The following is a 72,089-nucleotide window of genomic DNA, read 5'->3' as shown; positions in this document are numbered from 1 at the left end:
TTATCTATGTTTATATCTTACTCATTTATTGGTTCTTGTATTTTCTTTATATCAAGTTATTCACTTATTACACCCTTACACATTATTTCTTTCTCATGCCTCTTCTAAATTCCAAACCAACCAAAGCTCATAAACATAACCAAATACGCCTACTAGCACTTGATGTCACCTAACCAAGCCTACAAGCCAATCTAATCTTCATAATAATCTCTTATTCCATCAGAGCCTCAAAGCACACTTAAAACATCCAAACAATTCCATCCAACTTTAAACTTTTCTCAAACCAATAATTACATCATATCTAAAAATATCAAAATCAACTTCTCTATTAGTCATAAAATCACAATCAAACCATCAATCCATAACAATTCAATACAACTAAAACTACAACCTCATCAAGATCCATCATCCCTCCTATACATAAATTTGGCCATTACAAGCAAATCATCAAACTTAAAACTCTCAAAATACAAACCTAACACAAATCAACACTGAAAGGAACACACCCAAAAATCAACTCCAAATTTCAGATTCCACCAAAAATACACCCAAGGAATACTATGCCAAATCAGCCCACACTATTCGGTCAACACCCACCAAAATTCCAGAACTTAACCAATCCAAGCAAACTCAAATACTCAATGAAAATCAAGGAACTAAAACACCATAAATCCACCATTTCAATACATATACACGGCCACAAAAGAAAGGAACCCCAAAATCTACCCTACATTCGGTTTGAGCTAGGAGAAATACCCATAAACAATAATGCAAATCAAGATAAGAGGAACTTACTAAAATCAACTCCAATCCATTACCTACTAAAATCCCATAACCGATTATCAATTTAGTGCCCAATAAAATCAATACACAATCTGAACTTCCAATACAACAACCAACCAATATTAAGAGATCAAGACTCATAGGTAGAACATAAGAGGGCAAAATGTCTTACAAGATTCATACCATTTCAAGTGGTAACCGAGACCAGTGAGACCTATAAATTTTAACCCAAAAAGAACCCTAAATTCATACCCATCCAGGAACATAGAAACCCATGCAATTTTTTAGTTCTAAGATCAATGGGTAAAACTAAAACACAAATGAAAGTTAGAGATTCTACCTCAAAAATCCCTCTTGGCCGGAACCCTCTTCTTCTTCTTCATTTTTTTTTTCTTTTGCACCGAGCCTCAGCCTCCCCATCGACAACTCTCTTTTTCACTCTCACGGACTAGGTTTGCATCTCAGCCTCACTCTCTCAATCTCAGTCTCTCAGGTGCATGTGGTGAAGAAGGAGAAAGAAGATGAGAATAGAAAAGAAAGGGAAAAGAGAGTGGGTTGGACGAGAAAAGGGGGAAGAGTCATCTAAAAATGAAGGGCACCCCTTCATCTTTTACTTGTCTTTTTGCTTTACTAAAGATAAGGGTAGAGATATGATATCCCACTAGACCAACCACATGCTGACACGTGGACAAAGGGATCTCCTTTTTAATTTAAAACCCCAACTTCTGATAATTACATCAGGACCCCCATTTATAATAATTCTATCATATAACAATTTAATATTTGGCCCCTCATATATTTAAACCACACTTTTGTTAATGTAATTAATTATTTGTTCAACTGGACCCACTATGATAACTATAATTATTTTCCCATTATTTTACCTTGGGCTTATTTTATTTTGGTAATATAAACATTATTATCTAGAATATAATTATAAATCCCATTTATTTAATAAATGTAATTTATTAATTGCTAAGTTGCCTATTTATTTTCTTGGTCTTTACAGAAAATATAAGGATAAAAGAAATATGGTTCATAGAATGCAAAGCATGTGTAGAGATATGATAGAGAGAAATCCATACAATGCAAGCAAACCTGACATGTACCAAGATTTAGGAACCAAAATCCTAGACATGGTGTGACTTCACCTTTACTAGGTGAGTCCACTCCCCCTTAAGGGATGAATGGTCTCATCTTTCCTTACCCATACCTTCTTTACTTGAGAGGTAGGGTTGTAAGCCATGTCCAATTTGTCCAAACTGACTAGAACATTCTTCATCATGTAGACAAGCCCTTCATAAATCATAATTTCCTTTGGCTTGTGAGGCTTCAATCTGTAGCATTCGGTCTTGGTGTGGCCATTCTTGCCACTGTGATGACATGAGGGAGAACCCCTTTGAGGGTATTGTCGCTTTTGCCGAGAAGTATGATGAGGATTAGAAGGTTTGGATTTAGACTTACTTGTCTTCGGCTCTTGTTTCCTGATCCGAGGCTTTTGGGAGCGGATCTTAGGACAGTGTGGCCTGATGTGCTCAGAGCCACCACAATGATGGTTGGTAGTTTGACTTCATTTGTTGAAATGCTTCTTGACCAGCTCTGCAGATTTAGGGTTAGCATTGTCACACAAAACAAAATCCTTACCTCTTTCTGAAAAGGGTTTCTCAACATTGCCCTTTCTGGGAGCATCCTGCTTATTCCAAGTGTTAGTTTTTAATTGGCTGCATTTTGTTGACAAAATCACTATTATGTAAGTCTTTTGCCTTTGTGTTTCCAGAATCTTCAGAATATTTAAGAGTTAATTTATTTAACATGGAAAGCCTTAATATGAAAAGTATCAGTGTCATTAGCTCAAGAAAGGCAATTTCCAAGCATTAGGAAGATTTTGCGCAGTTTACAGCTCAGCAAAAGTCGGTTCCCTACTTACCATCCGGACGGCCAAGAGGAAGCGTCCAGACACCCATCAGTGTTCAAAGAATGTCCGAACACCTCAGCAGACACCAACCACAGGAAACTCATGTTCGCATTGATATTCGGACAGCCCAGCGAACAGCAATTCCCGAGAGCACTTGTTTGCACAGGTGTTCGAACGGCAAACTGGAGGCTGCGAACTGTGAACATTGCAAGCATTCGTCCGAACGCTAAGGCTATACGGTCCAGACTCGATAACTGAAGATTAATGAAGAATCATGTATTTTGAAGGCAGTTGTAGCTTGCCGTCTGGACGCTCATTGCCTAAGTTCGGATGCCGCCCAGAGAACTCTAATTCAGATTTGTATTAGGTTTTCTATAGCCTATGAATAGAGGTCTCTAGGCTTGTTTTATTAAAGAATTTGGTATTGAATTCCATTGTACTAAGAGAGGGTGTTTAGGCAGAAACAGAGATACTTGCTATCTCTCTTAGGGTTTTATTGTGTGTGATTTGATCAACCCATTGAAGTCTAGTTTAGGGAGGAGCCCTAAGTTAAAGGAATCTATTGAAGACCCCTTCAGGTAGGTGAACTGGTTGGGAATCTTTCGTGTATAGGTACACGTTAGAGTGCATGGTATGACCACTGCATAAGGTATGTCAGTGCGAGTGCTTTGTTACTAGCTTTGTTTTCTAAATAGTGGATGTCTTGGGTTTGGCTGCCCCAGTGTGGTTTTTTTTTAACTGAGTTTTCACTTCGTTCACAAAATATTCGTTTTCTTTATATTCTGCATTTAGTTATTTTTTTATACAATTGATCACACACACACATGATAAATTAGAAGTCCATTATATTTATGTTTTTCATTTGGTATCAAAGCTTGGTACACTCTTTTTAGATTAATTTCTTGAGTGTGATCTTTGACTTCTATTTATTTTATCATGTCTCAAACTCTTAATTCTGTTCCTACCTTTGATGGCACGAATTGTGGCTATTGGAAAGCTTGTATGCGCTACTTTTTAAAATCCAATGATGTTTGGTAAATTGTAGAATTTGGTTGGACTAAGCCAGAGGCTACAACTGTCGAACCAACCGCTCAAAAAAGTGCACGACTTTCCAACAATAAAGCCCTCCATTCTCTATTTCAAGCTCTTTCACCGTCTGAATTCGCAAGAATTTCAAACTGTGAATTCGCTCAAGAAGAGTGGTAAATTTTGGAAACAGCATATGAGGCCACACAAATTGTTAAATCCACTAAGCTCCAAATGTTGATTTCAAAATTTGAAGAAATTAAGATGTTGGAAGATGGGACATTCAATGAGTTTTACATCAAGATCAGTGACTTGAGAAACTCAATGGTGAGTCTCGGGAAGAACGTATCGGATGTTGTGATGACTCGTTTTTTTTTTTTTTTGAAAACATATAAACGGATCTTCACAGTGGCACGACTACGTGTCACTCAACCAACATAAAGTACATGTTCATTAACATGTACCTGATATTCAGAGTTACATCTAACAATAGAATATAATAATCAATGTGCAGCGAAACACATATCAAAAGCGGAAATATATCTAATACCTAACAGATAATTACAACAAGAGCCATTTACAAGTCTATCTATTTAAGGCTTATAAAACATATTACACTAATTACATACTAAAATACAAGCTCAACAAATACATATGCCACATAGGACACGAGCCATAAATAAAATACCCAAAATGAGGTGTACCCATGAGTCTGTGACTTATGATTGTCGCGATGTGCTCTAATCATAGCATCCCATATGCTAGGTGGACTTGGAACCAAAGCATCAATGTCTACACGGTTGCGGGGGTTGCCGCATCCGCCAAGGTGAAAGAATGAGTTCACCATCTCAGTACATTATACCGAGACCTTAGTGATATTAAACTAACTGAGTTTTCGTAAAGAACCAACCTTTCTTTTACAGTTTCGCGTACACTATATCAGCTACCAATTTATAAACTTTTGCTTGAAAAATCCCTAATAGCTGATATAGCAAACATTGACTATTAGAAAACATTTAAAGCATACTATGTAGTTGTGAATGATGAGTGCCAAATATTGTATATTTGGACCCCTTAATTTGCATTAGTTGGACCTTTAGCTTTGTTATTTTCTAATGTTTTTGGTTAGTTTTTGTATTTTGGTATTTTACAGATCATGGAGAGAAAATGGTAATTTTTAAGTGAAAAAAATGCAAAGTTTGGAAGTCAAAATCGGATTGGATCAAATTTCAGGTTCTGCACAAGTTATAGTATTTTGATCATAACTTTCAGCTCAAGTATCATATTGAAGTGAAATTAGCGGCGTTGGAAAGCTAATTCAAAATTCTACAAATCATTGTGAAATAGCATTTTCCTAATTCAAAAGTCTGCTATGTCATAAATGTCCTGCAATATAAGAGCGCGAATTTCCTTGTTCCTAGCGGCTGCAGACACTCCAAACCCTAGCATTCTTTTCTCTTATTAGGGTTTTTGAGGGGTAGAGGTGCCATTTTGAAAATATGGCCCTAAACCCTAGCGTTATTTTCTCCTATTAGGGTTTAGAGGGGTAGAGGTGCCATTTTGTAAAAATTGGGTTTAACCTAATCTTCTGCTATAAATACCCCCTGCTAAGCACCACTTAGGACACATCCCAACATTGTACATAGCAGCAGCTGGGTTCTTTGGCTTCAATTCTTTGTAAGTTTTTATTTTTATGTTCTTAATAAAATTTAGTATTTTCTTTTTAGTGATGAGTAGCTAATTTTTCAACTAGGGTTGAGGATGAAACCTCACCTTTGATAATACTTTCATTCTTGTTATTTTATCTTATGCAACTCCGATATTTATCAAATTATTGATCAAGTCCAATATTTAATTAATTGATTTATGTCTTTTGATTGAATGATTATTTATTAAAAAGTTGGATATACAATGTGTTTCAACCGATGGATACATCGAATGATTTGGTTGAAAGAGAATATCCATTGTGATTTGTTTGTCAAAACGGATACATTGGATGATTTGATTTCAATTGGGTATTCGTTGTGATTTGTTATTAAGTTGGATTCATTAAATGATTTAACATAATTTTTACGGAACCTTGAACAATGAATATGTCTCAATTGTTTATCGGGTGTATGAATAAAATACAAGAATGTGATATTTGATATGGTGAGGTGGATTCTAAAAACTTAGTGCTCTTTTTTTATTATTATTAATTGTTTTTAATTCAGTTTTTATTTAGTTTATTATTTTACATTATAAAATCCCAAAATTCGGAACTAAGTTAAAATAGAATTAGTTTAAATAGAGATTAATTTTTGCAACACAATTCCCTGTGGATTCGACCTCGCACTTGCACACACACTATATTGCAAACGATTCGTGCGCTTGCGAGTTATAAAATTTGCACATCAGTGAACATATATAGAAGTTACAGTCATCCCACCTTGGAAGCTTCTACATATCGACCCATCTACAATATATTACTTTTGATCGGTGGCTCAGTCAAACATGCACACGAGTAATCTCAAGCATACAAGTACGTCTAAGCAAGAAAACAATGGCATCATGCCTAGCTATACAGAGACACCAATGTTTCCAAATATGGTAGCATAAATATCTAAGTACACTGAAGCTTGGTGCCTTTGATGCGTCAGCTCAGTCATACATGCACAAGAGCGGAGCTCTAGCATGCAAGTACGTCTATGCTGGAAAACAAATGACAGTTCGCTTATCTATACCAAGACATCAGCGTTTTCAAATCTGGTAGCGTAAATATATAAGTACATTGAAGCTCAATGCCTTTAAATCATGCAACTAATACGTTTAGCAAAACTACAACATATAAGACATGTAACACATTCCATCACAACACAATATATGTATGCATATGCGAGTACCATGAGCCATGGCTCAAGTAACATAAGAGTCCATACACTCACATTAACATAGGGTCCTTTCATCCGCATTAACATAGAGTCCATGTTGTGCCGTTAAGCACACAATGCATCATGTTCCCAATTTTATACTCACTCTAAAATCACATTCATGTTCCACTGAAATCACAGTTTACAAAATTCCCAACCATATCATACAGTCACACCATTCATTCAAACTCCACATATCATATTCATACTTCAAAACATCATCATAATTTTAATATACTCAAAAGTATTCAAATCATCCAAAACAGATATATTCAACATATAGTTGGTTCGAGTTTTGTAAAACAATATATATTTTGCAAACCATTATATATGAAAATAATAATTCTCAGTGTGTAGAATATCACATAGCTGCGCAAATATTAAGCACTAGGTCTCATAGACACCACCATGAAATGCATCACTGTAAAGACAATACATTGCACATTATAGACAACTTCTAATATTGGACTCACATATAGCTCTTAAATTGCTCATGAGATAACTCATGGAAAACCTATAATATTTTAAGGGTTCCAAACATCTATCCATAAATCTTAGACACTAACCCAAAGTATTTACTAAGGGTTAGATATTAAAATCACCACATAAATAACTACCTATAACATTAAATACTAACCCCAATCATATTCACAAATCTATAAATTATTTTTCACTAACATTTTCTCAATATTATTAGCCCTAAAATTATATTCACTAATCTTTTTACAATAATTAACATAATTTAGCAATATAAATTTTAATCACTTAAAAACCCCCAAATTAAATTTAACCCATCGAATTAGGGTTTCTAAACTTATACCCAAATCACCAAAACACTACCACAATCACAATATTATTAACCCAATAGCATTTACTAACGATTAATCACATAAAAACACCACTAAAATTAAATATCCAAAAGTTAGGGTTTGAGGAAACTCACCAAAAATTCACCAAACTCAAGCAAGTTTCAAGTAACCCATTACCTAAAGAAAACACTGGATTAAACTCGGATTTCAAGATTTTAACCCAAAACGATCGGTGAAAACATAGATTCTTACGCGTAGATCACGTTTCTGAAGTCGAATTTGAGTTTGGATAGCTGGATCTTTGTAGATCGTGGTTTTTCCATGAAAATCCTTGAGAGAAAAATGAGGAAACCCCTTTTAATTTTCGGAATATTTGAGAAAAAAGGCTATTGCCTCTTTTCTCAATATAAGGCGTCCAGCGCCTTTGTGAAGGGCCAGATGGCCCTTCATTTAGCAATGCACCCCGTTTTGGGGCGTAGGTGCGCCTCACACCTTGCTTATTTTTTTTTTTTTTTTTTCATTTTCTTTTCTTTCTTTTTTTTTTTTTTTTCATTTGGCTTTTCTTTTTTTCACTTTTTCTGATTTCTTTTTTTTTTTCATTTTATTTTATTTTCTATTTTCTATTCTATTTTTCTATTCTTTTCTTTGGACTTTAAAAAATATTCTTACATTTTATTTTCTTGACTTCTATTTACGAGTCCATAGGATAAAAATAAAACACTTTGTTTTATTTTACCACACTATATAGACTTAGTTTTATTTAATCCTAATAAACCCATCAAATATTTTCTTAGACATTACAGATGTAAAACTCATCAAAAAGATACTAAGATCTTTGCCTGAGTGTTTCAGAATAAAAGTAACTACCATTGAAGAAAGTAAGGATTTTGATGAGATGAAGATTAAAGAGTTGGTGGGATCTCTTCAAATTTATGAGTATTCCATGCCCCCAATCAAAAAGACAAAGGCAATTTCCCTCAAGGCATCTAAGAGGAAAAGCAGAGTCTCCCCTGATGACGACTCCAACAATGAAGAAGAAGATGCAGTTGCTATGCTCGCAAAGAACTTCGGAAGATTGATGAAAAATCCAAGATTCAAGAAGTTCACTAACAGACTCAAGGGTGACCCAAATAGAGCTGAGCCAGAAAAGAAAAGAATGATCCAAAAGGTCCTCAGTGTTTTAAGTGCTCCGGCTTTGGGCATGTAAGGGCTGATTGCGTGAATATGAAGTAGGTCAAGGGTAAGGCATACAACGCTACTCTCAGGGAATCTGAAGAAGAGGAGAACTCAGACAAAGATCAGAAATTTTTGGCCTTTGTAACACCACACGAAGAATCTGAGGGGTCACAATCCTACTACTTAGAGAGCAGTGATAAAGGCGGGGAAGAACTAAAAGAGGCCTACAAAGTCGTCTATGTGAAGTTCTTAAAGCTGAGGGAGACACGCCAACAACATGTGCAAGAACTTAATAGTTTGGAGAATGAGAAGTGTTCCTTACTTCTCAAGATCCAAGATTTGGAAGAAAAGTTATTGGAGACACAGCTACAGTTAGAGAGAGTTACTTATGAGAAGCTTACTCATACGCTATCAATCCAGAAGAGCCCAACAGACAAGACAGGACTCGGGTATGTAGCCTCAACTTCTGATATCCCCTCTACTTCCAAGACTGTGTTTGTCAAACCCATAGTCCCCGAGCCTCCACCCACCTGCATGAATAAGGGAAACGCTGTCATTGGTGGAGATATTCTGGTTGTTGCAAAGGCCACTCAAAAGCCTAACACCATTAGAAGGCCTCCTATATGCGACCACTGATGTTTAAATGGTCACATCTGACCCAGTGTTCACTTTTCAAGTCTCAGAGATCGAAGGTCGAGAAGGAGTTGCCAAGACAAGCTACATTCTGCGCTAGACCTCTGACAGGGCATCAAGCTCCACAGTAGTGGCGACAGCAGCGATTTGTTCCTATAATCAGAATGGCAAGCCCAAAAAGAACAAATCAAGGCACTACAAGAAAAAGCTACAGAAGACTGAAAGCAACCAATTTTATAAGGAGTTGCCTATTTTGATGCGGAGCTTGCTGAGATGGATGGACAACCAGTTGAAGGCCTGTCAACAACCACCACAGGTAAGGCAGGTATGGGTCAAAAAGGATGAGGTCATTCACCCCTTGAGGGGGAGTGGACTCACCTAGTTGGTGAGGCTACACATGCCTAGGATTTGGTTCCTAATCCTAGAGCATTTCTCCCTGACATATTTTTTTTACCTTGCATTCTAGGAACCATACTGTTTTATCCTCAAAATTTTCTTTTGTTGTCTTGAGAAAATTTCTGAAGGTATTTTATGGGGATGATAGAAAAGGCACGTTGGGTGGCTGCATTTTTGTCTTGTTAATTTTGAACCTCTCTTCTTGAGGACAAGTTTGATCTTACCTCACATGCTAGGACTAGATAGTGTCTCTTCATATCGTGTCTTTGTTGCTTTTCTGTCTTATGTTTTTAACCATTAAAAAAAAAAATTGGGGGAGAATATGCATAATTTTATATTTTTTTTCTATTGAGAGCTTTTCAGATATCACATGTTTTTTTGTGTGATATCTCAATTCATTATGCATTGAGAGTTTATGTTTGATATGTGCTAAGTTTCCTTGTTGCATCTTAATATATAGTCTGCTTTTCTCATGCAATGAATTTGTGCAGTATCCAAAGCTCCCATGAGGTACATTTTTCTTACTCTCTAATTTTAGCTTCGAAAAATTCTGATGAGAGAGATTTTTTATTTTTTATTTTTGTTATGAGGGTCAAATTGACCAACCCGCTAGTTGAACCTAGAACCCATAAATTCTGGCATTCTATCTAGGTTGCAGCACCAAGTGATAAAAAGCATTCAAATTTCAATAAATATGGATAAATAAAAAGATCCACTACTTATTATGCTATTAAATCTGTTCTTGCACTTGTCCTTATAGAAAGAGTCAGTGATCAAATCATTGCGGAAATAGATGGTCACTAACTTACTAAGTAACAGAAAAGTGTTGTATCTTAGGGGGGGTCTATCAGATGAGGGTGGCTAGGCCTTAATAAAATAAGGTTTGATTTCTGACTGTTCTAACATTGATATTCTCTCTTGTTTAGAAAATTCAGTTGTTTTAAATCATATCAGCAAACATCATACCATATTGAGAAAGCTTTCACACACACGCGCATAGCATGAGTAAAGTCTACTATTTAAAATTTCTATCTGCAGGGAAATTTATGCTTATTGTGTTCTTGACTCTCCATTATATGTTTGCATACTCTTAAATTGCTATTTGACTGTTTTATCTGTTGTCTATACATGCGTGTTCTGAAGCTCATTTAGGGAAAACTATTTTTCTGCAATTTTTTCCTAATTTCAGTTTTTCAGTGTGTTGAGTTCGGACGGACTTGGTTTAAAGTCTGAAAGCGTTCGGCCCTATCGACTACTACGCTGGCACTGCAACATCCGGACGAGTTAGTAACACGTCTGGACGCAATCCCTACAAGTATAAATCCATCGCTTTCTCACATTGGCTGCCGCACATATCCCCAAAGTTTCAATTTTTTTGTTGTTTTTGTACGTTTTTCTCGTATTTTATCACAAGTTTTCAACTATTTTTGTCTTTTATGCATTTTATCATCTCATTCCAGGTACTTTTACTGTTCCCTTTGATTATTTTATAGTTTATATGCTTTTTGAAATTTAGGAATATTTGTTGTGGAATATTATTGAGATAATAATAATAATATTGTTAGTTTTATTGGCTTCATTCTGTTAACAAAATCACTATCATTTAATGATGCTATCTTAAACAGGGATACCGTTTATTTCAGAGTCTTCAGATATTCAAAATTTATTTCTTTAATATGGAAAATGGCCTTATTATGACAAGTTTCAGTGTCACAAGCTTCAAGAAGGCAATTTCAAAGTTCCAAGAAGATTCTGTGAAGTTTCCTACTCAGTAAAAGTCGGATCCCTTGTTTTCGTTTGGACGGTCCTATGAAGCGTCCGGACGCCTTTCTGTGTCTAGAATATTCTGTCAACTCAACATTTCATCCGTCCAAATGTCAAGGTAATACGTCCGAATGCTATTCAATGTTTGAGAAGAATCTAGATTTCTTTTACAGACATGGATTGGGAAAGACAGCTTGCAACCATTCGAATGCGGCCTTAATATGGAAACATGTGAAGTACGTTATGGCAAGGCAGTTGCACAGTTCACCATTTGGATGCTCTATGCCTCCGTCCAGATGACGCCTAGAGAAATCCGAATCTGTGGCGATTTAGGTCTTTTAAGCCTATAAATAGAGGCCTCTAGGCATGTATTATTTACAGAATTCGCTATTGAATTCTCTATAGCTTAGAGAGGGTGTTTAGGTAGAAATTGTGAAGATTTGCTAGCTCTCTAAATGTTGCCCGGTATGTGGTTCTTGTTCGTGCGAAGTCTACCTTAGAGAGGAGCCCTAAGTTAAAGGAATTCATTAAAGACCCCTTCAAGTAGAAGACTTGGTTGGGAAGCATTCACGTTGGGTTATGTGTCAGAGTGCAAGTTACAATCCTTGCATCGGGGTATGTGAGTGATGATGAGTACCAAATATTGTATATTTTCTAACGTTTGGTTAGTTTTGGTGTTTTAGTATTTTGCAGGTTATTGAGGGATAATGACGGTATTTATTTAGAATTGCAAAGAAGTTGAATCCTCTTTCACAATCTAATTAAATTGTACCCAAAATATGAAAGCTTTGAAGCAAATTTGGAAAAAAATAATATTTTGTCTAATAAAAGACCACGTGCGGTGCAAGGAATTGAGAAACAAAACACGTTATTCTTTTGATCACAGAAACACACATCTTCTTTATGATAACCTGGCAGTTTCTTTTCCCTCGAAATCACGTAGGTGAGACGTGTAGAAGGGCACCTCTTTTGGTGGACATGCAATTTTCTTTTTAGGAAGGTGTAGAACTGAAACACACATTGTCTCTCCAAGGATCCAAACACCAAGCTTTCCAAAAGAGGACTAGTGCAGTCATGCGGCGCAAATCGTGAACATACATTTAAGACAAAAAGATACACGCCTGTTATCCAGACCTCAAGGGATTCGTGAACCGAAATTTTGGACAGACACTTCTTTCCTTAGTTGGAGCAGTCGAACCCATGGGAGAGAGATGGAGCATTAACTGGTGACCGAATAAGCAGCACGTTTCCTCACAAGGAAAGAATGCACCGAATCAATACAAGATTTTTCCTTTAGAGACAGGCACCACCGAGGACACGTCTTTCTATACCAGGATGAAAAAATTAAATGACTTCTAATTTACCATGTGTGGGTGCAACGTGTAACAAAATATCAAAAGTGTGAAATTTAAAAGAGACAGATATTTTGTTAACGAAGTGGAAACTCATTTAAGAGAAAAACCACTATGGGGTAGCCAAACCCAGGAAATCCACTATCAGAAGACAAAGCTAGTACAAAGATAGTAACACTCACATACCCGATGTAGTGATTGTATCTTGCACTCTGACACGTAACCCAACGTGAACACCTAACAACCAAGTCACCAAATTGAAGGGGTCTTTTATGGATTTCTTTGCCTTAGGGTTCCTCCTTAAGATGGACTTCAACATGAGCACAGCAACAGCACACTGGGAACAGCTTGAGAGCTAGCAGATATTCACAATATCTCCCTAAACACCCTCTCTAAGCTATAAAGAATTCAATAGTGAATTCTGTAAAGATTACATGCCTAGAGACTTCTATTATAAGCTAAGAAGACTTAAAACGAGTCTATCTCTGATTTGTCTAGGTGTCATCCAAACGGAAGCATTTAGCATCCGGATGGTATTCTGTGCAACCGGCTTTCCATAACACACTTCACACGTTTACATATTAAGGCCTCGTCCAAACGATGTTGCCTAGACTCCGGACGGTTGCACTTTGTCTGCACACAATTGCCATAACAGGACCGCGTCCCGACAGTGTTGCCTTGACGTCCAGATGGATGCAGAGAGTACGCACACAATTTCCTTATCAAGGATCTCGGTGTCCATACAATGTTGCCCTAGCGTCTGGACCGGTGTCTCTAAAGTTAGTTCGGACGTCTTGCCATGATGTCTTGAGGGATGCAACCTTGAACTGTTCGAAGCTCTAGACGCATGACTTGGCCATTCGGACGGAAAGATGGGATCTTACTTCTCTGAGTTGACATCTGCGCAGAATCTTCCTTAAACATATGAAGCACTTTTCTGTAAAAAAGACTTTGAAAAATACGACATCCTTGATAAACAGCAACATTACATAAAAGTGATTTTGTCAACAAAATACAGACAATCAAAAACTAACAAACTCCCTATTTAGCAATTCTGGGAAAAAAATACTTGACCAGTTTAAAAATACAATCCTAGTGCAAATGAAAATACTCCCATTTTTTGTCTTAAAATGACAAAGGGTAAACAAAGTATAGAAAAAACTATAAAATACTCTCCCTTGATGTCTTAAAAGGACAAGGGTAAACAGAATATATAAAATCCATAGACAACAAGTTCTAAAATAAAAAAGGGATAATAGAGAAGTGTTTGCAAGTAGCTCAAAAAATCAGAAGTTTGTAAAACAACTGATAGAGAGAGGAACCAAAATCCTCCATGTATCAAATCCTACTGATCCACAAAAAGCAAGTGACAAAGAGAGATCCTTACAATAAGCTGGATTTGTGCTACTTTGGTTTCTAGCTCCTGAAGCCGGGTACCATAGATTGAAAACCTTCAGTCACTTGAGTTTACAAAGCCTGAAACTGATAATCTGCAGATTGAAATCCTCTAGTCAACTCGTCTGCAAGATAAATGAGAAGATTCACCACTAAACCTCTAACTGGTGCAGATGTGAAGAAAGATGCTACGGAAGGCTCTACATGAGCTGTGGAAAAAGCTCATCTAAATCCTAAGACCTTTGGAATTTGAGCATATGACTTCAATAATAGTCCGTTTTCCAAAGGATCTATCTATCGGATGCTGTGCTGGGAGCCGATGTCTATCATATTCCTGAAAAGATTTAAACATAAATATTTCCAAAAATACCACCACAAAAAAATATTAGATCCTGCTAGTTCCGAAAAAAAAATGTGGTATTATAATGGCTGTCAATTGGATACCAAGATTACATAAGCAAATATAGCAATCCAAATGGCACAGATGTATCAATATCAACCCAACACATAGACAAAATATGATTTTCATGCACAACATCTCAAGAAAATATTCCAATATTCTAAAAAGCACAAAAACTTTAAAAGAATAAAGGAAGAGATAGAGAACATCATGGAATGAGAAGAGATGTGCAGAGAATGCCAAAATCTCAGGAGAAATCCGCGAGAAAAACACACAACATGATCAATCAATAAAAATGCAGTGTTGTGTGGATGGCAGAGAAAGCAAGCGACAGATAAAAACCTATAAGGATCACATCTAGACGTGTTACCAACTCGTTCGAATAGTTCACTACTAGATTAGCAATTGGCAGGGCTGCTTGCGTCCGGAGTGTAAGCCAAGTCCGTCTAGACGCTTCACACTGAAAAGCTGAAAATCAGAGAAAAATTTGCAGAAAAATAATTTTCCCTAAAGTTAGCTTCAGAACATGCATGTATAAATAACTGATAAAGTAGTCAAATAGCAATTCAAAAATATGCAAAGATATAATTGAGAGTTAAGTATTCAATCAGCACAAATTTCCCTGTAGATAGAAAATTTAAATAAATTACTCAACTCATGCAATGCGTGTGTGTGTGTGTGTGAAAGCTTTCACAATAAGGTATGAAGTTCGCTGATATGATATAAAGCAACTAAATTTTCAAAACAAGAGAGAAAATCAATGTTAGATCAATAATAAGTCAAATCTTATTTTGCTAGGGCCTAGCCACACTCATCTGATACACTGCCCTTAAGATGCAGCACTTTTCTTTTACTTAGTCCTTTAGTGACCGTCTATTTCCGCAATGATTTGGTCACTAATTGTTTCTTTAGGGACAAGTTTAAGGATAGATTTATAGCACAATAAGTACCGGATCTTTTCAAATATCCATATTGAAAATAAATAATGACTTCTAAATTAACCAAGTGTGTGCTTGTGTGCAACAAAATATCTTAAATGTGGAATTTAAAGAAGACAAGATATTTGTTGACGAAATTGAAACTTTGTGAAGAGAAAAACCACTCCGGGACAGCCAAACCTAGGAACTGCACTATCCAAAAACAAAGCAAGTTACAAAGTACTCGTACTTACAACACCATTTCAGTAGTCATACCTTTAACTATAACATGAAGCCCATCGTGAACGCTTCCCAACCAAATCTCCTACTTGAAGGGGTCTTTGATGGATTCCTTTACCTTAGGGTTGACCCCTAAGATAGACTTCACACGAACTGTTGAGCACACACCGGCAACGGCTAGAGAGCTAGCAGATCTTTGATTCTCCCTAAACACCCTCTCTAAGCACTATGAAATTCGTTACAGAATTCATCCAATTTAAAAGCCTAGAGCTGGCTTACAGAAAACCTAAATCTGCATAAATTCGAACTCTAGCTATCGAGCGTCTGGACGGAAGTTAGCCTCGTCGGGACGGTCTTCTGCGACCTCCTTCCAGAATAACGCAATTCTTTACAAAACAGGTCCACGTCCGGTTCGAAAAGGAATTCTGGAATATTCTAAAATGCTGGACAGGTTCCGGACGTGTTGCCACGTCGTCCAAACGTCTTCCAGAAACTTCCCAAATAGTGTCAACTGCTGAAATCCAACTCCGTGTAGAAATTGGAGAAGCTTAACCTAGCGTCTGGACGGTGTTGTTCTGACATCCGAACACCTTCAAAGGCTAGTCCGGACGGTTGCACAGGAACCTGATGTCCTGACTTGGAAATTGCATGGAATTTTCATGGACATCTTCTTAGAAACTTGTGACCATACACATGGCATGAAATGAGACACTGTCCTTATTACTTGAAGACTCTGAATAGAACCGATAATCCTGTTAAAAAGCAACCGTTACATAAAGTGTTTTTGTCAACCAGAATGTTGCCAATATAAAATACTAACAAACTCCCCCTTTGGCCATTCTAGGACAAAAAAACACTTGACCAGTTTGAAAATATATTCCCGATCCAAATAAAAAAATAATCCCCATTTTTGTCTCAAAATGACAAATGGTAAACAAAGTATAAGAGAAAACCACAATTACTAAAATTCAAGACAACAAGAATAATAATAAAGTATCTCATCAAAAGCTCAAATCAACATAAGAGAAAACCAAAACCTCAAGATATCACATTTCCTGAATTTGAGCCACTTCGGCTTCTTGCTCCTGAAGCCGGGAATCCATAAACTAAGAATTTTCAATCACTTGAGTCTTCTAGCCCGAAACTGATCATCCGCAAAAAGAAATCCTCTAGACAAGTGGTTTGCAAGATGATAAAGAAGATTCACCACTGAATCTCTAATTGGTGCAGATCTAGAGGAAAAGGTTACAGAAGACTCTGTATCAGCAAGGGGAATGAGCTCATCTAAAATTTGAGATCTTTGGAACATATGATTTCAACACTGGTTTGTTTTCCAAAGAGCCCTCTCTCTGACACTATGCTAGAAGCAGCAGGACAACATATTCATGAAAATATTTAAACAGAAATCTATCCAAAAATAACACCACAATGAAACCAAATGAAAATAAATATTAGATCCTGTTAGTTTCAAACAAACTGTGGTATTATGATGGCTATCAATTGGATGCATAAAGAAATACAAAAGTAGATATAGCAACCCAAAAGGCACAGATTAGTAATATCCATTCAGCATAAAGACAGAAAAAGATATTCATGCACAATCTCTCAAATCATAATCAATTAAAGATTCCAATATTCTAAAAAGAACCAAAGCTTAAGAGAATAAGGAAAGTCAAAGGAAATACCTGGGAATGAGAAAAGATGTGCAAAGAATGCCAAAATCTCAGGATCAATCTGAGAGAAAACCCACGAAACACAACATGATAGAACAGGCAAAAATTAGTGTGTGTGTGTGTGTTTGGTAGAGAAAGCAAAAAACTCGTGTCTGGACGTGGTACATACTCGTCCAGACGGCATACTGTTAGATAAGAGATCGATAGAGCCGAGCACATCCGAACGCAAGAACATGTCCATCCGGACGCTTCACACTAGAAGTTGAAAAACTAAGGGAAATATGACGAAATTTTTTCCTAACATTAGCTTTAGAACACGAATGTATAAATAACTGATAAAACAGTCAAATAGCATTTCAAAAATAGGCCAAGATATAATTGAGAGTTAAGAGTCAATAAGCACAAAAATTTCCCTACAGATAGAAATTTTTCAATAGTAAACTTAACTCATGCAATGCGTGCGTGTGTGTGAAAGCTTTCTCAATAAGGTATGAAGTTCACTGATATGACTTAAAGCAACCGGATTTTGTAAATAAGAGAGAAAATCAATGTTAGATCTGTCAAAAGTTAAACCTTATTTTACTAGGGCCTAGCGACCCTCATTTGATACACTCCCCCTAAGCTCCAACACTTTTATTTTACTTCGTCCTTTAGTGACCGTCTATTTTCGCAATGATTTGGTCACTGACTGTTTCTATAGGGACAAGTTCAAGAATAGATTTATAGCACAAAAGCAGTGGATCTTTTTATTTATCCATATTTATTCAGTTTTGAATGCTTTTTATCACTTGATGCTGCAACCTAGAAAGAATGCCAAAATTTACGGGTTCTAGGTTCAACTAGCGAGTTCGTCAATTTGACCATCTTAATAAAAAAAAATATCTCACATTCGAATTTCCAGAAGCTAAAAGTCAGAGAGAAAAAATGTACTTTAGGGGAGCTTGGATAGTGCACAATTTTTCATCGCATGAGAAAAGCAACTATCTAGCATTAAGATGCACAGGAAAACTTAGTAGATATCAGACATAAACTCTCAATCATATATAAGCATATTCAATTAATGCACAATGAACAGAGATATCAGGCAAAAACACATACAATATCAAAAGCTATAAAAAATAAAATAAAATTCTGCATATTCTCCTATTTTTTTTTTGTTGAAAAATAAAAGACAAAAACAATAAAGACATGCTTAAAAGGAAAAGAACATATGTCTAGACAAAGCATGTATGTAAGAGCAAACCTGACCCCAGGGAGAGAGGTTTGACTATACCAAGACAGAAAAGCAGTGACATGCTTTCTCTGTCATCCCTAGAATGTACTTACAGAAAATTCTCAAAGCAACCAAGAGAAAATCTAGGGATAGAAAAGGTGGTTCCTCAAACAGAATGCAAGGAAAAAATAGGATATATAAGATATGACAATCAATGCAATGCAAACATACCTGGTATGCACTAGGATTTAGGAACCAAAATCCATGTCATGGTGAGACTGCACCTATACTAGGTGAGTCCACTCCCCCTCAAGGGGTGAATGGTCTCATCCTTTCTAACCCAACCCTGGTGTGCCGTGGTAGATGTGATCGGGTATTGCTCATATTGTCCATTCTCCTCAGCATCCCTTGTAACAAGCTCAGCAGCCTTTCATAGGCATGGTTGCTATCGGGCTTTTGCGGCTTTTTCTTGTAGTGTCTTGATGTGTTCTTCAGAACAAACCACTATTGTTGTCGCTGATGCCATGGAACCTGATGTCCCGCCGAAGGTAGAGTACCTGATGTGGTCTTAGTAGGCAACTTCCTCTGAGCCTTCTTCTTCTGAGCTTGAAGCTGTGGACATTTGGGTCGGATTTGACCGGTGATGCCACAGTGATGACAAATGGGCACGCTTCTTTTGTTGGAATGCTGCTTGACTTTCTCTGCAGAAATGTTGTTAGCATTCTTACAAACAATATTGCCTTACCTTTTATTTCTCCTATACGAAGGGACATATTTTGATGAGGAAGAATCTTGAACTTCACTTTTCCTCATAGCATTCTGATTAATCCAAGGCCTGTGGGATTTCAACAAATAACAATTTGGCCTAATATGACCAATCTTCCCACAATTATGACAATTAGGAATAAACTTACCTTGTATTCCCAATTCCTTGGAGTTAGGCATCACATGATTAATTAAGCAAGAATTATCTAAACAAGCTGTATCTTCTATTACATGCTTAATATCAATAGAATCTAATTCAGAGTCAGAAGCATGTGAAGTAGAAGTACTTAAATCATTAACAATTAAATTAGGCTTGTTAGAAATATCTGTATGAATACAAAGCATGCTTTTCAAATTATTACTAGAGAATTTTTTTAAAGAGATCCTTTGATTCTTTTAATTTATTCTCTAGTGCATCAACAATATCAAAAAGCATGGTATGAAACTCACAAAGAAAAAAGGAAGTGAGTTAGACAAAAAGAGAAGAAACTTGGACAAAAAAAGAAGAAACTTGGACAAAAAGAAAGGAAGTGACTTAGACAAATCTTTTTTGTCGATAACCTCAGACCAATCAATCGAATATTGATTAACACGTAATTGATCGAACACTACTTGAAAATGAAAACGGCTCTTCTGTTCAGAAATGAAATGTTCCAAATGTTCCTGGAAATTCTTGCTCCCATTGGACCATTTGTATCTATATGCATTAGGATCCCGATTCATAGATCTCTCGGTTCGAGAAATAAAAATACGAGGATCGAGAGTCAATCAAAACATGTGATTCAGATAGTTTTAAAATCAAAGACTCTTTTTCTTGCTTAATCTTATTGAGTTCTCTATTGGATTTCTTAAAGAGTTTACCTATCAAAAGGGTATCTTTAATGAAATCATAAAAATCATCTTCAGAGAACTCAGTAAGATTTATGTTAGAAGAAGTCACGGAGCACACTTAGGAAATAAATCCAAACACAAGTGTACCCGCTCTGATACCAATTGAAAATAAACAATGACTTCTAAACTAACCAATTGTGTGTTTGTGTGAAACAAAATATCTTAAATGCTGAATTTAAAGAAGACAAGATATTTGTTGACGAAGTGAAAACTCTGTGAAGAGAAAACCACTCAGGGGCCACCAAACCTAGGAACTCCACTATCCAAAAATAAAGCAAGTTACAAAGCACTCGTACTCACAACACCCATTGCAGTAGTCATACCTTTAACTATAACACGAAGCCCATCGTGAGCGCTTTCCAACCAAGTCTCCCACTTGAAGGGGTCTTTGATGGATTCATTTACCTTAGGGCCGACCCCTAAGATAGACTTCACACGAACTGTTGAGTACACACCGGCAACGGCTAGAGAGCTAGCGGATCTTCGATTCTCCCTAAACACCCTCTCTAAGACCTATGGAATTTGTTACAGAATTAATCCAATTTACAAGCCTATAGCCCTCTATTTATAGGCTTACAGAAAACCTAAATCTGCTTAAATTCGAACTCTGGCTATCAAGCGTCCGAACAAAAGTTAGCCTCGTCCGAACGGTCTTCTGCGACCGCCTTCTAGAATAGCGCAATTCTTTACATAACAGGTCCATGTCCGGATGGCTTGACTGAGCGTCCGGACAGTCTTCGTCATAACTCCTTTCCACGTTCAAAAAGGAATTTTGAAATATTCTGAAATGCTAGACAGCGTCTGGACGTGTTGCCACGTCATCCGGACATCTTGCAGAAACTTCCCAAACAATGTCAACTGCTAAAATCCAACTCCGTGTAGAAATTGGAGAAGTTTGACCTAGCGTCCGGATGGTGTTGTTCTGACGTCCGGACATCTTCAACGCTGAAGCTTTTAGACACTGCGGGGCATCCGGGCGCCTTCAAAGGCTCATCCAGACGGTTGCACAGGAACCGGCTGTTCTGACTTAGAAATTGCATGGAATCTTCATGGGCATCTTCTTAGAAACTTGTGACCATACACATGGCATGAAATGAGACACTGTCCATATTACTTGAAGACTCTGAATATAACCGATAATCCTGTTAAAAAGCAACCATTACATTAAGTGTTTTTGTCAACCATAATGTTGCCAATATAAAATACTAACACATATATACTAAAATTTAAATACTTTTTATCACTTGGTGCTGCAACCTAGAAAGAATGCCAAAATTTATGGGTTCTAGGTTTAACTAGTGGGTTGGTCAATTTGACCATCTTAGCAAAAAAATCCCTCTTATCAGAATTTTTAGAAGCTAAAAAACATAGAGAAAACAAATGTACCTTAAGGGAGCTTTGGATAGTACACAATTCTTCATCGCATGAGAAAAGTAACTATCTAGCATTAAAATGCACAGGTGACATAAACTCTCAATCATAGATAAGCATAGTCAATCAATGCACAATGAACTGAGATATCAGACAAAAATACATACAATATTGTAAAGCTATCAAAAGTAAAGAATAAAATTCTGCATCTTCTCCCCCAATTTTTTATTTTTTTTTAAATTTTTTTATGTTGAAAAAAATAAGACAGAAAAACAACAAAAACATGCTTATGGAGACAAGAAATATTATCTAGTCCTAGCATGTAAGGTAAGAGCAAACTTGATCTTAGGGAGAAAGGTTTGGAATTACCAAGACAAAGAAGCAGCCGCCCGACGTGATTTTTCTGTCATTCCCAAAAAGCGTCTGCAAAAGTTGCTCAAGACAAACAAGAGAAAATTTTGGGATAGAAAAAGAAATGGTTCCTCAAACAGAATGGAAGGCATGAATAAGATGTAATATACAATGCAATGCAAACATACATGACATGCACTAGGATTTAGGAACCAAAATCCTAGGCATGGTGAGACTGCACCTCTACTAGATGAGTCCACTCCCCCTCAAGGGGTGAATGGGGCCTTACTCGTGGTGGTTGTTGAGAGGCCTTCATCTGGTTGTCCATCCATCTCGTCAAGCTCTACATCAAAATAGGCAACCTCTCATAAGATTGTTCACTTTCAGGCTTCTGCGGCCTCTTCTTGTAGTGCCTTGATTTGTTCTTCATGGGTTTGCTATTCTTATTGGCAGAAACAAATCACTGTTGTTGCTGCTGATGGTAAGGAGCCTGATGCTCCTTTAGAGGTCTAGTGCCGGATGTAGCTTTCCTTGGTGGCTCCTTCTTGACCTTCAATTTCTGAGCATGGAGGAGACGACACTTGGGTCAAATGTGACCACTTAAGCAACAATGGTGGCATATAGGAGGCTCTCTCTTGGTAGGAGGTATCTAAGTAGGCTCTGTAACAGCCGAAACATCTCTACCAATGACGGCCTTTCCCTTATCCATGTAGTCAAGTGGAGGCTTGGGAACTGTGGGCTTGACAAACACAATTTTGGAAGTAGAAGGGATATCAAAAGTAGAGGCTACATACCCGAGTCCTGTCTTGTTAGTTGGGCACTTCTGAATTGATAGCATATGAGTGAGCTTTTCTTTAGTAACTCTCTCCAACTATAGCTGTGTCTCAAATAGATTTTCTTCTAGATCAGTGATCTTCATCAACATCGTGTTTCTTTCTGTCTTTAGACTGTTTAGCTCTTGCAAGTGCTGTTGGTATGTCTCCCTCAACTTCAAGAACTTCACATAGAGGATTTTGTATGCCTCTTTAAGTTCTTCCTTGTCTTCATAGCTGCTCTCTAAGTAGTAGGATTGTGACCCCTCAGATTCTTCATAAGGTGCTACGAAGGCCAGAAACTTCTGATCCTTATCTGAGGTCTCCTCTTCTTCAGATTCACTGAGAGTAGCGTTGTAAGCCTTTCCCTTGGCCTGCTAGAGATTCCCACAATCAGCCCTCACGTGCCCAAAGCCTGAGCACTCAAGACATCTAGGACCTATAGGATCCTTTTTTCTTATCTTCTTCTGTGTCAACTTCTCTAGGAGTTGCCCTCAGTCTTTCGATGAATTTCTTCTTGATTTTATCATTCTTCATCAATCTACCGATATTTTTGGCGAGCATGGAAATTGCATCTTCTTCTTCATTGTCTGAGTCTTCATCAGAGGAGACTCCTCTTTTATTTTTAGCCGCCTTGAGGGCAATCGCCTTTGCTTTTCTGATTGGGGGGTAGGGTATACTCATAAATTTGAAGAGATCCCACCAACTCTTCAATCTTTATCGAATCTAGGTCTTTGCTTTCTTCAATAGTTGTTACTTTAATCCTAAAACGCTCTGGCAAAGACCTTAGAATCTTTTTTATGAGTTTTACATTAGAGACCCTCTTCCCGAGACTCACCATCGAGTTTCTCAAGTTGTTGATCCTATTGTAAAACTCACCGAATGTCTCATCATCTAACATCTTAATTTCTTCAAATTTTGAAATCAACATTTGGAGCTTGGTAGATTTAACAAGTTTAGTGCCCTCATATGTTTTTTCCAAAATTTGCCACGCTTCTTGAGTGAATTCATAGTTTTAAATTCTTGCAAATTCTGACGGTGAAAGGGTTTGACATAAAGCTTGGAGGGCTTTATCATTCGAAAGTTGTGCACTATTTTGAACAACAGATAGCTTGACAGTTGTAGCCTCTGGTTTAGTCCAACCAATTTCTAAAATTTGCCAAACGTCAATAGATTTAAAAAGAAACACATACAAGATTCCTAATAGCCATTGTTTGTGCCATCAAAGGTAGGAATAGAATTAAGAGATTGAGACATCATAAAAATAATTAGAAGTCAAAAGGATCACACTCAAGAATTTAATCTAAACAGAGTGTACCAAGCTCTAATACCAATTGAAAAAATTAAATGACTTCAAATTTATCGTGTGTGTGTGCAACATGTAACAAAATATCAAAAGTGCGGAATTTAAAAGAGACAGATATTTTGTTAACGAAGTGGAAATTCAATTAAGAGAAAAACCACTCTGGAGCAGCCAAACCCAAGAAATCCACTATCAGAAGACAAAGGTAGTACAAAGACAGTAACACTCACATACCCAATGCAGCGATCATATCTTGCACCCTGACACGTTACCCAACGTGAACGCCTCCCAACCAAGTCACCTACTTGGACGGGTCTTCTATGGATTCCTTTGCTTTAGGGCTCCTCCCTATGATAGACTTCAACACAAGCACAGCAACAGCACACCGGCAACAGCTTGAGAGCCAGCAGATCTTCACAATATCTCCCTAAACAATCTTTCTAAGCTATAAAGAATTCAATACCGAATTCTATAAAGAATACATTCCCAGAGACCTCTTTTTATAGGCTAAGAAGACCTAAAACGAGTCTGTCTCTAATTTCTCTAGGTGGCGTCTGGTCGGAAGCATTGAGCTTTCGGATGGTCTTTTGTGCAACCGGGTTTCCATAACGTGCTTTACACATTTCCATATTAAGTTCGCGTCGAGACGGTGTTGCCTAGAGTCCAGACAGTTGCACTATGTTTGCACCTAATTGCCATAACAGGACCACGTCCGAACGGTGTTTCCCTAACGTTCGGAATGATGCAAAGAGTATGCACACAATTTCGTTGTCAAGGATCTCGGCGTCTAGATGGTGTTGCCCTAACGTCCAGACGAGTGCAAGCTGTCTTCCCACTCAGGGTCTATAAAGCACAGCAAGAATCTTCTTGAACTCTAAAGTGGGTCCGGACATGTTGCCATGACATTTGGACGGATGCAACCTTGAACTATTTGAAGCTTTTTGACACTGATGGGCGTCCAGACGCATGACTGGGCCGTCCGGATGAAAACTTGGGATCTGACTTCTCTAAGTGGAAATCTGCATAAAATCTTCCTCCTTGAAACATCTGAAGCACTTTTCTGTAATGAAGACTCTAAAATATACGGCATCCCTGATAAATAGCAACATTACATGAAAGTGATTTTGTCAACAGAATGCAGCCAATCAAAAACTAACACAAGATAAGCAACACAGAACCAAAACTGATCAAGCTTCTTTCCATAACAGGTAGCGCACATCTTTCTCAAAGACTGTTTGTGAAAATAAATATTGACTTCTAAATAACCAAGTGTATGCTTGAGTGCAACAAAATATCTTAAATGCGAAAAATAAAAGAGACAAGATATTTGTTGACAAAGTGGAAACTCTGTGAAAAGAAAAATCACTCAGGGGCAGCCAAACCCAGAAAATCTACTATCCAAAGACAAAGCAAGTTACAAAGCACTTGTAGTCACAAAACCTATTGCAGTAGTCATACCTTTAACTATAACACGAAGCCCATCGTGAACGCTTCCCAACCAATTCTCCTACTTGAAGGATTCTTTGATGGAATCATTTAACTTAGGGTTGACCCCTAAGATAGACTTCATACGGACAAGGTAGCACACACCGGCAACGGCTAGAGAGCTAGCGGATCTTCAATTATCCCTAAACACCCTCTCTAAGCACTATGGAATTCTATACTGAATTCTTATAAATAACAAGCCTAGAGCCATCTATATATAGGCCTCAAAAAACCTAATTCTAGACAAATTCGGACTCTGGCTGTGGAGCGTTCGGATGGTCTTCTATGACCATCTTTCCAGAATAGCGCGATTCTTCCCAAAACAGGACCATGTCTGGACGGCTTGGCCGAGTGTCCGAACCGTCTTCACTGTAACTCCTTTCCGCGCTCGTAAAGGAAACCCAGATATTCTAGAATATTGGATAGCGTCTAGACAAGTTGTCATGTCTTTCAGACGTCTTGCACAAACTTTCCAAATAAGTGTCGACTGAAATTCAACTCTGAGTAGAAATTGGAGAAGCTTGACCTAGCCTCCGGACGGTGTTGCCCTGACGTCCGGATGTCTTTAACGCTGAAGCTTCTAGACACTGTGGGGCATTCAGACACCTTCAAAGGCCTGTCTGGACGGTTGCACAGGAAACGGCTAGGTGATTTGGATTTTGAATGGAATCTTCGTGAACATCTTCTAGAAACTTATGACAAGGCAAATGGCTTGAAATAAACATTGTCCATATAACATGAAGACACTGAAAAGATGATAAGTGCTGAATGTTACAAATTCAAGCCCCTTAATTTACATATGTTAAGCTCTTAGTTTTATTATAGTTTGATGTTTTGTGTTATTTTTGTGTTTTCTTGTATTTTATAGGTTTTAGAAGAAAATCCATCAAATTCCAAGATTATAACAAAGTCGGCAAACTCACTTTTACTTGCAGTAGCTGTTGTGCGTCATTGGCAACTGTTTCAAATGGATGTCAAAAATGTATTCTTGAATGGTGATCTTGCTGAGGAAGTTTATATGCATCCTCCACCTAGCTATGACAATCCTCCTCACATAGTCTGTAATCTTCGTCGTGCTCTCTACAGTCTCAAACAAGCTCCCCGAGCTTGGTTTGCTAAATTTATTTGTGTTGTTGCTCAGCAGGGCTTTGTCCTTAATGCCTATGACTTTGTACTTTTTCTTCGGACTACTGGTGCTGGTATTATTCTTATCCTTCTTTATGTTGATGAGATGATCATTACAGAGGATGATCTCTCTGGTATTTGAGATCTTCAATACTTTTTAAGTTAGAATTTTGAAATGATGAACTTAGGGCAACTTAACTACTTTCTTGGTCTTGAGGTTACTTCAGGTTCAGATGGATATTATCTCTCTCAGGAAAAGTATGTGTCTAACTTGCTTTCCAAAGCAGACTTGACTGACAGCAAAATATGCACTTCTCCACTTGAACCTTATATTCGACTTCTTGCTACTGATGGTGAATCTCTTCCAGATGCTACTCTGTATAGACAACTGGTTGGTAGTCTCATCTATCTCACTGTTACCTGCCCATACATTTCCCATGCGGTTCACTTGGTTAGCCAGGTTATGAGTGCACCTCGCTCTACTCACTATGCTGTCGTTCTTCGTATCTTATGCTATGTCAAAGGGACTTTGTTTCATGGCCTTCACTTCTCTTCATGCCCATCTCTTGAGCTCCGCTCTTATTCTGATGCTGACTGGGCCAGTGATCCCTACCGACCGTTGCTCCACCCCGGGTTATTGTTTCTTACTCGGCACCTCTCTCATTTATTGTCGTAGTAAGAAGCAGACTGTTGTTGCCCGATCCAGTACTGAGGCTGAGTACCGTGCCGTTGCCGATACTACAACTGAAGTTTTGTGGTTATGATGGCTTTTGACAAACATGAGTGCTCCTTGACGACTAGTTCCCCTTTTAATTGTGATAATCGGAGCACAATGAGAGCACCATGAGAGCACCAAGCATATTGAAATTGATTGTCACTTCATTCGGCACCACCCTCAACAGGGCACCCTACATCTTCAATCTGTCTCCTTTGAAGATCAACTTGACGATATTTTCATGAAGTCTCATGCCCCTTGTCGGCTACGTGATCTTGTTTCCAAACTCAAGTTGACTTCATTATCTCGAGTTTGAGGGGAAATGCTAGAATACTTTGATTTTATGCTTATTTTAATTTGATTCGTTATATTTGTATTTTCTTTCCATTATTATTTGGCCTCCTTCGAATATAAATAGGCCCTCTATTGTACAGTTTATACACATAGAAATATACATGAACTGTTTGGCAACCGAGTGGAATAATTATTCCACTCGGGTTTTAGAAAAAACCCACCCACCCGCATAAAACCCGGATTTTGACCCGGATTTGACCCGAATTTTGAGAAAATTTAATGCTGTTTTTCAGATTAATGGTGGGACCCACGCGCAGGAAAAGTTGACTAAAAAAGCGCGTGGGTCCCACATTTAAATAATAAAATATCAATAATTTAAATAAAAAAAAAAAAGAAATTAAAAAAAAAACAGAGGGGTGGCTGCCGGCTGGCAGCCACCCCCCTTGGGGGAGGCCGCGCGGCCTCCCCCGAGTGCTGGGGGTGGCCGCTCCCCCGAGTACTGGGGGTGGCCGCGCGGCCTCCCCCGAGTACTGGGGGTGGCCGCTCCCCCGAGTACTGGGGGTGGCCGCGCGGCCTCCCCCGACCACTGGGGGTGGCCCGGCCACCCCCAAAAGGGTGGCTGCCGGTTGGCAGCCACCCCTTCCTTCATTTTTTTTTTTTTTTTTAATTTTTAATTTTGATTTCAATTATTTTTTTAAAAAAATATTATTTATTTTTTTAAAAAAATATTATTTATTTTTTTTAATTAAATAATCAATATATAATAAATTATTATTATTTAAATTATTATTTCACACAACTTTTCAAAATACCAATCATTATACACAACTTTTTAAACTTCCAATCATTTCTTACTATTAAAATATAATATTTTTCAATCTCAAAATTCAACACCCAAACACAATTCTTTACCTCGATATTTGTAAATAGAATTAGAATTCAATTCTAATTCTAAAAATTCAATACCCAAACGCACCAACAGAATTTCTCTCCACGGTTTCTTTCTTCACCAACAGTAAGCATACTTGAATAAGAAACCTATTAAAGTATTATAATATAGGATTGAATTTGTGTAATGACCCGTCTTTTAAGAAAAGGCGCAAGTGAATTTCGATTTTGCACGTAGCGTTACGACGTCATCAGAGTTATAAAATAGCAGCAGGATATAATTTTTATATAAAGACTTGTCAATTATAACACAATACATTGAGCTGACTGAAATTCCTATAGACATTCATTAAAAGTCCCTTTACACTAATTACAATGAAACACGTGTCATATATGACACGAAAGCATACATGGAAACTTACTACATACAAGTAAATCATTAAACATATTACATACAAAATAGTACAAACATTAATAATTACAAAGCAATGGAACCTAACTACATTAGCTTTAGAACTCTTAAGCTAGCAGTTAATCCAATCCATAATCTTCAGAACCTGCGCAATCATCTATGAGAAGGTGGTTATTACCACAACCCCATAGTTACCTAAGAGAGTTAACTGTCATTCAACAATATGATGTATTATGCTTTATTTAAAGAAAGAGATAACATAATGATGAGATGACAGTTTTATATGCAGAGTCTTAAACAGTTCAATTTAGTTCTTTCACTCCACTCGTATAGGCCGTTCCCCGATTAGTAGCTATCCTCGTGGGCGTTCCTCCTACATTACTTTTTATTAACATATTTTTGTACTATCGAAGACCTCCCTCCTCTAGTACTCTAAGAGCTGTTCCAATCAATATGATTATTATGGTTTCCGGTTCAGGCACTATTCCTATCCTGAACCTTTGGGAGATCCGTTCATTCCCAATATTAATAGATTCATTATTCACAACATGCAATATTCATTCACATGCATCCAATTTAAATAAAACATAAACATAACACTATTGAAATCCAGTACTACCCTTAGTAAGTAATTTATACTTACAGCCCATTTGTGCAGTCTCAGTTCATCATCTGCAACAAATACTTACATATGTGCATAGAAAGTCAATATCATTACTTTTAGAAATTTATGCCTAAACATGAACTTTAATCACAATATTATTACTAGAACTTAATAACTCTAAAGACAACAATCAACTATAAATCAATAACCGAATTCAACAAAATATACTCAATCAACTAAACCATGAAAATCTTGTTTTATTACTTTTTGAAAATAACCTTAATTCGAAAGCTTCACAACATCTAAGATGTTAATTTAGAACATTCAACTCAACTAAAAATCATTAGAGCATGAATACATAGAATTAATATCACAAATCAATTAACCTAATCAACAAAATCACACATAAATATATACATTCATAGGACATCGTTATTATCACCCATTAAAGTCATGTCTAAACATGAATCCTATTTATATACATAGAGATATAATTGTCGTTTTACTTTGAAAAGCCATTTATATCTACAAACACTTAGCATAACATGTTTTAGTCTTAATATTAATTTTAACATCACATCTTTATCTTCGAATTACAACATAAAATCAATACTTAATCAATTAGCAAATCAATACCCTAGAATAATATCTAATCTAGAGATTCAATAAATATTAAAAATTGAGTACAATCCAAAATTACAAAGATCACATGGCCATAATTATTAAATCAAAACTCCTTGCAAAACTCGGTTGATTTGAGAACTCAACAATCACTGTCTAATTAATTCTGAAAGCTCAACCTCAACTCAATTGATTAACAATGAATACTATCCAAAACATCACATGTCAAAAACCGTAGGGCCAAGAACAGGGAAAATACATTAAAATAGGGAAACCGAGTTTCAAAGCTTAGTCTAAATTGACAACTCATACAATCAATTAAAACAGGTATCTAACTACAATCAAACAACAACTACAATCCAGTTTAACTCTAGAACCCAAAATCTCCATGGTACACACACGGGTTCAACCCAAAAATCACACAATCCAAACCTACATACACCCATCCGATCAAAACCCACTAAACAGGGGATTCATCAACAACCCCCACACGGGTACACAGTCCACCGGCCAAGACAGAAACTCAGCCATCAAGAACCTAAAACAGGGAGATCATGCTTTAACCGAAACACAAACCAGCACACAGTTAAACAAAACAGGGATAAAACATTCACTGGACAGAGGATCGATGAACCTAACTTCCAAATTCATCAAACAAGAATAAAACCCCAATCACAATATACAGCCAAAGCACAAAATACCAACAAGAAATTCACAATAATTACATACCTATAAATCCATAAACAATCAACACAAAATACTCCAGATTTTATCACCTAATCAATTACAAGAAATTACCCTTGAGAGTTTCCTCAGAAAATCCACCTGGAAAAACGTGTTGAACGGGTCTCACGGGTGCATCGGGTTGCTGGGTCATGGGTCTTCGTGGATCAGCCAAAAAACACTAGGCTTGTCGAAAATCGGCTTCTGGTTCACCGGCATCACCCACCGGAGGATCGGGCTCCTCTGGGCTCACGGACCACCCGGGTTCTCTCTGAGTTGATGGGTTTTAGCCCACGGGTTAGTCGGATCCTCTCCCTCCATCTCCCGATCTCTCACTCGGGTCTCGTCTATCTCTGATCTCTCCTTCTCCCTCCCGATCTTATCTCTAACTCTTAGCCTCTCGATCTCTCTCTCTGTTACCTCTCTTCTCTCTCAATCTCTTTTGCTCTTTCTCTCTCCCTGAATCTCCCTCTCTCTGCTCTCAACTCTCTCTTTGATCTCATCTCTCTTAGGGTGCGTTTGGGATTGCGATTTCGTAGACAATAAGTGCGATTTTAAACCAAATCGCAGAACATAGATCGTTTGGGAACTGCGTTTTTAAAAATTGCGATTTGAAAACGTAAAAAATCTGATTTTTCAAATCGCATATAAGATGATGCTTTTTTGAAAACGCAGAATTTTAAAGGTAAATTCGCGATTTTAAAGGCTAAACTGCGATTTTGCCAAACACTTAACTGCGTTTTTAAAAATCACTTTTTTCAAATCGCACATTTTAAAATCGTTATTTTAAATCGCACTTTTTAAAATCGCAAACCCAAACGGACCCTTACTCTCTGCCTCGTCGGTGTACAGAAACGAAGAAGGAAGAAGAAAGGAAAGGAAGAGAGATTCATTCGGGTGTGGGGAAAATGAAGGGAGAGAGGTTCAGATATTATAATAAAATTAGGATATTATTTTACCTAAACTTTGTCATTAAGTTTAGTAAAATATCAGTGAATATTTTGAATAACGTTTAGTTCGAATGAGTATTCAATATTCGAACCGAATTTTTATTCAAAAACCCAAACCCAAAACCAACTTAAATAAAACCTATGAGCCACTTGAATAAAGTTTGAATGTAGTTTAGATTTCAAAGTGATGCTAACTTGGTTTCTGGACAAAGATGTAGCGCTTTTTTTTTTCCCTGCTGCAATTTCTCTTATTTTAATATTTTTTAAAACCCATCATATCTTTTTTTTTTTTCAAGAAAAATTGGAAAATGGGGTGGCCTACAAGCCACCCCGCAACCTCGAAAGCCACCCCGCATGGATTTCGAGGTGGCCCGAAAGCCACCCCTAAGCCTTACGAGTTGTGGGAAGGCCACCCCTAGGGTCGGGGATTGCCACGCGGCTACCCCCAGTGGCGGGAGGTGGCCGCGTGCCACCCCTTGAGCCCTAGGGATGGCCCAAAGGCCACCCTTGGGGCCGGGGTGACCGCGCGGCTACCCCCAGTAGCCGGGGTTGGCCGTGCGCCACCCCCTGAGCACTAGGGGTGACTTTCGGGCCACCCCTAAGGCTTAGGGGTGACCCGAAGGCCACCCTTGGGGCCAGGGGTGGCCGCGCGGCTACCCCAAGTGGCCAGGGTTGGCCGCGTGCCACCCCCTGAGCACTAGAGGTGGCTTTCGGGCCACCCCAAATGGATCCAGGGGTGGCCCGAAAAGCCACCCCTAAGCCCCCTAAGCCTTAGGGGTGGCTTTCGGGCCACCCCCCTCCCCAAGGGGTGGTCGGCAGCCACCCCATAATACTATATATATATATATATATATATATTAAACAAATTTAAAAATAAAACTAAAAATAAAATTTTAGTTTTTTAAGTTTTTAATTTTTAATTTTATTATTGTTTTTATTATTAGTTTAAATATTTTTCAATTTCTAAAAAGTAACACTTATTTTAATAACACCAATCATTATACACAACTTTTCATACAATCCAATCATTTCTAATAACTTTCTACCATTATAAAACACTTTTTTTCCAATCTCAAAAATTTAACACCCAAACACTTATTCGAAAAGAATCTGAATTATATTCATCATCCAAACACATTTTTTTTGTCTTGAAATTCGCAATCAGATTCAGAATATTATTCATATTCGAAATATTCAACACCCAAACACACCATTTTAAGTTTTCATAAAAATATCTTTAGATATTATATCTGTGGATATTTTTACATTGGGTCTTTACCATTATGTATAATTCATTAAGATTGTAATCTTTGTCCGTTTTGAGTCTAGTTTGTATTATTGTTAATATTATTCTCCCAATAATATTACATCACTGACAATATTATTATACTAAATAATATTGTGCCAATTATAATATTCCAGATAATATTATTTACAATAAGTATTACACACTAATATTATTTACAATAAGTATTACACACTAATATTATTTACTAATATTATTATATTAATTAATCCACTGAATAATTCAGTCTGTCTATTTAATTATCCAGTAATATTATTAGAGTCTAATAATATTATTATTTATTTATAAAATCACGGTTTATAAATAATAAGACTAAAGAATATTTATTTTCATAAATATTCATATATTCCTTATTATTTATCGGGGATTAAAATATCATGTTTAAAGCCATGTATTTTATTAACAGTTGGACGTGAATACTATTTCCTACAATATTAAGCCGTTCGAGTCTTATGGATCGAACGTCAATTCTAGACTTGTCTATTTTACATAGTCTTAAATTCTAATTTAAGACATTTTATTTTATAACTTAAAATCTGGGGTGCTACAATTTGTCTAAAGTTTGACCATCAGGAGCTTAACAATAATTAGTAGTCAATGGTTCTATGACAAAGTGACATATTAGGGGCATACAAAAAGAAAAATAATGTATTCACTATCTGTAATTTTTTTAATAATTAAAGCAAATTCATTAAAAGCGCAAGAGGTAGAACCTTAGTACATGAGATGCATATAAGAAAAAAACATCGAACAAGATCAAAAAAGAAAAATGAGAACACAAAAATCTACAAAATTACAAATATTGAGAAGGGCGTGAGCAATTTGTTTTAAATCAAGATAAAGCAGCTCATTTTGACTTTGGGCTTCCTTTGCACATGTTACTCCATTTATCCTTTAGGTATGTTGTTGTACGACTACTCAGAAACACTTCACCAAAATTTTCTTCCATGGAATCATTCTGTCGTTGATGTTAGAGAATTTATACTCCCTAGTCCCTCCTAGCTTCTGCGGTTAAAAAAAAAATTTGAAAGTAAATTTTTAGTCATATTTAGTGCCAACTGACATTGTCTCCTTATCAAGAATATTAAATTGAACACTGAAATTTATAAAGATAACTAGTTAAGCGCTTGATTCCATATGTTTGATAATAAATGTAGTTCGTTATGTTATATTGTTGGGTTAGGTTTTTGACAAAATAATTTTGAAAGCAAGTTTTAGCGCTAGGGTTGTGTTCAAGACAAGTTTAGAGGTAAAACAAAGAAAAATTAAGAGTTGAAGATTTGGATTGAACAAACTCAAATTGGATCAATCAAATTTTTCTGGAAAAGGAAAAGTTTGTTTGACAAGATCACAAATTTGGATCAATAAAAAACAATTGGATCGATCAAAATTTCTGCAGTGAGATTTTACCCTAGCCAACTTTGCTCAAAGAGCCTTGTCTTCCTCTAGTCTATATAAGCATCATAATCCACGACTTTGACTACGGAAGAGAGAGTTTTTATCAATGTTCTTGAGCCTAAATAGTGCTAATCATCTCCTTCTTGTGCCAAGAGAAATTCATGTCTAGAGAGCTTTCATTGCTTATTCTCTTAGAGTTTTTCTTTCAAATCATAGAGTTCATTATCAAATAATCGAAGTCTATCGGATTTCCAGTAAAGGTGATACAGTAAAAGAATTACCCGGAGGACAAGCCACATTTGCTTTGGACACTTGAAAGCTCATTCTTGTCAGTGTGCTTTCAAATAACAAATTAAATTACTCATATTATTGTAATATGTGTATTACAAATATTATTTCTTTTTCAGTCATCTTTAAATGTTTTACCATTTAATATTAAAATATATTGATGAGTTTTTATGGCAAAGAAAATAAAATTGATATCGTTTTATTGGTTTATTTTTCTTCGCTTCAAGTGTTTTGACCTCTAGGCTTTAATGGCTTTTATCATTAACTTGTTTTATGATTTTTTAAGTGTTTTGATGTTACAGTTTTTAAGTCTTTTAATGTTATGATCGTTTGGTCATATATTGCTTTTAATGAAAATCCACATGTACTCATTATATATATTGAGCTCTCCAAAAGAAAAAAATATACATTCATTTTTTTCTTTCATTTTTGCATATACAGTACAAAGTGCTGTCAAACAAATGTTTTGAAGGTATAAAGCCACATACTCTATTATTAAATTCTATATACAAAATATTTGTAGTCCCCATCCACTTTGATCAAAGGGTTATTTTATTTGATCTACGTTCTTGGAAGTGTCTCCTTAACGAAGATAGACGCTATAACTTAATCCTGGTAGGTTGCGTGTTAAGAGATCCAATTATACCGAGTTATATACTCCGGGAGGCAAGAATCAATATTTAAGGACAACGCTCTCACATGATTCTATAACATTGTGAGATCTTTCTTTACTTTAATTTTAATCTCTTTTACTGTATTTATTTTATTATTATTATTTCGGATTAATATGGTCTAATATCAACAATAATATGTTCAACAAATTATTTATTTAATTGTTAATTTTTATATTAATATTATTTTATTTTAACAAATATTTTATGTACCATCCAAAATTATTTCTAAAAGTGTAACTTCAACTATACATCATTGTTTTTTTTTCTTCCTTGTAATTCAGTACTCCAATGCTCCCTCGGAATCACTTTCGTTTTATCCATTCGTTCTATCCATTCGTTCATTTCATTCTTGTGCTAATTAAGGCCTAGGCAGACAAAGCTATAGCCTATTTCTGCTATCTTTAGCATCACTAGGGAGTGGCTCCAACCTCCGAAGTTGTGGTCTTATTCATCATTATTCATCACTATTTTATGTACAATTAATAATGCCTAAGGGCCAACAATTCTAAAAATAAAATAAACAGATAAAAATAATGCCTAGTGGGAATGCATGCAAGGATGCCCCATTTTTATCTTGATAAAAATTAACTACAAACTGATATGTAGCAATTAGATACAAATCAATTTAATAGAGGGACGTGTTCTTAAAGCATGTGAAAAAAATATGTTTTTTTTATTAATACTTTTAAAAAATTTTGTACTTCTTACATGTTAAGGGACATGTGTCACGTTATTAATTTTCGTCATTTCCTTCCATGTTGTGGTTGTTTTCAGTATCACTCCTTAAAAGTATACTATTTGTTGGTCATTTTGGATGGTATGATCGTATTATTCCTAAACAGTTAATAACAATATTTATCATATGTTCGTATGATACAATATTACAATTTGTTATTTGACATTGTATCATGTATAATTCAATAGTTTGTTTATATAATCTATACTTAATCATAGGCTTACAGCCTATAGAATAAGAATTTGGCTATAAATAATTTATAATAAATTATACTTAAGCTACAAATTATGAATTAAGCTATAAATGTAAATAGTGTTACAGAGAACAAAATAAAATGGGATACAATTATTTCACAAACCAGCGGAAGGAAAGAATCCTATCATCTACGAGAAAAGAGAATGCTTCTTGGTCTATACAAGTGAAGGAATTGAAATGAATGATGAGTAAGGAAATTGCTATCTCACAGGTGTTTTCGTTCACTGCCTTTTGTTGTATTATTATTACAGCCTTAATTAGTTCCAACCTTTCATGGTCTTATTTGCCAACTAAAAAACTATAGAGAATAAATTCAATAATGATGGTGCAAACTAGGTACTTTACACCCTCCAACAAAGACTAGCTAGCTGTATCAACTTGGAATATAACCCTATAATGGAGAGCTATTATGTTAGCTTGAAAAATAATATATCGAAAATGAACACCACACTAGATCGAGTCTGTCTCATTTAAAAAAAAAAAACCATTATTGTGCCACCATCCCTGTCAGAATAAGGAAACAGAGCCGGTTAGTGCTTTTAGAGGGATAAAATGGTTATTTTATTTGTTTGGATTATTTTACCCTCCCAAAATAATGAGTTTCTCTTAATGTGGCATACTCAATTTGGTGTGGACATGCGAGCTTTCGACTAGCTTTAAAAAGTACCCATTATCCAATTCAAATAAAATAGATAATGCCAATTTTATGATCAGAATTTAAAGTTGTTACATCTAATCATGTATATGATGCTACATTATTTAAATTTTTTAAAAGACATACCAACATTGACATCATATATACCATTAGATGCACCGACTTTAAATCCTGACCATAAAATGAATACAATCTATTTCATTTGAAATTGTGAGGGTCGTTGTGCATATCACACATGGTTAGACAAGAAGTCAAACTAGTAGCATTTCCAAATTTATTATGAGATTATCCTTAATCTGGAAAAAGAACAAATAAATCACCGATGCATTCTCAAATCTTGATGATGGTAAATTTTGAACGAAGGACAAATTGTATATATACCAAAAACATTTGAAGGGTTTTCTTTAAAAGTTAAACGTTTTTCACAAAACAAAGCCAACCATCGACCTGAATAATTACATGCATAAAATCACTCTAAACGTGTGAATAAAATGGAACAAGCGATGAAAAAGAACAACCATTTCATTGACTAATCGGATTAAATGACAAATATGTGCTTACACACTTCACAAGAAATCTACTTATATATCAATTTTGGAAGGCCCAACTCCCAACTAAACACTTTGTTGTCTAAGAAATGTATTTAACCATAATGAAGAAAGTAAAACATAGTGCACACTCCCACTTTTTCACACCCTTAGGCGGCTTTTAAAATTGTCATTGACTTTGATATCGATCTTTATTAGATTTTAATCCAATGGTGGTTTAAAAGCCACCTAAGGGTGTGAAAAAATTGGTGTAGAAAAGTGGAAGTGTGTATAACATTACTCTTTTTTTTTTTTCTTTTTTTTTGTGGGGGCACTTGTGCTTAGTGATAATGGCTTAATAGTGCACATTTTCCTTATTAATAGAAAGCATTATCATACTTTATTCTATTTTAATTCTTCCATTTTACATTTAATTATGAAATATTATTCAATAATTTTCTTGAGTTTAAAATGATATTCTAATGCAAGTTATTATCTTTTTGTAGGAAAATAAAAGAAAAGAAATATAGTGCATGACAAAAGGAAAGGGAATGGTCAACAAAATAAGAAAAAAGTGTTGTTGGAAGACAAATATATAGTGCTGTGTTGATGAAATAAGAGGACAAAATTGAAGAAAAGAAGAACAAAAGAAAACAAAGGGAACTGAAGAAAAGCAGAGCAAAAGAAAGTATGCCCACAAGAAGACTTTTTCTCCTTGTTTTTGCAGCAAACTATGTGACTCAGAACTGAGAAGCTCATGTGAACAAACCAATGAAAAAAAAAAAAAAAACAAAACAAAACAAAGAAAAAAAAAAGAAGAAGAAGAAGAAAAAAAACACGGCTTGCAAAGAAATTCATTTCTTTACGGAGAGGAAAGGTCGAAATTTTTTCTGCTATTTAAGCCTCTCTTTGGACGCAGCAGCGGGGGAGATTTTTGATTTTTTTCTACCACTCTCTCTCGCATAGGGAACGCGGCAGGGGAGAAGGAGAGAGAGCAGAGGAGAGGGCTTAATGTAGGGGATTTGTCTCTAAAATTCACGTCTTTTTATTTGTACTTTGTCATGTATTTTAGTTAGGCTATATCTTTAACTAAGGCTAGGTGTGAAGCCTAGTATTTGTTTTATGTATTCTTGGGACTATTTTAGTTCTCGTTCTTCATGGATTAATGATTGAATATTGGAGATGATTTTTTTTTCGAAGTAATTTCATGAGACAAGTTTATTTTGATTCATTATGGTTTTTGTTTAGACATATGATACATTGCAACCTCAGGACACAACTCTTGACCACGTTTGCCTATGTTACAATTTTTACTTTTACTCTCTTAGAAAAAAAAAAAAAAAAAAAAAAAAAACCCTTGAAGCTAGTTAGGAAACCATCTTGTCACATGGGCAAGGTGGTCAAGAGTTGTGTCTTGAGGTGGCAAAAAATCATATTTCTTTTGTTTATATCAAATGTTTACTTTGTTTTATTTTTTATGATTCGAAAATATACTCAAACCTTAATTTATTGTAACATGTCATTAAAATCAAATTTTATCAACCCATGTTTAATCTATATTTTATTTTTCCTTGCCCTGAATTATTTTACCTTCCGACTAGAAGAGTTGATTCTCAACCTAATTGAGAAAAAAAAATGTGTCTCAAGAATACTTAATAAATTGTTAGGTGGATCCCTGAAGCATTAGTATTTTCCATTAATTTCTTCAAATTTTACTTTTATTAATTTAGTTTGGTAATTTAATTTTAGTTTACTTTGGTTATTTTTATCATTATAGTTTATTGCTTTATAATTTATTTTGTATAGATTAATTGCATGTTTAATTTTATTTTTATTTCTGACCAACTACATTCTAATAATTTTATTGAACTAGATTAGGATTAATTTAGTTAGATTTGGTTAGTTTTCCTACAGTTACCCAAGTTCACGTGGATTCAATCTCGCGCTTGTAAAGTTATACTTCGGTACAGTTCATGCGCTTGAAAGTACAACTAAAATTTCACAACAAATTTTTGGAACCATTACCAAAGACTTGGGTAGGACAACAAATTAGATCCCAAATGAATTCATTCTTCTACTTGTTGGTTAGGTTAAAATAATAATAATTATAATAATAATAAATAAAACTGTTTGGTTTGGTGTGGCGTATGAGTACTTGGGAGCATCATCACACACATTGTCAAGTCAGAGTTGAACTTTTTTACAATGGGAGAAAATATCTATGACACCAAGACTATGAGAGAGCTATTCTCACCTATCACCCCCAACCCCCCATCATGCATAGTACTGCCCGCAACTACTGCAGCACACTTTGACCTGAAACCTCACATAATTCAACTTCTCCCAACTTTCCATGGATTAGAGACAGAGGATCCTTTTTTTTTTTTTTTTTTTTTTAACGGATAAGCATGTGCTACCCATAGATATAACAGCCCGAAGGCGTACATGATGAGAAATGAGGGACAGACCCCTCACACTCTAAGCCAGAAGGATCTGGCTTAAAAACAACTGCCTAGCAGAATCTTAAATTTCACTAAAATTACAAAAAGCCCCCCAACTAAATAATTCTAGTAAAACTTGAGCCCCATAAAGGCAAATTGTACATAGAAACAAGAGAAAATACAACACAAAGGCAGAAAACCCTAAAAAGTTCGCCGGCAGTGGAGTAGGGAGGCTGCTTCGCCGGAGTGACGGCGCGTGTAGAACACGCGCCACATCCGGACGCACCCGGCCGAAGATCCGACGCCGGAGACCCCAGAAGCCGCCAAGCACGGCCAGAAAGTGCAGAGCGTGGCCTACACGCGCAGATAGAAAACAAAGACGCCCTGGCGCGTGAGGGCCACGCGCCGAGCTCCGGGGACCTACACGACCGCAGTTTCCAGCACCCAGGGCGGAACACGGCAGGGACCTCGGCTGGGTAGCGCGTGTCCACCAGAAGTTGACGGACATGCGTAGATCTAGCTTCAAAAATTAGAGAAAAAACCAAGAAAGTCCGGCCAGAACACGCCGTCGACGACGCCAAAACCGGCCTCACTCCACCTTAGACTTCTTAAGAAGAGTCATCCTGCCAGAAACAGAAAGAAAAACAAGAACAAAACAAAGCCACCATAGCCAAAAGAGCTAGGGGCAAGACAACCACCACCGGTTTAACCGGGGGGAACAAAACTCTACAGTCCTAAAGACTGAGAGGAACAAAAAAACAGCCTGGAGGAGGGAGACGAGGCCTCCCTCCCCGGCAAAACGGTTCTGCAACGGGGAGGCTCTCTGGGTTTTTCTTGAGGAGGAAAGATAATTAAGGGGAGAGAGACAGAGGATCCTTATATGCATGTAAAGTATTTTCTTGAAATATGTAATACCTTCAAGTTTTAGAACTTCTCTAATCAATCTGTCACAACAATCAAATAAATCATTTCACATCTAATTCAATTAAAAAAATCTCTACCAAAACGTAAATTTATATCAGAATAATTACAAAGAAATTTTCTCGAAAAACAAATATAAAGATAATCAAATAAATTTATGCCTTATTTTGCTTTCAAAAGAAGGAAAACAAAAAACTTCTAAAAAAATGTCCAAAACTCCGAGTAAATCATACAAAAAAAAAAATCCTATAAAAATCATTCAAACGAATTAAAATCCATTATTTTTTATTAAATTGAGTTATAGACTGAATCCACCTCAAATTCAACTACCTCAAGACCATAAGAGAATAAAGAAAGAAAAGAAAAGCTAAGTAGTTCCAAAAAAATAAACTATTTACTTGATATTGTTGCTAGTGTTTATTATAGGGGGACGGCCAATAGGTTTTGCCCAATTCTTTGCCTTCAATAGGAGACTTGTTGACTTAAAAGGCTATAGCAATGAATAATATAGGTTAAGCCCCAATGTTTTGATGCATATTAAAAGTAAGGAGAGAGAGAGGGGTAGAAATCAAAGAGAATTTAATGACTGCAAAATTTGATGTTTCTATATTTTTCTATCCAATGCAAGAAAGTTAATTAGGAATATCAAATGCACCATTTATTTCACTTGAAATACATAGACTGGTTCATTTTGTTTAAATGATCGGTTCAATGTTTAAAAAATATAAATTCATGCCACGTGTCATAATTCTAGGCCAACTCTAAGTTTGAACACGGCTTATATATATTGTAAGTTTTATTGGCTACATTATGTTGACAAAATCACTACCATATCAGTATACTGTTGAAACAGGAATGCAGTAATTATCCAGAGTCTTTCAGAATATTCATAGCATATTTTCCAACTATAGAAATGCCTTAATATGACAAGCATCTGTGTCACCAGCATTTAGAAGGCAAGTTCTGGGTTCTCAAGAAGATTCTCTGCATGATACATCTCAGCAAAGTCGGTTCTCTAATTGCCATTCGGACGGCCTAGAAAAACGTCTGGATGCCAATCAGTGTTCGAGAAGATTCTGAACAACTCAGCAGACAAGGTTGGTGAAGACAGCATGCAACTGTCCGAACACGGGGACTAAAGTTTATTGAAGAAACGCGTGAGACGCATAAAAGAAGCCGGTTGTTGTTTGCCGTCCAAACGCCGTCCAGAGAACTCCAAATCAAAATTGTATCAGGCCTTCTAAAGCTTATAAATAGAAGTCTTTAGGTATGTATTATTCACATGTACTGAATTCCAGTGTGCTAAGAGAGGGTGAGATTTGCTAGCTCTCTTAGAGTTTTCTTTATATGTGATTTGATCGATTGAAGTTTAGCTTAGGAAGGAGTTCTAAGCTAAAGGAGTCTATTGAAGAACCTTTCAAATAGGAGGTTTGGTTAGGAGGCGTTCACGTATAGGTACGTGTTAGAGTTAAAGGTATGACTACTGCATCAAGGGTATGTGAGTACGAGTGCTTTGTAACTAGCTGTTTCTTCTGTTAGTGAATTTCCTAGGTTTGGTTGCTTCGGACTAGTTTTTTTCTTGATAAGAGTTTTTACTTCATCAACAAAACATTTGTCTTTTTTAAATCCCGTATTTAAATATTTTGTTGCACAATTGATCACAAGCAAACGTTAAATTAGGAGTCTACATTTATTTTTTTTCATATATGATATATGATATGATGCCAGTCATGTACAAAGAGCATTTTATTAGGGTACTATTTTATTGTATAGTTTTGTTACTTTGTAGTTTTAATGCTATTGAACATTAATTGTATTGAAGTTCCCATCAAATCAGTTAATTGGCTGCGTATTTTTACATGGTTTTTAAATGGCAATTTTATACATTATCAAGTCGATGTTTGCAAACCCTTTCTACATGATCAAGTAAGCATGCAATCGAATCCAACAGAAGCACAAACCAAATATTCAATTTTCTCATTGAAATAAAAATGTCAAATATTACAATCTTTATGAAATGGATACATACAACAAAAGCATGAGCTTTCAAATAGTGCTTGTTAGCTGAATAAAATTCAACATTGTTACACAAACCATTCGTTACACATTACACACCAGATGTACTACTACATGAACTTACACCAAAAGCCAAATCTACATCAGCAAACAACTCTTGCACAACAACCCACAGATCTTTCTGGGATCCGCTTGACAAAGATTTGTGATCAGGATTCAGGAGTATGCAAAATTAATTAGTTCTGCATTTGTCCCTGAGGTGAGACTAGCAACTCCATTAATTAATTGTCAAGCCTTAATGCGTACCAAAAAGCAAATATGTTGTCACAAGAATATGTCTAGAACCAGATAAGTTTTAACTTCTATTGTGGTCCTTGAAGAATTGGTCTTCCAACCCTAGGACATAAGTGATCTTCCAACCCAAAAAATCGTGAAAGCAATGAAAAGATGTCCACTTAAATGAATAATTTTATTAACATGCTTCTAATCCACCATCTTCATCACCATCCTTATTATAAATACAAACCAATTGCAATGATCATTCACAAACCTCATCACAGTTCCTAGGTTGCATAGGAATGTCCATTAAACATTTTTCAAGCAACAAACTGCATTTGGAATTCCTCAGTATGTATATATACCTCATGTCATGGATAATACTTTTTTATTTTTATTTATTTATTTATATAAGTACCTTGTGGATAATAACTTGATAAGAGCATCCTCAATGGGCTCTTTAAAATTTCACTAAATTTTAGAAAAATAATCCACTTTTTTGTGTTTAACTATCACTTTTAAAATGTTTTCTACGTCAAACTCTTTAAACATTCCTCTATTTTAACTAAATATTATTTTTTATTGGTCTTGAGTAACTACTTTAACTATTTAAACATAAAAAATTAAAGGGGATCGATTTCCCTTGCAAGGATTTGGCAGGAAACTGAAAGAAAATAATTAAAAAATGAATAGAGAAAGAATTTGGGAGGTTAAATATAAAGAGTTTTTGCCATTCATCATGGGGTGTTTTGACAACTTTGACCAAAATTTGGTGAAATTTTTGAAGTAGAGAGTCCATTGTTACGCTAGATTTCAATCCTACAAGATTTTATTTCCGGGTATCTGGTTGATGTTGTCCATGTGCATACTTTTCTTGTTAGATATTCTGCCTTTGACAAGTTTGAAACGTGAAACTAATATCTTGTTAGGTAAATATCTTAATCAAGGATTTCGTGGTAAAACAAAAGCATGAAAAGCCCTAAAAACCAAATCTGTCATTTAAAACTATTAACATACCAACAAGATCAACAATGACATTAAAATAAGATAACTAGAAAACTAGAATAATATAACGTATACAAACAAAACCATATACCAATAGTCCAAAGTGCCAGCAACATGAGTGGCCATCTTCAGCCCCAGTCAATGAAAGAACAATTATCTTTTCATGCAATGGAATGGAAAATGATACAAAATAAAATTTCAAAAAGTCAGCTTTGTTACTAATCTTGACAACCGCATAGAGCCAATTAGTTTCGGTTTCTTCGAGCCTAGTATAAACCCCAAAACACAACCCTTTTCCCTACACCATTAGAAACCATAAAACCCATGAAAACCACAATCAATTTCAATCATTTAAATGCCAAAATTTGATCCTCAACTAGTGATTACACCAAAAAAAAAAAAAAAAGTCACTCAATCATCCATCAACCAATTATTAATAAGAAATTTACAATATGTAGGGGATTTTCGGTTCCCCTCAAATCCTCAAATCAACTAAGTATCAACCAAAACAATTAATGGGTGTGTCAAAGGCAGCTACAATTTTATGGGTATTCATCGAAAAACTGAAATTAAAGCAACTCAAGCTTCACCCATCGGTTCTTGAGAGCGAAACAAGAGAGAAATTTGAGAGAGTGAGAGAGGCAGTGACGAGAGAAAGAAGAGGACTTGTCTTGGATTTAGGAGAAGGCATTGGACCGGGTTGAGTTCACTAGCTCCGTAACTCAGGCCATTCCTAGCCTGTTTTGTCGACAAAACAGGTGCTTATCTCTGCAAAAGTTAAGCACTTGTTTTGTCGAAATATTCTTACAGTAAGAGAAGAATACAGATTTATCATAAGTGTGTTGCATTTTGAAATTATCTTGTGTTTTGAGTTGTTTGTTAATGTTTTTGTTTTTGGTTAAACCGAAAATAGAGAAAACAAAATATTAGCAAATATCCTTTAATAATTTCATATTTGCAACATGGTCAACTCCAACAAACAAATAGTTAAATATTGAATGCTTGATCAATAAGATACCCCTTTGGGAAAAGTACACAACCTCCACAAATTACCACCATATTGTTAATGTACCCCCCGAATTACTAATTATGTCAATCCTCTCTTAAACTACAAAAAAAAAGTCAATATCCCCCTAATGACAAAAATACCCTTTACAAAATTATTAAAACAAAATAAAAACTAAAAAATTATTAAAAAAAATATAAAATAACAAAAATTTATACAAAAAAATAATAAAAATTCAAAACTGATTTTTATATTTTTTTTTCTTTTTTATTTTTTTTTTTAAAAAAATGTTTTTATAATTTTCAGGTATTTTTTCATTTATAAAAAAATGATTTTATAATTTTCAGTTATTTTTTTTAAAAAAAAAAATTAATAAAAAAACTGGTTTTTCTTTTTGGTTTGTTTTGTTTTTGCTTTTTGCTTCCTTTTTTTTTTTTTTTTTTTTTTTTTTTTGTTTTATAATTTTTCAGTTATTTTTTCGTTTGTTTTATTTTTATTTTTTTAAAAAAATCGTTCTTTTTTTAAATTTTCTTTTCGTTTTTTCTTTAATTTGTTTTTTTAAAAATGATTTTTTTTAGTTTTTTTTTTTCCCAAATTTATAAGGACATTTGTCTTATTCAAAAAAACTTAGGGTCAATTTTGTTTTTTTGTTGGTCTTAAGGGGGACATTGACATTTTTTGATAGTTTGAAGAGAGATATTGACATAATTGGTAGTTTAGGGGATACATTGACAATTGAATGATAATTTGAGGGAGATATGTATACTTTGCCCTACTCCTTTTTTGTTTTTAACGGTAGGCCGACTATGCACACCCAATAGAACCCATAAAGTTCACCCTCAACACCATAAGAGAAGCCATTTGAGCTAGATCTCATTTGGTAGAATACATGCAAGCTTACGTCAGTTTTTTTTTTTTTTTTTTTTTTTTTTTTTTTTTTTTTTTTTTTAATGTGAAAATGCAGGATCCTTGACCATACATTCACTACAAAAAAAAATGTTTTTTGCCACTTGCAATTCGCCACGTGTACGGTCACTGTACACATGGCGAACTGTTAGCCACGTGCAAGTGGCCACGTAAATACACGTGGTGAATCCGGGTGACACTAATTGCACAATTGGCCGCGCGTATTAAAATACACGCGGCCAACAGTTGGCCGCGTGTATTAATATACACGTGGCCAATTGGCCGCGTGTATAATAATACACGCGGCTAACTGTTGGCCGCGCGTACATTAATACACGCGGCCAACTGTGAAATTTTTTTCTTAATATTTAATTCTGTTTTTTAATTTCTTTTTATTTAATATATATATATATATTTACTAAAATTCTCCAAAATTATTTTAACCAAAAATATCACAAAATCAAATTACATAAATTAATCAAAACAACAATATTTAAAAATTTGAATACCATGTACTAATAAATATATTCGTTACTAACAACAAATACTTACACAACAATATTAACAAATTTGAAAATCTTGATCTAATAAAGTTATTCGTTACTAACAAAAAAAAAATACACAAAATATCTACAAATCTGGAGAACGTCGCTGCGGATCACGAGGTGCAGTCCCAGACGTGAACTCGCCAACCGGCGATTGTCCCGCAAGAGATGGTGTAACGGGCGATGGAGTCCCGAGAGGGGATTGTTGGCTCAGCAATTGTCCAACAGGCGACAATGGACCAATCGTTGTCACATTACCTGCAAGTAATAAAAATAATTAACCTATATAATATTATATGCAAATTTAAACAAGTAATGAGAACAAATTAAAAATAAACCTAAGTGTATACATAATATGAACCATACCTGCAGGCGCACTACTAACAGACGACGTACTACCTACGTGTGCAGGTGAAGACTGCTGAGCACCAGGGCATACGAACGATAATCCTGTAGAGGACATGAAGGCCTCAAACTGTCGCATGCGCTGCTCCATAGCATCAAACTGTCGTATGCGCTGCTCCATGCTGTCAGCCTGCTCTCTCTCGGCCCGCACTATGCCCTCCAACCCGTCATTCCTCTCTCTCTCGGCCCGTAACATGATATCCATCTCCGCAATTTTGTGGGCAGCCCAATCCTGAGACGTGCCCCGGCCGGTCCCCCCCGTGTGCGGGCCCTATATGAGAAACAAGTCCCGCGAACAGGAGTAACGTTCGGCCCAACCTGCCGAACCCTACCCCCATACTCGGGTCGCCCAACTGCCTGCTCGTACGCGTCGCCAGGTGCCCAACGCACCGTATTTGATGAAACGGGATCCGTGGCAGCAGGATCAGTGGACAAACTCTGTGTCATCCGCTCCTGTACGTCGTCAACATACAATACACTGGTAATTAATAAATACTTTATCACACACATAACTAATAAATATTAATAACATAGAACAGTAGCATACGCATAGGTCCCGTGTTCGCTTGTTCAGATAAGTGTCGTCTTTCCTTATGTGCGTCTTCACAAACGACTCGGCGCGAGTGGGGGGCGTGCCAGATGTAGATGCCTGTCGCCATATAGTATAAATATATAACAAACATTGGATATTCATTTAATGTTAAGAAAGAACAATTACGCACAAATAAGAATTAAAACATTTACATATTGTTTCATACCTCATCGTGATTAAATCTGGCATAACTTTTGGACCCCAGACTATGGGGGATGTCATTCTGCTCCCGCAGCCGCTTCATTCGTTCCGACCTCGCCTTTGCATTGAACATTCCAAAAAAAAATGTAAGAATTGACACACTTAATTACTTATGTGCTATGATTAAATGAACTGTTTATTAAAAAAACACAACATTATAGTAATACATTCAAAGACCTACATACCTGATTTCTTTTTGTGCACCACTCGTGCAGTACGTCCTCCACATCCGTTTGGTCATACTTATCAAAAAACGTATCTGGCATTCTCGCAAGTATTGTCAATGGCGTGTCACCGTCTCGAATATTTAGCTGGGTCCTCAACTTCGACTTCCACGAACGGTGCTTACAGCCCATATCACCCCAGAATTCGTTCTGTGCCAGACGCTGGTCAACGGATACGGGTACATAAAATTCTTGCTGCACATTCAATTTAAGGATTAATTTTAGCAGTTCAACAAAAACTTAATCTTAACTTTAATTTCACTAAATACATATATTAGTTTCATACACATACCATTATGGCATCCCACATAGCCCGCTTAATCTACTTATCTACCTTTGCCCATTCGTCCCGCAAGTGAATGTGGGACCCGCTCCGTAAAAGCTTGCCCGCAACCCGTCTATAACGATTGCATGCTCGTCCCACGGGTTGTGTTGCAGCATTGTACTGCAACACAACTTTCTTCCCCCTCGGGAGCACCCAATTTCTCTCTGGGTCCTTAATCACCTCAAAATAGATGCTCCCGTCTGGGTTATACCCTAGTCAATAAATATAAAACGTTAATATATTAACACTAAATAACTTAATTATATTAATAAATTAAAAATTCAATTTAAATATTATACGAACTTACTAAATTAAGATATAATGATGTATAAAAATGTACTTACCCATCAGCCGAATATGGTCGATCACTATGCGCTCGGTCGCTGGGTCGCCAGCATGCTCCTCGCCTACCTCATTTGCCGGGTGAGGCTCATCATGATGATCGTCATCCGAAGGCATATCCTGGGGGACATCATGGGCCAACTGATCAAGACCCAACATCACATCGTCCCCCTCATGGGGCATCTGGCTCTCCCCCACATCTGGGTCCTGACTCTCCCCAGAAAGCGGCAACTGGCTCTGTCCATAAACAGGCACCTGGCTCTCCCCAGGTGCCGGGCCCTAGCCCCCTGCCGGTACCGACATCTGTCCTGACCGCATAGCCGGCATAGGCATCCCCCCCCGCTGTGACAGCGGGAATCTGTCATCCTGAGTCTCACTATCAGGGTTGACTGGCATAGGTGGTGTAAGGGGTTATGGATAGTACAACGGGAATCTGCTCAGATCATGACACTCTCGCGCCCACCATCGATCAATATGACCTGATGAGGTGATCCCCAACTGCGAGAACGTCGGGTATGGAGAAGGAGAATATCCAGCTGAGCTCGTCTGGCCGGGATCTGACCTGCTCATCCCCGCCGTACCCGGGGGCAATGGTCTATAAACGGCGTCCGGGTGGTGTGGCCACGGTGTAGTATGTAGTGCCGCTGACATCGCCGGTGTGGACGTAGGCGGGTATGGAGAAGGAGAATATCCAGCTGCGCTCGTCTGCCCGGGATCTGACGAGCTCATCCCCGCCGTACCCGGGGGCAATGGTCTATAAACGGCGTCCGGGTGGTGTGGCCAGGGTGTGGTATGTAGTGCCGCTGACATCGCCGGTGTGGATGTAGTCGTGCAAGGCACGGGTAGGCATGGTGCACGATGTGCGCAAGTAGGGGGTCTCTGGTCCATCGAAACCTGCGAACAAAAATGTAGACAAATTATTTGAAATTCGTATTAGTTTTGATATTAAAAAAGAATATGCATATTATACAATGAGCTATATGCAAAATAAGAAAGTATTTTGAGTTTAAGCGAATTGTACCAACAATAAATATAGCAATCATTGTATAACAGGAGCTTCAATCGGATCAATGTCGGGCTTGTCGTGATCGAATTCATCATTCATATCATGCAGGTCATCAGTGGGTAGTACGAGCGGTACACACTCGTGATATGCATTATCTGCATCACTACTCCCTTCCCCTTAACCAACATCGTACACGTTGTGCGGTTTAGTCCTCACGGCACAAACCCAGTTTGGGTTCCTTCCATCCTTGACATAAAACACTTGGTCTACCTGAGATGTAAGCACGTAAGGCTCGTCAGTAAGCAGTTCTCCCCTGTGGACGAGGTGAGTGAAGTTGACAAACGCTAGGCCATAATCGTCGACTCTGAATCCTCTGTCCATCGTGGGGTCCGCCCAATTGCACTTAAATAGGACGTACGTAGTCCTATCGTAGTACTTGACCTCAACTACATCGGTTAATTGCCCGTAGTAGGTTTCGCATTCAACGGTTGGCACACATATGCCGCTGTTCTGAGTCCTCCTTCCCACATCATGGGCTAGCGTGCGGAACAGTTTCCCGTTTACCACGTACCTGTTATACTTCACTGCTGTCTCCTTCAACCCCCTACTGCGCATAACCAATTTCTGCCCCAATTCCTCCCTACGTTGATCGTCAAGGCCATCAACCTATGTTATCATTTCATATATTAAAAGAATACATCGGTTAATAGCGGCATATTGTCGAACCCTATCTTAAAATGACACTGAACATAGGTAAATATTATATACCAAAATACCACTATTTCCTTACATATGCGCGGTACCACTCGCAGAACTGCTCATGATGTTGGGCTTCAATTAGAGCGTCCGTGATGCGACCCCTAACGCATGATCGCCTAATAGCGTCTTTGTGCATCCTACATTCAGCGGATATAATTAAAAAACTAATTATTATCAATTATATCATTTGAATCCGGTTCAATATGTAAACACTACTTACATTCGCAAATTGAGAAACTCTTCAGAGTTGAACACAATATAACGATGAATCTGATGCATCGTCAACCGGTTCAAGCAAACTCGCGTTCCCGCCCCCTTGGAACCATCAGGATTTCTCAAAGGTCTGTTGTGGAAGGTTGGTGCATTTTCTAGATATCTCGAACAGAACGTTACTAGCTCGGTCGCTATGTAACCTTCCGCAATGCACCCCTCAGGAGCCGCTTTGTTGCGCACATTCGACTTGAAACCCCCAAGACTCCTAGTGCACACACATAAACATTAAGGGCTTGTCCCCGTTTAATGCCACGAGTTACATGAAAATATATATATATATATATATATATTTTCTGCGAAATTTTACCTCTCTGCTAGGTACATCCACCTATATTGAACGGGTCCGCCGAGTCTACACTCGCGCACAAGATGCACGACCAAGTGGACCATGCTAGTAAAAAACCTAGGAGGAAATACCTGTTCCAGCTTGCATAGTGTGATACAGACGTCACCCTGCAGTCGGTCCATCTCAGCTTGAGTTAGCTTGATCGAGCATATGCCTCTGAAAAATGTTGACATCTCAACGATAGGTCTAACCACTTTGTCTGGCAGTGACTGACGCAATGCAATTGGTAGAAGTTGCTGCATCAGAATGTGGCTATCATGACTTTTTAACCCTGAAATTGTACGGTCCTTCATCCGAACACACCGTGAAATGTTCGAGGCATATCCGTCTGGAACTCTCACATTTCGAAGAACCTTTAAAAAGCTTTCTTTATCCTCCCTGGACATCGTGTGACAAGCCGCGGGTATATATGTTTTACCATTTGCGGCGGTGAACGGATGCAATTTAGGTCTCAACCCCATCTCCTGCAAATCCAACCGAGCTGCCAAGTTGTCCTTCGTTTTCCCTTTGATGTCCAAAATAGTTACAAGTATATTGTCCATGACATTTTTCTCTATGTGCATGACATCAAGATTGTGCTGAAGCAAATTGTCCTTCCAGTACGGCAATCTAAAGAAAATACTTTTCTTCTTCCACACAACATCATCAGCACCCCGTGCACCCATCTTCCGCTTCTTCCGTCTCGTCTTACCCGCGTTCTCATCCCCAAACGCAACTCCATCCAACTGTTGGAGGATCTCGTCCCCACAAGGCACATCAGGAGCACATTCTAACTCCTCAGTCCCATCAAACGTTCTTCTGTTCAGCTGCCACAGATGTTCAGTTGGCAAGTACCTCCTGTGTCCCATGTAACAAAATTTACAACCGTTCTTCAAATGTTTAGAACGTGTCGAACGCATGCAACAAGGACATGCCTTCACACCTTTGTTAGGCCAACTGGATAAATCTGCATACGCCGGGAAGTCGTTTATTGTCCACATCAACTGAGCTCGCATATTAAAATTCTCCATCTTCGCAGCATCTAGTGTTCGTATCCCTACATCCCACAGCTCCAACAGCTCATCAATCAGTGGGTGAAGGTAGACGTTGATATCCATACCAGGTGAGCTCGGTCCGGGGATAACCAGTGACAGGATGAACGACGTCTGTTTCATGCACATCCAAGGAGGCAAATTGTACAGTACAAGCAATACGGGCCATGTGCTGTGGGATGTACTCATGTTCCCAAATGGATTGAATCCATCTGCTGTCAGTCCAAGCCGCACGTTCCTACTGTCTACCATAAAATCCGGATGTAGAGTGTCGAACGATCTCCATGCCTCACCGTCCGCGGGGTGCCTCAATATGCCGTCCCTAGTGCGGCCTTCTGCATGCCATCTCATATTGTGCGCAGTGTGCTCCGACATGAATAACCTCTTGATAAGCGTCGAATGTTACACATTCAAGCCCCTTAACTTATATATGTTAATTCCTTAGCATTGTTATTTGTTTGATTTTGTGTTGTTTTATTGTTTTCAGGTTTTAAATAAAGATGCAATTAATTCCATGCTTTTTGGGCTTAAAGTACACTTTGAGAAGACTTGGAAGATATGTTTAAGCTTAACCAATCATAATAGAATACCTATATGATGTGGTTAAGTTTAATCAAATCAAGTGAAGGATTAAATCGGAATTTCTCTACTAAGAGTCAAAAATCGGATTGGATTCAAATTTGGATTCTGCATATGTCTCAGTGTTTGAATCATAACTTTTGCGTCAGACATCGGATTGTAATAAAATTGGTGGTGTTGGAAATAGCTTTTCCTAAATTCGGACGTTTACTATATCAAAATCGCCTCGCAATAAAGGACCACAATTCTGGCCAAATTTGGAATCCTTTTCCTACTTGGATTGAAGTTTCAATCTCCTACTTGGACAAGAAGACTCAAGAGACGATTTTTCTGGAATTGCAAGAGCTTCTAGGCCTCTAAACATTGAAAAAAGACACTGCTACCTAGAGAAAATTCAGAGAAAAACTTCTTGAAGGCTTGAAGAGTTGAAGAGAAGTAATCATGGCAAGAGGCCATTGCAGCAACTTCATGAGCGGCTAAAAACCTTTGTAGGGTATTGATGTAGCCCTATCCAAGCACAATGGTTTGATTGTATTTTAATTTAGAGAATTTTAGTTTATGCATGTTGGTTGTATAATTATGAGAATTGCTACAATTTGATATTGTTCTTCATCTTTTAATGCAATTGTTCTTCAATTCATAATCAATATTGGTAGAATTCTTCTCTTGTCTTAGAAAGCTTTTTACCTTTATTGAACTCAAATCATTCTTATTTTCTGTGATTATGAGAATGATGATTATACAACGGGTTTAATTGACATATGATCAAGAGGATTAGATAGGCCATGCCTAGGGAAGACGAATCGTACTACACCCTAGTTTAGTGTAATTTAGGTAGACGATTCGTGCCAACCGAAGATGGGTTATACTTTTTCATTGATTGTATGTATCCTATTAAAGACGTAGCTAATCCATGCCTAGGGAAGACGGGTCGTACCGCATCTTAGTGGTTAGGTGGACGGTCCGTGCCAACTGAAGATGGATTATACTTATGCTTTAATATGGTAATTTCTTGTTTATTTATAGCATGCATAGAATGAATTTCTCTAATTAAATATGATTAACCATTGATGTGCGGATAGCGGTGAAGTCAATACTCTACTCTTTTTCTCTCTCTTATATTTCAATTCTCTTTTACGTTTATTTTTATGCACTTTAGTTAATTACAAATTCAACAATCTTTTCATTAGTTATTTTTAATCTTCATAAACTTGATAGCAATACCCCTGTAGTCCTTGAGGTTCGACACCCTCTCTATAGCCTTATCCTACAAGGATTCGTCCTATTGCGAGTGGTTTTTTATTATTGATATATTTTGGTAAACAAAAGACCACATCAATTTTATTATGATTGGTTAAGCTTAAACATATCTTCCAAGTCTTCTCAAAGTGTACTTTAAGCCCAAAAAGCATGGAATTAATTTCATCTTTATTTAAAACCTGAAAACAATAAAACAACACAAAATCAAACAAATAACAATGCTAAGGAATTAACATATATAAGTTAAGGAGCTTGAATGTATAACATTCAACGCTTATCACCTCTGTAGCCGTGGGATGAGTGGAAACCATCTCAACACCTTCACTAGACGTTTTTTCCTCGACGATATTACCTCACCATCCTGATCTAAATGTATATCAGCCATCCACTTAGATTCTCCACATACGGTGCAGGTATCTAGGTCTTTATTGTCTTTCCAGAATAACATACAGTCATTACGGCACGCCGAAATCTTCTCATACCCGAGACCTATGGAACTGAGGAATTTCTTCGCCTCGTACGTATTAACCGGCAAGGCCTCATCGCAAGGAGGCAATAACTGACTGACAAGCTCAAGAATATCAGAAAAAATCTTATTACTAATACCTCCAATGCACTTCAAGTTGTAGAAATGTACAGTAGCACTCAATTTACTGTGCTTTGTACAGGGGTGAAGTGGCTTGTCGGCAGTCTTCAACAACTCAAGGTACTTCAATCTGTCCCTTGCAGAGGTTCCTTCATTTACTTCTCCGAGCTGGCCAACATGATCGGTTTCACCTACTTCGTGCACGCCGAAGGCATCACGCAACATGGCGTGCATGTCACCACCTTGTTCCAGGTCTCCGCCTTGTTCTGTGACTTCTACATGTTCAATGCCACGGGCAGCCGTATCTGTGACACTGGGATGGTCGTGACCCTGAACAGGAGCAGCAGGGTTTAGGGTAGTCTCACCGTGCATATACCAGAAACCGTATCCTGTGGACATTCCCTTCCCCCTATCAGGTGGGCAAGAACGTAATCTGGGGGGTGCCGCTGATTATTCTGGCAGTACTTACATGGGCAGTAAATTTTGCCATCAGCAGCCCTACAGTTACGAACGGCGAATGCCACGAACGCTCTACACCCGTCGTTATACTGTGTCGTACCCCTAGGTGCTGACATCCACGACTTGTCCATATTCCTCTGTACGTGAGTTAACAGTCTGAAACGAAATATGTTATTTGATTACAGCAAATAAAGTGCTTGTTTGTTTAATGTTTGTTTTAAACAGTTAACTCAAAGTATCGTTTTTTCATATTTTTTTTAGGGTTTAGGGTTTTTTTTTTTTTTTTTTTTTTTAGGTTTTAAGGTTAGGGTTTAGGTTTTTAAGGGTTTAGTTTTTAGGGTTAGGGTTTAGGGTTTAGGTTTTAATATTTGTAGGGTTTAGGGTTTTTAGGGTGTAGGGTTTTAGGGTTTAACTAAAATAAAATAGTAATAAAAAAAAAAAGAGATCTCGAACCTTTTTCTTTTATATTTTTTAATATTCTTCTTTCTTTTTTTAGGGTTTAGGGTTTTTGATTTTTTTTTTTTTAGGGTTTAGGGTTTTAGGTTTTTAGGGTTTAGTTTGTAGGGTTAGGGTTTGGGTTTACCTCACCATAAAAAAGTAATTAAAAAAAAAGAGATCTCTCTCTTTTTTATTTTTTTCTTTTTTAATATTCTTCTTTCTTTATTTAGGGTTTAGGGTTTTAAGGTTTCTTTTTTTAGGGTTTAGGGTTAAAAAGGTTAGGGTTTAGGTTGTTAGGGTTTAGTTTTTAGGGTTAGGGTTAAAAAGGTTAGGGTTTAGGTTTTTAAGGTTTAGTTTTTAGGGTTAGGGTTTAGGTTTTTAGGGTTAGGGTTTTAAGGTTAGGGTTTAGGGTTTAGGGTTTAGGGTTTAGGTTTTAGGGTTTTAAGGTTAGGGTTTAGGTTTTTAGGGTTTAGTTTTTAGGGTTAGGGTTTTAAGGTTAGGGTTTAGGTTGTTAGGGTTTAGTTTTTAGGGTTAGGGTTAAAAAGGTTAGGGTTTAGGTTTTTAAGGTTTAGTTTTTAGGGTTTAGGGTTAAAAAGGTTAGGGTTTAGGTTTTTAAGGTTTAGTTTTTAGGGTTTAGGGTTTAGTTTTTAGGGTTAGGGTTAAAAAGGTTAGGGTTTAGGTTTTTAAGGTTTAGTTTTTAGGGTTAGGGTTAAAAAGGTTAGGGTTTAGGTTTTTAGGGTTCTAGTTTTTAGGGTTAGGGTTTTAAGGTTAGGGTTTAGGGTTTAGGGTTTTAAGGTTAGGGTTTAGTATTTAGGGTTAGGGTTTTAAGGTTAGGGTTTAGGTTGTTAGGGTTTAGTTTTTAGGGTTAGGGTTTTAAGGTTAGGGTTTAGGTTGTTAGGGTTTAGTTTTTAGGGTTAGGGTTAAAAAAGTTAGGGTTTAGGTTTTTAAGGTTTAGTTTTTAGGGTTAGGGTTAAAAAGGTTAGGGTTTAGGATTTTAAGGTCTAGTTTTTAGGGTTAGGGTTAAAAAGGTTAGGGTTTAGGTTTTTAGGGTTCTAGTTTTTAGGGTTAGGGTTTTAAGGTTAGGGTTTAGGTTGTTAGGGTTAGGGTTAAAAAGGTTAGGGTTTAGGTTTTTAAGGTTTAGTTTTTAGGGTTAGGGTTAAAAAGGTTGTGGTTTAGGTTTTTAGGGTTAGGGTTTTAAGGTTAGGGTTTAGGGTTTAGGGTTTAGGTTTTAGGGTTTTAAGGTTAGGAAACAGGTTTTTAGGGTTTAGTTTTTAGGGTTAGGGTTTTAAGTTTAGGATTTAGGCTGTTAGGGTTTAGTTTTTAGGGTTAGGGTTAAAAAGGTTTGGGTTTAGGTTTTGAAGGTTTAGTTTTTAGGGTTAGGGTTAAAAAGGTTAGGGTTTAGGTTTTTAGGGTTAGGGTTTTAAGGTTAGGGTTTAGGGTTTAGATTTTAGGGTTTTAAGGTTAGGGTTTAGGTTTTTAGGGTTTAGTTTTTAGGGTTAGGGTTAGGGTTTTAAGGTTAGGGTTTTGGGTTTAGGGTTTAGGTTTTAGGGTTTTAAGGTTAGGGTTTATGTTTTTAGGGTTTAGTTTTTAGGGTTAGGGTTTTAAGGTTAGGGTTTAGGTTGTTAGGGTTTAGTTTTTAAGGTTAGGGTTTTAAGGTTCGGGTTTAGGGTTTACCTTACCATAAAAAAGTTATAAAAAAAAAAAAAAAGATCTGTCTCTTTTTTCTTTTTTGTTTTTTAATATTCTTTTTTTTTTTTTTAGGGTTTAGGGTTTTTGGTTTTTTTTTTTTTTTTTTAGGTTTAGGGTTTTAGGTTTTTAGGGTTTAGTTTGTAGGGTTAGGGTTTTGGGTTTTTTTTTTTTTTTTTTTTTTTTTTTTTTTTTTTTTTTAAGGTTTATAGTTTAGGTTTTTAGGGTTTAGTTTGTAGGGTTAGGGTTTTAAGGTTAAGGTTTAGGTTTTTAGGGTTTAGTTTTTAGGGTTAGGGTTTTAAGGTTAGGGTTTAGTTTTTAGGGTTAGGGTTAAAAAGGTTAGGGTTTAGGTTTTTAGGGTTCTAATTTTTAGGGTTAGGGTTTTAAGGTTAGGGTTTAGTTTTTAGGGTTAGAGTTAAGGTTAGGGTTTAGGTTTTTAGGGTTTAATTTTTAGGGTTAGGGTTTTAAGGTTAGGGTTTAGGGTTTAACTAAAATAAAAATCTAATAATAAAAAAAAAAAATCTCACTCTTTTGTAGGGTTTAGGGTTTTTAGGGTGTACGGTATTTTGGGTTAGGATTTAGGGTTTATGGTTTTTGCTTGTTTTTTAGAGTATAAAGTTTAGGGGTTTGGTTTTGAGATTAGAGTATAGGGATTTTTGTATTGGTTTTGATTTAGGGTTTAGGGTTTATTGTTTAGAACTTTGTTATAAATTGAATAATAAAAGAAATTATTATAAATGGTAGACGGTGGCCAAATTTAATTTTCTGTATCTATCCAATAATTGTTGGATACGATCATTTTATTATAAAATGATGGCGAGTTTACTTTGAAATGTTTTTTTTTTTGTTTGTAAAAAAATTACCTGAAAATGAACAATTAAACCTTTTTTTTTTGTTCTTAAAAAACGAAGTAGTACCGCATACTTATTTATATTTTATTGGTTTGCATCATTGATTTTATGATGAAGTTAATAAAATAATGGTGAGATTGTTTAATCTGTTGAAATGTTTTAGCATAAATTGCCACAAATAATAATCCCCACACCAATTCGTAGTACAGTAAAACATATTACAAAAAAGAGAAATAACACAACTGTACGAATATTTTCCATGCATAACGACCAACCACATCAAAACACATAAAATTACACAACAATAGATATTCAAACCCAACAAAATTAACAGCATTGCATAGACCATTATTAATTGCTAAATCCACAATTATTACATGAAACTATTAAAACAATTAGAAACAGATTTTAAACAAATTAATTTAAATGCACCAAGTTTATTATAGCCAAAAATAAAGAAAAAAAATTAATGCCAAAATTACTCACAAATATTTTTTTGGGGTGTATTTTATGCTCCTTAGCCAAAATGTACCTACATTAAAACATATTAGTCCCAAAACAATATCCCAAAACAAGTCCCAAAATAGCAATCACGTACAAGGCAGAGAGAGAGAGAGAGAGAGAGAGAGAGAGAGACAGACCGGGAGAGGTTTCACAGAGAGAGAGAGAGAGAGAGAGAGATGTAGAGAGAGATAGAGACAGAGAGACGGATGTAGATAGAGAGAGGTCCATACCTAGGGTTAGGGTTCCTACTGTGGTTCGGTTAGAGAGAGAGAGAGAGAGAGAGAGAGAGATAGAGAGAGCGAGAGCTAGAGAGAGAGACAGAGAGATAGAGAGAGAGAGAGAGATGTAGAGAGAGATAGAGACAGAGAGACGGATGTAGAGAGAGAGAGAGGTCCGGACCTAGGGTTAGGGTTCCTACTGTGGTTCGGTTAGAGAGAGAGAGAGAGGGAGAGCTAGAGAGAGAGACAGAGAGATAGAGAGAGAGAGAGAGAGCATGCACCTATAGGTTGGTGCACGCGTGGTGCAGTGACGGCCGGAGAGGGAGCTGGCCGGAGAAGACAGCGAAGGGCGGTGGTCGGTGCGGACGTGCGTGATCGACGGAGAGAGAGAGGGAGAGAGAGAGAGAGCTGAGTGAGAGAGAGAGAGCTGAGTGAGAGAGTGGATCTAGAATGGTAGCTTCCAGAGGAAGCTACCCTTTTTTTTTTTATTTAAAAAATAGGCCAGGTGGCGCGCCGGAATTGTCCCGCGCAGGTCACCTGGCCAAAAAATTGGCCGCGTGGCGTAATACCACGCGGCCAATTAGAGACGTGTATACTAATACACGTCTCTATCTGTTTTTTTTTTTTTTTTTTTTTTTTTGAAAAACGAAAAATTATATATATATATTTGTATTTGTAAACACAAACACAAACACAAACCCTAATCCGACTCTAAGTGTATGTAATATATATAGTGTTAAGGTTTACGTAAACTCTAACCCATAAAACTAAACCCTAAACGATAACCCTAAAACTAATTCTTAAACCCTAAGTCTGTGTTAAGGTTCATATATATATATATATAGGTCCTATATATATATAGGGTTAGGGTTTTATTAGATTAGTATTCCATTAACGCAAATCCTAATTAGAGTTAGGGTTTACTTATAAGTATACCATATATATGTAAAGTACTCAACACGTAAAACGTAAATATACTATAAACATATTGCACGTAGCCCATAACCCCTAACCCTATGTCTATATACTATAGATAGCCATAAACCCTAACCCTAAGTGTATGTACTTTGTTATGTTGCATATTTTTTTTTGTTCCTCGCCGTATAATTATGCATATATATATAGCACAAATTTGGTTTAATTATGCATTTAGTACTCTATATAAACATAAACCTTAATACTAAGTGTATATACCTATTATATATATCTATAAACCCTAACCCTAAATGTATATACTATATATAGCTATACTGTATATAGCTATATAAGTATACTATATATATATATATATATATAGCCATAAACCCCAATGTTAGGGTATATACAAGTAACTATAAATGTATATAGTTTCGGCACGCTGTTTACATGCATGCATGCATGCATATATTATATATATGTATATACAAATATGACAAGATAGTTTTAAAATACAAATACAAATACAAACACAAACACAAACACAAACACATGCAACCCTAAGTGTATGTACTGTACAAATTGCTAAACCCTAAGCCATCAAACTAAACCGTAAACTATAAATTAAAACTAAATCCTAACCCTAAATATATATATATATATACTATACTAAACCCTGACCATAAAATTGAACCCTAAAACCCATAATCTTAACCCTAATCTTAAGTGTATGTACTATATATAGCTATAAACCCTAACCCTAAATATATATACTATATATATAGTTATAAACCCTAACTCTAGGATCAAATGATAGTTCGACCAAGTTTTGAACATTGAACTGGATCAAATGATAGAGGCATGCAATTTTATACTTGTGTAAGGTATGCTATAATGATCGGGACCACAAGGCCAACACATTCAGATGGATGTTCTACGAACCCTAACCCTGAGAGTATGTACTACACATACAATAAATTAAGTCCTAACGCATAAACCATATTCAAGAAACTCAACCTGCATGTAAACCCTAAAACATAACCATAAGTACAATACATACTAAATATAGCACAAATTTATTGTTGGGGTATATAATAAGAATTTTTTATATAAATAAATTCAAAAAAATTTAAATACAAGTACTGTACAAACTAATTTGTTTATAAACTCTAATTTGGTATAGGGTACATAGTAATATTATCATGTACATACTATTTGTTTGTTTTTTTTTTTTTTTTTTTTTTAAAAAAAAAAGAATTCCAAAAATATTTTTTCAAAAAACACCAGTTGGCCACGTGTAATTTATACACGCGGCCGTGGCCAGAAAAACACGCAGCCATCTGGCCGCGTGTCTACAGTAACCGGTACTGCAGACACGCGGCGATTTGCAGTGTTTTTTGTAGTGATTGCAGGAAGGTTTTTGTGATTGATACGGAACTTTTGTAAAAAAAGCAGTTCAATTTTCTATTGTTTTTGGGTGCCCTGAGAGTTTAGAGATACAACATAACTATGAATAAACATGGGGATTTTTTAATATCATTCTATATGCTGGTTTAGGAAACCAAAATAATTATTTGAATATGAAATGCGGGACGAAAATTAAAACCCAAATAAATTAACTAAAATTTGCTCAAATATGTCTACAAGTAATTAAACTTAAACAAGTAAATGGCGACACAAAAATCAGGAGAACAATAGAACTAAAAGTCGAAAGAACATAAAATAGGAAACAATTGAAGTGCATATCTTTCCTTCAAAAATAATAACGCATGTGTGGTAGTTAAGAAAATAACCTACCACATATTTTTGCTTACAATAAGTATATGCAATTTTTATTTTTTATTTTTTTTCGGATAAGTACAATAAGTATATTCATGTAAAACACATATACAGAAACTTATATAGAAAGGCTTAAAATTCACACCCTAAAAAACTATTGTGTTTCACTTTCAATCTCTCCTCCTTTAACCAACATCCAGAGGCAAGCGTCATGCAGGTTATTAATTAACAATATTACCTATAAAAGGAAGATTAAAAAAAAGGGCTAAATAAATCGATAAGATAAATGTGGATAGTAAAATATAACCACGTAGTTGATGAATTTGCTCTTTTAAGTCTCAAGTTTTTCTTGCGTTCAGAAATATTATTTCAAGAAAAATATGCTGATAATAGATCACATAAAAATGAATCTATACAAGAAATTTGTTCTAGAAATATTTAAAGTTGTTTAGACAATGTTTACCATCGGTTGTTGATGATAAAAAAATAAAATAAAAAAATAATAAAAAAAAATGCAAATAAACAAGAAGAACAAATCAAGTAGAATCTCATGATTGAAACTTCCAAATCAAATGACTGTTACAAAACAGAAAGTAGGATAGGGATCCAGAATAATCATATATCCATGCTATAAGAATGGTGTGCCTAGCTTTCTATGCTATTTCATTTTAGTACAGTGCAGAATATGCTAATATTTCTCATGCCTGCTTTAATTGCTATGGTCCTTGATGCTATAGTTGTTATCAATAACGGTATATTAATTTCTTAGGGCCTCTCATGTGAACAACGAAAGTAAAAATTAAAAGGCAACATGAATTTCCGGTGCTCACACCATGACATCACTAATCCCCAAGGAGGCGAATCTCGACAACAGTATCCTGCCCAAGTACGAGTATATTCACTTATCCCTGGTGGTGCTGAAGAAGATGAGGAATATACAGATGCGACGACAGGTACCATTCTTTAAATAGATAGCATTTGGCTTACTATTTATGATTTAGGACTTTCGCATTCATTTTCACTTGCGCCAATCACTTAAATTTCTAATAGTATTCAACGGTTAAAATAGTATTTTTGACGGAGCAATAAATAGATCATGGTACTATATAAATTTTGTACCTAGATAAAACATTATTTTCTTACACCCTTTCTGATGAGTATGAATAACCCATATTGAAATCGAGACTTTAAGCTCAGTAATAAGATTCTCACCTATGAATGGTAGATATAATTTCAACAATAGAGGATTAGATAAGATACACTAGTTATTAAAATTATATGGTGAGATAATTGATAAAAAGAAAAATTCATAATATTTTCTTACATCATTTTTCTTGTAGGATATTTTTATTAATCATTGATAGAAAGAAGATGTACATTATTTTCTTATGTCGTTCCTATCCCGTAATGATCAAGGTTAGGATAACCTAATATTAGTAATTAAAATGTTACCCTTGATATTTGTATCGCTAGACATAAAGATTAGTAATCTAAATCTTCTCTAAATATAAACTTTATGCGATATAACGTTTACGAATTTCGGGGACGAAATTCTGTTAAGAGGGGAGGGATGTAACACCCCATATTTTAAGATATTAAATAAAATATCTTAAAATATGATTTATGACCTATTAATAAGGTAAAAGAATAAATATGAATATCTGTGGAGTTAAATATTCATTTATTAAGAAGTGTTTATAGTTTTAGTTTAATAAAAACTCAAACAGACCTTAAACTTTGGAATAACGGAAACAGGGTCAAACGAACTCCGTTTTGGTCGATTCAAAATCCAAAACTCTCGTATCGGAGTCCTCTATCTACATATAAAATTTCATAAAAATCAGAGTTTTCTAGATTTGCCGAAAGTGACCGAGACTCTACTGCCCCTGGACTGGGCAGCATGCATGTGTAGATTCTGCCACGTCATCGCCACGTCACCCTATTGATTTTGTGATATTTTGTAACCAATTAGTCCTATTTATAACTTAGTTTCATTCTTAGTAAACCCATGTGCCAAATCTAGTTAGGATAGAAATATTTGCTATAATTGGATTTGATTTTATTTGATTTGTGATGATTGAGATTTTAAGATATTTTGTGGGGTGTCAAGTTTAGTTAGAATAGAATTTATTAGATTAGATATTATTTGATTTTATTTGATTTAAGTATTGATGAAACCCATGTGCCAAAATTCACATGAAATGCAAATTCATATGAAATGCAAATGCATGTAGATATTTATCTTAGTAATAATGACACCCATGTGCCTTGGAGGATAAGGCTAACTCTCATCCATTAGATCAAAAAGTGTCTACTTGATCCTAGCCATTCATTCCCTTATAAATATAACTAAAGAAGGATTCAAAAACCCATCAAGCTTCACACACACACACTCTTGGCAAAGAGAGAGAAAAGTGTGCTTTTGTGTGCTTTTGTGTAGTCCAAGGCTTGGAGTGTGTTCTAGGAAGTCTTTTGGTAAGCTTTCAATCATCAATTTCATTGATTTTATGCTTTAAGTTTTGATTTCATTAGTTTAGGCTTGATTATGTTCATTATGTGTTTATGTTCAAAGTTGATCACTTAGTTACCAAATATGCCATTATGATGCCCAAATTCAATTGGGTATTCCTTAAATGTGCCGTTATGCTGTCAAAAGTTTTGAAAGGTATTTTTAAGCATTAGTTATAAAAGCGTAGTTGTTCTGCCAAATTTTATAAAGGGAATTATTCATAATTATGCCGTTATGCCGCCCAATATTCTAAAAGTATTTTTAGACATTACTAATACTAATGTTGTTACTCAGCTCAATTGGAATTGGTTATGTTATATAAATATATAGCTTTTATGATTAAAAGTGTTGGTAAGACGATTCTTATGTTCATAAATATTTTAAAAATGCAAAAGGGTATTTTGGTCATTATTTATAAATGTTGTTATAATGCCCATATGGAATATGTGGTATTATAATTAAACCATTTTTATATGTTGTTATTATGTTTAAATGATTTTAGCAATTATGTTATGGTTTAAAAGGTTAAAAATAAAAATAGTGTTAATATGAGTTTATAAGTGAATTGTACTAATTCACTATTATTGGTATTAAATTATACTGCAGCTAATATTTATGTGAACACTTTTCTGAAGCAAAGAAAGAACTGTAAGTATTTATTACTTACTGAGGGTGATGCTGAATTTCCATAATGTTGTGGTTTCTGTTTTATTTAATTGTTTGCGCATGTGGAATTTGCATATTTTGTTATTTTAATTAATGAATTAATTATAACAAAGTTGGGAGTGACGTCTGCCAACGGATCAGGGAGTGACGTCTGCCTGAGCCAAAAATATTAATAAACAACAAAGTAGGGAGTTACGTCTGCCTACGGAACAGGGAGTGACGTCTGCCTGTGCCAAAAAGATAATAAATTGTTAGAGGAGTGACGTCTCCTTAGAACTCGCTAAACGGGAGTTACGTCTCCTATAACTCGATAAGCGGGAGTTACGTCTCCTATAGCACGTTAGACAGGAATTACGTTTCCTAGACTTTATTAAATGGAATCACGTTTCCTTGAATCTATGCGTTAGAGTTACGTCTCTATAAGATCGAATGCAAGAAGCTCATGATTCATTTTATAATAAAACTGTACATATAAAACTGTCATTACTTTATATTATTGCATTGTGTTGCATTTACTTAAATAAATCAGTAATCATATCAATATTGAAAACAGCGGACTCACTTTAGTATTTTGTGTTGTTGTTTTCCTCTCCGTATTGTGTGATAATACAGGATATGAAGAAGAAGAATATCAGGACTATCCAGACTCTTAGATGGTTCCTGATACTAGTTTTTGAGGCGAGACCGCCTCCCTTTTTGGGAACTACCATGTTGTAGTTCAATAACTTAGTTTAAAGACAATATTTATAATTCTGCTGTTACGTAGTCATTAAACCTTAGATATTTTGGCTTGTATGACTATTTATGCCCTGTGAGGCATGACTACTACTACTTTGAATAATTATGCTGACTTACTTATTATATCTATCTTGAGGTATTTCAGTAGAAGCTTTGAAGTGTTACTTAATTCCTAAGTCTGTATTATATTTATATATATTCCGTTGCCAATATTTAACTCTGATAAGTTAGTAATGTCACGTGAAAATTCAAAAATTTTCACTTACGCTTTTTGTAAAAGCGAGGCGTTACAGTTTGGTATCAGAGCGGTTCGCTCTGGGAATCTGCAGAAACTTAGCGTCAAACTGTAACTTGGGTAAGTTACAGTTTGGTATCAGAGCGGTTCGCTCTGGGAATCAGCAGAAACTTAGCGTCAAACTGTAACTTGGGTAAGTTACAGTTTGGTATCAGGCGGTTAGCTCTACGAACCATTTACAGCTTAGTGTTAACTGTAACTTGGGTAAGTTACAGTTTAGTATCGAAGCAGTTTGCTCTGAGGACCCTAGACTTGACCTTAGTATAGAAATAAAACACAAAGAGCTATAGGAATATAAAAGTATTTTTGTTGGTATATATAGATGCTAGACACTAAGTAGAATTTCATGAATTAGAGTAAGAGTAAAATCTTTTGTCATGCTTCGTTGAATATATGCATTTGCACACTTAAATTTTATTGTTTATAATGATTATTTACTTGTATAATTTGGAGTGTTAAAATTATTCGCATTATGATTTGTTTATTAATGTTGATGAATTCTTTGTCAATGATTGATTATAGAATGTTTTGTTTATTAGCATTATTGGTTGATTTTAAATGTAACATATCCTTTTTAAAGAAAATGATTTTATTCTACGAAATGTGGGATAACCGTTCCTTTAAATATAGAATCATGCCTCCTAGATGTCGTCCTCTCTGCGACTTTAACCAAGACCCGCGTCCCGAAGAAAATGGTGAGGAAGAGTTGCCACCTCCACCTCCACCGCCACCATACAATGATGGAATACACCCGGCCTTAGTACAATTCATAGCTGATGCCACTAGACACCTTACTGAAGCAATATCACGTATTCCACGACCTAATGAACGAGCTGAACCCATAGGTTGTTCGTTGCGTGATTTTGCTAGTTTCCATTTTCGAACTTTTGAAGGAACCGAAGGACCGAACGCTGCAGAAGCATGGCTCACAGACATAGATGCATTGTACACTACTCTCTGTTGTACCGACGAGCAGAAAGTTCAGTATCTCGCACTGCAGCTGACGGGTGAAGCTGGGAGATGGTGGAATGCGAGGAAGGTGCTACTTGGGGAAGAAACAGTGATCACTTGGGAGATGTTCAAAGTGGAGTATAATCGGCGCTTTTTCCCTCGATCCCAGAGACAATTGCGAGCAATAGAATTCCAAAATCTTGTTCAAGGTAATATGACCGTAGAACAGTATTCTGCTAGATTTATGGAATTAGCCAGGTTTGCGGCCAATCTTATTCCGGATGAAGAATCGAAGGCGGAACGATTTGAAAATGGCCTCAATCCTCGCATTAAGGAGAGAGTGATCTGCCACGAGATCAAAGATTATGCTAGGCTGGTAGAAGTTGCATCGCTCGCGGAAAGAGGAATCCGCGAATCAGCAGCAGCCTACGATTTGAAGAGGCGATTAAAGCAGCAAACATCGTATTCAGAAAAGAGGCTAGCAATCGAGAGTGATTCCAAGTTAATTGACAACAGGAATTTCTCACCCACGCTAGGAAACCAAAAACCCCTTTGTGACAAGTGTGGAAAACCGCATGCAGGAGAATGTAGGATGACGAATCCAAGCTGTTTCAAGTGTGGTAAACCTGGTCATGTCCAGAAGTATTGTCCCATGACCTCTGATAAAGGATCAAAGCCGCAAGGAGACGAATCTCGACAACAGTATCCTGCCCAAGTACGAGTATATTCACTTATCCCTGGTGGTGCTGAAGAAGATGAGGAGTATACAGATGCGACGACAGGTACCATTCTTTAAATAGATAGCATTTGGCTTACTATTTATGATTTAGGACTTTCGCATTCATTTTCACTTGCGCCAATCACTTAAATTTCTAATAGTATTCAACGGTTAAAATAGTATTTTTGACGGAGCAATAAATAGATCATGGTACTATATAAATTTTGTACCTAGATAAAACATTATTTTCTTACACCCTTTCTGATGAGTATGAATAACCCATATTGAAATCGAGACTTTAAGCTCAGTAATAAGATTCTCACCTATGAATGGTAGATATAATTTCAACAATAGAGGATTAGATAAGATACACTAGTTATTAAAATTATATGGTGAGATAATTGATAAAAAGAAAAATTCATAATATTTTCTTACATCATTTTTCTTGTAGGATATTTTTATTAATCATTGATAGAAAGAAGATGTACATTATTTTCTTATGTCGTTCCTATCCCGTAATGATCAAGGTTAGGATAACCTAATATTAGTAATTAAAATGTTACCCTTGATATTTGTATCGCTAGACATAAAGATTAGTAATCTAAATCTTCTCTAAATATAAACTTTATGCGATATAACGTTTACGAATTTCGGGGACGAAATTCTGTTACGAGGGGAGGAGGGATGTAACACCCCATATTTTAAGATATTAAATAAAATATCTTAAAATATGATTTATGACCTATTAATAAGGTAAAAGAATAAATATGAATATCTGTGGAGTTAAATATTCATTTATTAAGAAGTGTTTATAGTTTTAGTTTAATAAAAACTCAAACAGACCTTAAACTTTGGAATAACGGAAACAGGGTCAAACGAACTCCGTTTTGGTCGATTCAAAATCCAAAACTCTCGTATCGGAGTCCTCTATCTACATATAAAATTTCATAAAAATCAGAGTTTTCTAGATTTGCCGAAAGTGACCGAGACTCTACTGCCCCTGGACTGGGCAGCATGCATGTGTAGATTCTGCCACGTCATCGCCACGTCACCCTATTGATTTTGTGATATTTTGTAACCAATTAGTCCTATTTATAACTTAGTTTCATTCTTAGTAAACCCATGTGCCAAATCTAGTTAGGATAGAAATATTTGCTATAATTGGATTTGATTTTATTTGATTTGTGATGATTGAGATTTTAAGATATTTTGTGGGGTGTCAAGTTTAGTTAGAATAGAATTTATTAGATTAGATATTATTTGATTTTATTTGATTTAAGTATTGATGAAACCCATGTGCCAAAATTCACATGAAATGCAAATTCATATGAAATGCAAATGCATGTAGATATTTATCTTAGTAATAATGACACCCATGTGCCTTGGAGGATAAGGCTAACTCTCATCCATTAGATCAAAAAGTGTCTACTTGATCCTAGCCATTCATTCCCTTATAAATATAACTAAAGAAGGATTCAAAAACCCATCAAGCTTCACACACACACACTCTTGGCAAAGAGAGAGAAAAGTGTGCTTTTGTGTGCTTTTGTGTAGTCCAAGGCTTGGAGTGTGTTCTAGGAAGTCTTTTGGTAAGCTTTCAATCATCAATTTCATTGATTTTATGCTTTAAGTTTTGATTTCATTAGTTTAGGCTTGATTATGTTCATTATGTGTTTATGTTCAAAGTTGATCACTTATTTACCAAATATGCCATTATGATGCCCAAATTCAATTGGGTATTCCTTAAATGTGCCGTTATGCTGTCAAAAGTTTTGAAAGGTATTTTTAAGCATTAGTTATAAAAGCGTCGTTGTTCTGCCAAATTTTATAAAGGGAATTATTCATAATTATGCCGTTATGCCGCCCAATATTCTAAAAGTATTTTTAGACATTACTAATACTAATGTTGTTACTCAGCTCAATTGGAATTGGTTATGTTATATAAATATATAACTTTTATGATTAAAAGTGTTGGTAAGACGATTCTTATGTTCATAAATATTTTAAAAATGCAAAAGGGTATTTTGGTCATTATTTATAAATGTTGTTATAATGCCCATATGGAATATGTGGCATTATAATTAAACCATTTTTATATGTTGTTATTATGTTTAAATGATTTTAGCAATTATGTTATGGTTTAAAAGGTTAAAAATAAAAATAGTGTTAATATGAGTTTATAAGTGAATTGTACTAATTCACTATTATTGGTATTAAATTATACTGCAGCTAATATTTATGTGAACACTTTTCTGAAGCAAAGAAAGAACTGTAAGTATTTATTACTTACTGAGGGTGATGCTGAATTTCCATAATGTTGTGGTTTCTGTTTTATTTAATTGTTTGCGCATGTGGAATTTGCATATTTTGTTATTTTAATTAATGAATTAATTATAACAAAGTTGGGAGTGACGTCTGCCAACGGATCAGGGAGTGACGTCTGCCTGAGCCAAAAATATTAATAAACAACAAAGTAGGGAGTTACGTCTGCCTACGGAACAGGGAGTGACGTCTGCCTGTGCCAAAAAGATAATAAATTGTTAGGGGAGTGACGTCTCCTTAGAACTCGCTAAACGGGAGTTATGTATCCTATAACTCGATAAGCGGGAGTTACGTCTCCTATAGCACGTTAGACAGGAATTACGTTTCTTAGACTTTATTAAATGGAATTACGTTTCCTTGAATCTATGCGTTAGAGTTACGTCTCTATAAGATCGAATGCAAGAAGCTCATGATTCATTTTATAATAAAACTGTACATATAAAACTGTCATTACTTTATATTATTGCATTGTGTTGCATTTACTTAAATAAATCAGTAATCATATCAATATTGAAAACAACGGACTCACTTTAGTATTTTGTGTTGTTGTTTTCCTCTCCGTATTGTGTGATAATACAGGATATGAAGAAGAAGAATATCAGGACTATCCAGACTCTTAGATGGTTCCTGATACTAGTTTTTGAGGCGAGACCGCCTCCCTTTTTGGGAACTACCATGTTGTAGTTCAATAACTTAGTTTAAAGACAATATTTATAATTCTGCTGTTACGTAGTCATTAAACCTTAGATATTTTGGCTTGTATGACTATTTATGCCCTGTGAGGCATGACTACTACTACTTTGTATAATTATGCTGACTTACTTATTATATCTATCTTGAGGTATTTCAGTAGAAGCTTTGAAGTGTTACTTAATTCCTAAGTCTGTATTATATTTATATATATTCCGTTGCCAATATTTAACTCTGATAAGTTAGTAATGTCACGTGAAAATTCAAAAATTTTCACTTACGCTTTTTGTAAAAGCGGGGCGTTACAGGTGGGGCCAATTTTATTTATTTATTTTTATCATTGTATTAAAATAGGGAGATCAAATTATAAATGAAAAATGTATTATATTTAAATATTAAATTAATATATAAAACATTAAATTTTTTTAAAAATGGAAAAATCCGGAATATCCCTTAAAGCATAAAGAATAACGTGTCAGTGTAGGACTCAAAGATTGCTCGCACACGTGTACTCTATCATCTTAATTTCCCCCTTTTTTTTTTTTTCTCTTCTTCAAATTGAAGTTTCCATATCTTTAAGAAAAAGTGGAGAGGATCCTTCTAAGTTTTATCTTCCACAATCTCTCTCTCTCTCTGGTGTTTTTCTGTGTATGAGTTTTCATGGAGGCCCTCGTTATGATCACTCCAACCGCCCCTACTTTCTTCTTGATGTTTCTCTTGCTGTATCTCTTTGCTTTCTTTTTGGTTTTTCACAACTGGGACCCAAAGCATCGACCAGAAGCTTTGAGCTGCCCCCCACGAAAAAAAATTCAAAGGAGTTGGGGGCAGGGGGGGGGGCATGGCCCCTACCGGCCACCCCCCAGCTTTTTCACTGTTTGTAACACCAACTTTTTCAAGTTAATCAACCTAGTCTCACAGTTTTCAAAACTGCAACTCAAATCACCAAGAAACCATTAAGCTTCATCTAGGAAACTTAATAATGCACAAGTAAAGCATTCAGAGAGCTAACACTATTGACTAGCGAAATGTTAAAAAAAAAAAAGGCAGCCACATGTCGCAATTTTAATGGTACCAAGTGTCGCAAACGTGAAAATCCGTCAGTTTTGGATGGAAAAATTGACGGAGGTACCATCTCCGTCTTTTTCGACAACACAGGTACCACGTATGAAAAAAAAAAAAAAAAAAAAAAAAACCCATGGCGCAAAAAATAAAGTTTTTAAATCACAAAGGTGAGTAAGGTATTTAACCCTTATAAAAAATTATATAAACAAAATAAAACAGGAATACATCTGGGTTCCATGTTGCATTAATTCATGCAATCGTATAATCAAAATCCCTAATATATTGTAGAGATGTGATACGTTCAGATTTTCCTACGGCTAGGTGGCAATGTTGTAGCCACCAAGAAGCCCCCAGCCGGTTGGAATAAGGACTATAATTCTCCATATATATTATTTTCCTATATGTTTTAGCTAATAAGGAATGTATTTCCACTAGTTAATTTTGTTGCATAATGTAATGACGGCTAGACCTAATGGTTATGTCTTATGATCTA

At 36.1% G+C, this 72,089-nt stretch overlaps 1 protein-coding gene and 2 long non-coding RNA genes across 3 annotated transcripts; 2 read left to right on the top strand and 1 right to left on the bottom strand.

Moving 5' to 3' along the window:
• Nucleotides 1-46,880: 46,880 nt before the first annotated feature.
• Nucleotides 46,881-55,193, bottom strand: LOC133858792 (uncharacterized). The gene is made up of 2 exons (XM_062294251.1): nucleotides 55,038-55,193; nucleotides 46,881-47,124 (listed from the first exon to the last, which is right to left on the bottom strand). Exons 1-2 carry the CDS (start codon nucleotides 55,165-55,167, stop codon nucleotides 46,952-46,954), a joined length of 303 nt encoding a protein of 100 aa, XP_062150235.1. The 5' UTR covers nucleotides 55,168-55,193; the 3' UTR covers nucleotides 46,881-46,951.
• Nucleotides 55,194-64,024: 8,831 nt separating this feature from the next.
• Nucleotides 64,025-65,648, top strand: LOC133867732 (uncharacterized). Its single transcript, XR_009900154.1, has 3 exons — nucleotides 64,025-64,120; nucleotides 64,761-64,802; nucleotides 65,433-65,648. It is a non-coding gene; the product is annotated as an uncharacterized LOC133867732 (long non-coding RNA).
• A 3,365-nt stretch (nucleotides 65,649-69,013) lies between these two features.
• LOC133865634 (uncharacterized) lies at nucleotides 69,014-70,656 on the top strand. Its single transcript, XR_009899788.1, has 3 exons — nucleotides 69,014-69,111; nucleotides 69,752-69,793; nucleotides 70,424-70,656. It is a non-coding gene; the product is annotated as an uncharacterized LOC133865634 (long non-coding RNA).
• The last annotated feature ends 1,433 nt before the right edge of the window (nucleotides 70,657-72,089 follow it).

Source organism: Alnus glutinosa, chromosome 1, assembly GCF_958979055.1.
Source record: "Alnus glutinosa chromosome 1, dhAlnGlut1.1, whole genome shotgun sequence".
Taxonomy (NCBI): Eukaryota; Viridiplantae; Streptophyta; class Magnoliopsida; order Fagales; family Betulaceae; genus Alnus; species Alnus glutinosa.
Note: the sequence above shows the minus strand (reverse complement) of the source record. Positions and strands in the feature narration are given on the sequence as shown.

What these genes read in the sequence shown, in the direction of transcription:
- LOC133858792 (XM_062294251.1), bottom strand. Translation starts at nt 55,167, where the DNA reads ATGCACGGTGAGACTACCCTAAACCCTGCTGCTCCTGTTCAGGGTCAC. An exon ending in AGGCGGAGACCTGGAACAAG is followed by an intron (nt 47,125 to 55,037) that starts GTGGTGACATGC and finishes TATTACTTGCAG; the next exon opens with GTAATGTGACAACGATTGGT.